At 36.1% G+C, this 72089-nt stretch overlaps 3 protein-coding genes across 5 annotated transcripts in view; 1 reads left to right on the top strand and 2 right to left on the bottom strand.

Moving 5' to 3' along the window:
• The window catches only part of LOC106168162 (uncharacterized), a 23238-nt gene extending 23032 nt beyond the window's left edge, over positions 1-206 (bottom strand). Inside the window, exon 1 of the mRNA XM_013547121.2 lies at positions 1-206. This exon is cut by the window's left edge and continues 552 nt beyond it. The gene's annotated coding sequence lies outside the window, so the exon portion shown is untranslated.
• A 24609-nt stretch (positions 207-24815) lies between these two features.
• LOC106168188 (homeobox protein php-3) lies at positions 24816-48590 on the bottom strand. Of its 3 annotated transcripts, none has more exons than XM_013547155.2 (3): positions 48482-48590; positions 31618-32179; positions 24816-26381 (listed from the first exon to the last, which is right to left on the bottom strand). In XM_013547155.2, exons 2-3 carry the CDS (start codon positions 32162-32164, stop codon positions 26143-26145), a joined length of 786 nt encoding a protein of 261 aa, XP_013402609.2. In that variant the 5' UTR covers positions 32165-32179; positions 48482-48590; the 3' UTR covers positions 24816-26142. The 3 variants fall into 3 exon arrangements, with proteins under 3 accessions (XP_013402609.2, XP_023933271.2, XP_023933272.2); XM_024077503.2 differs by lacking the exon at positions 48482-48590 and adding an exon at positions 40228-40426; XM_024077504.2 differs by lacking the exon at positions 48482-48590 and adding an exon at positions 35775-35911.
• Positions 48591-64619: 16029 nt separating this feature from the next.
• On the top strand, positions 64620-67845 carry LOC147760670 (uncharacterized). The gene has a single exon (XM_087018553.1). The coding sequence runs from the start codon at positions 64714-64716 to the stop codon at positions 67102-67104; it is 2391 nt and encodes a 796-aa protein (XP_086874679.1). The 5' UTR covers positions 64620-64713; the 3' UTR covers positions 67105-67845.
• The last annotated feature ends 4244 nt before the right edge of the window (positions 67846-72089 follow it).

Consider the following 72089-nt stretch of genomic DNA (forward strand, 5'->3'; position numbering starts at 1 on the left):
GTGTTTTGTTTGGTGTCGTCCTTCCACGAGAGCTGAACTCCCCTGTTCTCTGGTTCTTCACTCTCACCCCCACGTGGTCGCCAGAACAGAGCTGGACCTTAAGCACAAACTTATCCGATTATAAACACACCGAGTTTCAGATCTCTAAGGCAAATGATTTGCATACAAACACTGCCTAGACAGCCAATTACGGCCTAGTTCCAATCTTGCCATTGCACGCTTAAATGAAAAAGGAATCCTTCCGCAGCACTATTTTTTTTTTATCTTTTTCAAAGGACGTGGTTTTTCAGGGTAAAAGTTGTAAGTGCGTGGTTAAGTTCACGTTCGTTTTTCTCTTTGTGCCAATGGACTTTGGAAATGTTTGTGGTATTAATTTTTAACCGCTCACGTGATTAATTGTTCAATGTGCCTTTGGCAGTTTGCTGCAGTCAGGTAGAGGTTCACATTTTTATTTTGAGCGACCAACTTGTGTCACACCGCTTTCAGTATAAGGAAATAAACATATCCAAAATACAGTTAATATGACGATTAGAATGGGGTCAAAACCAAATATTAATCTATGGGTAATTCCCCCTGTGAAGAAAAAATGGGTTAATTTCCTCATAAAAGGAGCACGACAGCTTACTCGAGCGTTTCTTTTATACAGGGAGAGCAAAGCGACAAATAACAGAGGAAGCGCACTTGACGTGTCAAAAGAGCGAGATATGTTTTTTTTATATAAAAATGAGGTATGTGGATCATAAAAGGATGTAGACCTTGTAAAAATACGTAAGCCTCAAGCTATATTTAATTTGATTCTAAGTCACGCGCGTGAAAGAACGTGCGCGTGCGCGCGCGTGCGTGTGCGTACATGCATACGTAAAAGTAAATAGAAACCAATGCGTGTGAATAGCAAATTCTCATCAGTAACAGAAATACACCTTCAACGGATAATCGTCGTTTTATTTCAACCAAACAAAAAGCCCTTCCACAAGATGCATTTAATATAACTTTTCAATGTCCTCATTAGAGAAGAACTATGGATTCCTCCATGGTGACAGACGCAGAAGAACCCGACATGCGAAAAAACTATGATGTGTTTTAAAAAAACCCACAGTCACATCCCCACAGTTAATAAAGGAGACAATTCCCTTACAAAGCAACTGTCATCGCCGTGTCACCAAGAAGGAAAGGGAGGGTCTGCCACCTGTGACATGAATGACGATGCCACATTTTGATTGACTTCAACAGAATAGGTTATGGACACGAGTAAAGTGAAGACTGGGTCCGGATTATTAAAATGCTAATTTTGGGGCGCATGGCAGATTAATAGATTATAATATGAATTCACGCTATAGCAAATATGTGAAATATAATTGGGAATATTCTATTTGATTAAACTCGGTGTTTGGTTTCTTTGCTGGTGCGGTACCACGTACATATAGACATAAAAAACAATTTGTTCTAATAAAAATTCACTCCCTCACAATTGAAAAATACAATTGACATATAGGCTTATATGCTGTTCATAATTTCTCCCCTGACCAATTATAAAATTTTGTTTTAGAAATTAAAACTTATTTTTGCTTAAAACCGGAAAATATGTCTTTATTATTATTATTATTATTATTATTATTATTATTATTATTATTATTATTATTATTATTATTCCACCATCACAGGAAACAGAAGCCTAACCCAATAATGCACATAAATTATTATGGACATTTATATTCTATAGCAATAGGAAGTCGGAAGCGAGTAAATGCAACAAATTTTGAAAAGGATCTGAAATGAATTATGAGTCTAGTAACTTTGAAATTCTTCATACATTTACAGTATAGCTTGTGTTGTACACAATATCTTACTTCTTATATGTCCGTTCTGCATATGAAAACAATGCAAATAAGGCCAAGCAAAATGACACGCCATTACAATGCATGACTGTCAATTGAATCTAGTAACAAAACGGTTATATGTTTATCATTTTTTAGCCTAGAAAGGGAGACACTAATGAAAACAATGCGCAGTGAATATAAACAAACATTCAAACATTCTCTCACGGCGATACTGTCATCACAGTTTGTAAATCGACCAACTGATTATCGATAAATCCTAGGAATAATCAATATTTTCGAATCATAGTTATGTCCGTATCAAATTTTGTCTCCTTGAGTCATCTTTATGTTGTTAATGCAATAATAATGGGAAAAATAATTGGAGACCGTTGTAAAGGTAAAAAACACGGCCTCCTTTTTCAGAAAGAACCAAAAATTTCATGTTCTTTTTGTTGTTATTAGAAAAAAAATCCCACATTAGTGGTCTTTAAAACACCTTAGCACCAACAAAATTAAAACTATTCAAACTTTAAATCATCATCTTTATCAAACGACTGTTAACATGAAAAATATAAATGTACTATATACAAATAAGTAGAAAAAAGAAGAAGATAAGGCTGCAACCGCCTTTGACAATAATGACAAAATGAAAGAAACCCCGTTATAAGCAAGAAAAGGCCCTGGTGATTACTCACGCGAACTGTGATTCGTTACCAAATAGTGTGTGTGTGTGTGTGTGTGTGTGTGTGTGTGTGTGCTTGCGCGTGTGTGTGTTAAATGCAAGAGCCCGGTTAGAGAAGAATATGCCAATGTCGTCACTCAGACGTTGATATGTTTGCGCGTGCGTTTGCCCAAACTTATGTCCGCGCTAGTATCGTGCATGCGCGGATATCGCGTTTTTGTATGTTGTGATATCTTTATTTTATTTCTTAATTCATAAGTCGTTTCAAATAACCCCTTGGCGTTATGGTAATGGCATTATAAAATGATAACAAAGAAATATAAAAATATCTTAAGGGTAGAACGGGTTAAGCTCGATCATCTGAATGTTTATTTTCTTTTTTCTGCTTTTATTTGTTACATAACCCCGTAATGATAAAACGAGCTCCTTAAAGTAAACAGATTGATTAAAAACAAATTCTAATACATCTCCCCGTTCAATTACTAACCATGCCAGTTAACCTCCCTGCATCAGATTCCTTTTGAGAACGCTTACCCTTGATTCGGTCGGTATTAAGAAAACATCCATCTTTCCGGGTTCTCTATTGTTTTGAACCCTTTCGATCCCCAATGGCCATTTATCTCTGGGAATTTCACCCATGAGACCACGACCTAATAATCTCTCGGAATCAAAGATGGTGACATATCAGAATGTGATTGCGCTATTTTTCCTTCTTAATTGCCCTCCGATGATTTGGTTCAATTGTTTTTCAGACGCATATTTATACGGGATATGACATTGGCCAAGTTAATCATCCGACCCGTTTTAAGTTAGGAGGTAAAGGTTGGTAATTAAATTGATTGATTCCAGTGCAGGGTTTTTCCGTCAATATTTTTAATTTGGATTTTCCGAGCACTTACCAGAATAACATGCAGTGTGATGTTTCTACAAGAATACCTTTAAGATTTCAAATAATGTTTATGGCATTTTTTTATTACTGTTCTGCTTTTATCTTTTCTGCTTCTCTGTAACATTGTATTTCCTTTCTCTTTTCACATGTTCTATTTTTTTCTCTGTTTCTCCGTAACAGCATAGAAAAGAATATGTCCTATCTCTTAATTTTTCATTCTGTACAGTCAATGTTACGAAGAATAACTTTTATGACAGCTTCTTTAATATTGAGCTAACAAATAAACTTATCATGCAGGATTCTCTTTTCGAAACACTACTAAAAACTTTATGGAGGAAGAGACAGATATAAATTTACAGACATATTAGAACACCATATAGTGTCATCTTATGTCAGTATCTTCATAAAACAGAGGCTATTGATAGCTCTGTTTCGATGTCGAAAAAAACCGCGTATAATATCAAAACCGTTAATCTATCATTGCCAAACATGTAAATGACTGACAGAAACGCCATGACAAATTAGTGAAGATAACGACTAACATTTTCGTCCTGTGTTCTCTGATCGGATCTCTGCGGCGATGCGTTATCACAGTGAAAACTTAAGTTGGCCTTAAAAGCGTCGGGATAGAAGCAACGTCATAAAGAAGACGTCTTAATTAAGTCAGCTCGGACTCGAGGGTGAAGTTCCCTATAAAACAAGGTTTCATGGTGTGCGGATTCCGCCTATCTAGACTTCTCTTCGGGTCTTTATAAATCAAACGATAAAGTGATCTACGCGACTTGGGCTTTTCGTCTGCCAGAGGAAACCGATCAAAGAAACATAAAATCAATCATTCAATTCCCACTCGTGTGGTACTTTTGCAAGGCGAGGAGGGGAGGGGGGGGGGGGCGAAATTTACCGAGAATTGACCAGTAGTGTCGAGCTTGACCCTATTATTATATATACAATGTACATGTATATATTGTTAAATAGAACAATTGTGAAATAACTAAAACACAAAAGAGTATTTAAGGTAAATAAGAATGATCAGTAACTACAATGAATGGGTTGCCAAAACCTCTAAAATCATTTTGTTGTTGTTATTGTTTTCCAATTATGATTAGAATTGTTCTACATGTAGTTGTTGCTCCGGTAGAAAAGGACCAAGTTGACATCACATATACCAAAAATGTCATAATTAGTACTATGATGGCTGTCACTATTTTTATAACATTTCATATCTTCATATATCAATTTTATAAAGTTAAAAAGAAACATAGGATAAAGATTGATACCATCCCATTATACAAAACATTGGAATAATAATAATAATAATAATAATAATAATAATAATAATAATAATAATAATAATAAACTAGAGGTGAGAATGGAAAACAGAGCCATTTGCAAGATGAAGAATACCATTACAAAGCTATTGCTTATACATGGTATTAGTTTAACAGAGAAGTGGGAGACCAAACATTCAAATAAATCAAGAACTTAACTGATAAGATACTTTGTAAAAATTCTGGTGGAGCAATACCGGCTCGGCTCACAAAAATGTGTGTTCATTTCAACTTGGCACATTCCAGTAGGACTTAATATGGACGCACCGGATTGACCATATTCTACAATAGATAAACTAGAAAGCCGGGGTCTGAGAGCGACATTAACTTTCGTCCAGAGTCACGAAATCATGAGCGTAGATCTAACCCATCGTCCCGGAGAGAGCAGTAGCTTTGAACTCTAACCAACGAAACAAACGGCAACGTTGAACCATTACACAAATTACCCGATCAAAAGACAAGAAGTATCGCCATTTTACCCTCCGAACGACCCTCATAGAATTCGACAGATAATAAGATCGGATATTTTCAACAAGTATTCTGGGAATTTGAATGATCTATAGTCTTTTTGGCTTGAGTGCGTTACTTTGAGTTTGAATCCCATGGCGATATTTTCTCTAGTGAATTTCGTAAATCTTCCTATCATTATGTTATGATATTTGAAGTGTATTAGTCCATTTCCAACTTTCAGTTATAGTAGCTGAAATTGATTTATGTTGCACTTCTTTTCTTCCAAATTTTAATAACACAAACAAACTCGGGATCATTAACTTCCTAGACGTATAAAAGTTTCTATATTAGATAAACAACGGGAAGTATCAATAAGATTCTATAACGCAAATGACTACACGCTGGCGACTAGATGTGCGACGTCGAGTAATTACATCATTTCGGGTCTCCATATATTGCCAAAATGAGCTTCATTCTACAACGTAGCTGCCTTAATAGCGCAAAGCTACAAACACTCTCTCGAATTTTAACTGCTTTTCTCATCTACCGCAAAAGAAAGCTTTCATTTAAAGGAAGTCCTCCACATTGTCACATAAATTTCCGAGCTACTGTTTTCCCCCAGTAACTGTGAAATAATATATCATTCTTTCTTAGAGAGGGGCACCTGTGTATTATACACACACTAGGGTTGACACATCTGTTTTATTATCATAAAAAGAATTTAATTAACTTATTTTACGACTTTGGACTTCTTCGTCTTTATTATGCAATTCGGTTCATAGTCGTCAATCGGACTGGAAATGAAAATTGGACTGGAATATAGGCAGAGGCATAGGGGATGATTCTTTTCTATACAGGGTATTAGATATTCGACGTCATCTGGACATTGTTTGAACGCAGTCTATGAGAAATGTATAATCAACACATTGCAGACTCCAGTATTGAAAAATTGATTTGCCTTATGCCTAATTGTACACTGGTATATATTTTAGAAATACGTGCATGTGAAGATTCCAAAAAGGTTACTTCTTAATTCAGATGACATTTGTATTACAAAATATTACGATCTTGTCTTTTTTAATTGCGGAGAAATTTCTAAATCTCTCTCTCTCTCTCCCTCTCTCTCCCTCTCTCTCTCTCGTTCATATAATATTTATTTATTTATTTATTTATTTATTTATTTATTTATATTAATATTTTTTACCTGGATACAAATAAAAGGCATGTGTTAGCTAGACTGTGAAGTCAACCAGTGCGTTACCAAGTTCTGGGTGGCGGTCATTGATGATTGAACAAAAAACTCTATTTTCAAACCCCATTTGCATTGTTTTGAATTCCTTTGAAATCTACCTCGTGTTTGTCCTTCTTGGTCTTTCGAGTACAAGCTCGTTCACACAACAAAATGAGAACGGGTTCTCATTCTCATTCTTGTTCCTTCTGACGTTACTAATCGCGTGTAGTAAACAGACGGTCGTCAGCCCAGCAGAAGGACACATATTATGACAGGGTGAAGCTGCGACCAGTTTTATGATTGCTTGATGCGTCATCCTAGCGAAAGTGTTAATGGAATGGTTTAAAACCCGTTCTGTTTTGATGTGTAAACTGACTATATTACAGCATATAATGTTGTTATGGAGTGAAACTTTGCGGTTTAACGATTACATTTACATACGTAATCTGGGGTTAGTTTTACTGCGACCTGCGGACTTATTTTGTGTTCAGTCAAATATATGAGAGACCCCAGAATAAAAAAGTTTTAATGTGAAAACCATTTAGACATGTTCATTATTTTGAACTTAAACTGTTATGAAGTTTTAAACTTTTTCTGACATCGCGCCCTTACGTCTTTGTTGTGGGTAATTTTAAGTGCTTTTCTGGCAAAAGTACATGGAATTGATTGTTCGAGATCAATGTGTGAGGCTTGCTCTTGAACTCTTAAAAGAGAAAATCTATTAACCATGTGTATGGATTTTTTTCATGTAGATAACGTCGTTATAGAAAAAAGTGTTTCTCATAATTTCATTTAAAACACTTGAATTTATTTGAAAGAGCAGTAGTACCTTTCAACTGCAGCGGTGACATACAAAAAACACATTTTAGATTGCTTTTATTTTTATTTCCAGAGAGTCTTGCAAAAAGAGAAACAGAATTTTATTATGACCACATTCTCATCGAGAACAACTAAATTAAAATATATATGAAACTAGTTTATTTATGATATTTTTCAATGGTTCTTTTGCAACACTAATTACTCACAGTCAAACATGTAGAATGTTAGCAACAGTGATATGCTGTGTACTTATTGTAAAGTGTACAAATGGTTTCTTACTGCTCTTATGTTACCTTTTTATACGTCGAAATTATAACATGAAAAAGGACACTTAAAAAAAGCAAAAACAAAAACAAAACTAGTCACGGATGTATATAGGAAAGAGCACCAATTTAAGAAAATGAAGATAAAGAGACGAAAAAAACAGTTGATAGTTCGTCCAGTTTTAATGGCCATTTCAAAAAACCTATATAGATAATTCTATCACAAGACCATTTAGTTATTTATGTAGAGCGCAGCTGTATCTAAGAAAGAGCACCAAGTTACAAAGTTGGAGAAACATAAAAAATAGAAAAACATTCTGATACAGAATTTCACGCTTTAAGCTGCCACCACCTTAGCGTCACTGTGTAAAGCCCTCGATGTTATTATTGTTTTTCTCCAAAATCCTTCGTTTGATATTTGTTTCAGACTTATGATTTATAAAAATCATATTAATAAATAAAGATATTTTACGGAAAGTATACGTGTTTTTCCCTGTGGTTAGTCGACCTTCTAACAACCAACGATCACACTATCATTACACAATAAAGAGAGTGAAAAACCCATTTACATGTTATCATATTTTTGTTCGATATTTATAATTACGGTACATATGAAAGGGAGACTAAAAGAATTATTCTACGTAAAGAAGCCTTTCTTCAAGTTACTCCCTAATTGTGTGACGCGTTTGCTTTTCTAAAAATATATATATTCCCATAGCCACTTCAGGGATTTTGCTGTAAGGTCTATTTATATATAAAAAAGAAAAGTAAAAGAAGTAGAAGAGAAACTTAACCTCCATGATAAGTGCAAGCACACTCATATTAAATAAATTACTCACGCCTGTCGCCTTTACGCAACATACACTACAGTATAATATGTTTACTTTTTTTCTCCGTCTCTTTAGTGTTTCTCATGCCGAGTACATGGTTGTTTGCCCCCCTAATAGCGTTACCAGACGCAAGGTGCCGACTTAGTGGTAAAATAGTTTGCCGGGGCCAAGTACTAGTCTCATTAAGGCTGTGTTTTATGTTGGCAAAGTTTGTGTACATATCTCATAATATGTTTTTTGTGTGCGGAGGTATGTCTACAGTGCACGCTCGTTCCTATATATAATCTTTTTGGACGCCTATTTAGTATGATGGTTCCAAACGAACCTGTGCTTTATAACTCTAACCCTTTACCTGGGTTTATTTTCGGTTGTTTTGACATAATACACATGTAGCTGTGTTTAATTTGATACACAAACATTATTTGCTGGACGATAACAATTGAAAGTAACGGTATGAATACAAAAGCAAGGAGACTGTGAATGTTGGTCTACGATACGCACACGCGTATAATAACAGATTCCTTTGCACGCAAACGCACGCTTTTAAATTTATACGAATTCTATATTATAAAAAAAATAAACATTAAACAAATTAAGCAAAATGAATTTAATTTTAGAAACCCATTTAAATGTTTTAGGCGGACTTATGTCTCTTTTCACAATTCATATTCTACCATGTGCGCGAAACTTGAAAATTGCCATTTGTTTACCAGGCGCTGCATTCGCTGTTTTACTTCAAAGCGGAAGAATTTCATTAACAAAAGAAAAAAAGTGGAATAAAAGGGGAAAAATCACTTTAGGTCTACGTGTTGAAATTTGTCAATACCATTTAAGATTCTGCATTGTTTGTGTTTGTCCAGGCGCGTTGCTTGGATAGCTTACTTAAAAGAGCATAGCGTCTCTAATGGAATGTAATTTTTTTAGTCCTTGAGCACTTGTTCTACACTGTTGTTGTTCATTTATCATTTATTTATTCATTGCCTTTTTATTGGTTATTTCACTTTTGGTTATTCATTAAATAAGCCTGTCATCTGTGTTTGAGAACTGGGCATAGTCAAATTGTAATAGTTCTTTCTCCATCCAATATGCTGTATTTCAATACCAAAAATCAAAACTTAAGCTTATAGTGCTGTTTTGCTTCCCGTTACCTTTCTTTTAATGCCAAGTGTGAGATTTAGTTAGATAAACAACTTTTATATAAGTGAAGAGAAATCATTCATGCGTGCAAGTGCGTGCGTTTTCATGTGCTACATGAAATTGGGAATTGGGTTCCGTGTTTTTTGCCTCTTCAGTGGTGAATCATATTGGTTGTTTTTCTCTTTCTCCATTTGTTTAATTGTTTATTTATCAACCTCTTCGTTTATTATGGCGTAATCTCATGTAAAATATTTGATCAATTTATCACACTCCACTATATAAGCCACATACAATATATATTAACTTATCAAGCAAATAAGAAAAAATCCTTTCGTGTAAGAATGTTCAGTACAGGTCTAATAGGACAAACACAATGCATATAAATAAATAAGCGGACCTGATCCACTGCATGAACAGGAATTTTTTTCGTTCTTTATTTTCTGTGATATTCCCAAGCAAATGTTCCGAACCTCCCTATGCATACTTTTGGCGTCGTTTGTCATTTGGGGAGCTAACATATGGGGCTCCCTGAGACTAAATGGGTATAATATTTCCTTGTAATATCTTGTAAGTTTTTGCCACAAATCAAACGAAACATTCGATCGCCATCCTTCTTCTTGAATATGCGTTCTTTTTTTCCAAAAACCATGGAAACTTGACTAAATGGGTATAATAATTCCCTGTAACATCTTGTAAGTTTTTCTCACAAATCAAACAAAACATTCGAGCTCCATACTTTTTGTTGAGTGTACGTGCTCTTTTTCAAAAAACCATAGAAACTTGACTAAATGGGTATAATAATGCCTTGTTATATCTTGTAAGCTTTTGTCACTAATCAAATTAATTATTTGATGGCCATAAGCCTTGCTAATTATGTGTATTTGTATTTTATTTTTCAAAACCATGGAAACTCGGAGCGGGTGTGGATTTCTAACGAGGTTAAGCATTCGTCCCTTTAAAAAATTATCAGTTAGTCTGTCGACAGAAAATAAGGAAAGATGTAACCGCCTGCTTTGCTTTATATTTATCTAAATAATCCTTAGCCTCAAATGTTGACACTTACGATTTTTGCAGATTATATGTTATGTAAATCTCTTTCTATTGATTTCTTTTTTTTACTTTAATCGTTCAGCACACCCTTCCAGTTTGCATTCCAAAATCCACAGAAGATAATATGTATCGCTGGCATCTATCTCAAAATAAAAGAAAACAACGGCTTCGTCATTCCAACGTCGCAGAGATATCACTTCTCTGATCTTTTCTCTGATACGGCAATGCATTTTTTATTTGAATTAAAAAGTAATCTGCCGTTGTTGTTAGTTTAGAGATAAGTCCCATTCAACCATTTTTTCAATTACACAAGTCAGGGCGACTTGAAAGGGACGACTTTGTTAAGCCAGGATAATTTAATTTCGGGTAAAATAAAACAACTGGCGAGCTATCTAAACCTACTCCATCTAATGACGGTTATAAATCAAAGTTTATTTCAAAATGGGCCCAAAGCACTCGGTGCACGGCTAATGTGAAAGAAGAAGGTAAGAGCGTTTTAGGCTCAGGTCTCTCTCTTAATAACTTCCGGACGGTGTCGGCGGAGTAAATCACGGTTACGAAGCTCTTGAAGTGACGCGTAGATGAGGCTTTACGGGCAGGACCCCCTAAGTGACTGCATTTACCGGAAAAAAGCTCATTCTTTGGACCCGATAACGGCCTTGAATCCACGTTCATGGTGTGCAAATCAGCGACGCGAAATGGAACAATGCACAACGTTGTGATTGTTGTTACGCTGTGCCAAAGTTAAAGTTGATGGCCACCAGTTAATCGAACGATTGAAAATCATTGCAAATCATTTGCCCTTCTTGTAATTAGCCCTTTATGGAACGTATGCCTTGATGTTAATGATGTTACGTTGATTTAATGAAAGCTAATGCTTTTATTGTATCAACCAAAATGTACTTTTGGTAAGAAATGCGGCTTTGAAATTAACGAGGGTCGATTTTGATTATTTTGTGGATCAAAGGGCCTAAATCCCCTTGTCATTTTCAGAAGTTATTCCAACTGTATTATCAAAGGTAGGTTGTCTCTTGAAAAATCATAAAGGATCCATTTTTTCTGAAAGTTATTGCTAATCCATTTGTCTCTTATCCACAGTAAAAACATGTTTAACACAGAATTTTCGGGACCGCGAAAATTTGGCAACAGGGGAAAATTTCAAATCGGTTCTAAATTCGGACACCGTTGTAAACTTTCGGTGGATAACTCGCTCTAATGACTTCATATGTTCGTCGTCAAAAATTAACATTGCCCCAAGGCGCAAGTACAACAACTTTTTAACAATAATGCCAGTGCTGATACCAGATGTACGAGTAGGAAAAAGAGAAAAACGATATAACGAGACATATCCCAAGGAGTTGTACGAGAGCATACAACTTGTATTTTTACAAAGAAGGCAAAATTGAAAAGAAACATATCTCAGTGTAAAGCCCGTTCATAATGATAGAATGCTATGATAAAAACATAACAGTCCAGCAAAAGCAGTGCTTTACTATCTAAACCCTATGAGACACAAGTAAGCGACACTCCAAGTCTTGTGCTCAAACTGCTGCAGGAAAATGGTCCTGACCAACTATCATTTTTTCTTTTTTTGCATTTTGTGGTCTAGCCGCCCTTAAAATTTTGCACCCAGAGCCAAGGGGAGGACAAATGCGAAGTGCAACACATGTTACTGCAAACTCTCTTCTTAATTGTCCACTTAGTTGCAGAACAATTGAACTTGGACCACACGCTGTGTGTTTAAAAAAAAAGTAGACACACACAATACAACAACCTAAAATAATCTATTTTGACTAACTGCTGTTTGGAAATTAATCCAATTAACGATGTCCGATCACCTCTCGAGTTTTATCATTATTATCATTAATATGTTATTATTATTTTCATTATTATTGTTGTTGTTGTGTTATTATTATTGTCGTTGTTTAAGAATCGAGTACACGTCTTCGCAAAATATGTAAGCCCGTGTCGCCTTACTTAAAGAAATTGTCTTAAAACCTCTAATTGATGCTATTTAATTTGCTTTATCTTTTCATCTGGTATCCATTCTGCTTCTGAGCCAAATTTTTTGTAAATGAAAGTAAAAGGAAAGTTGGCTCTTTTTATGACACTATTAAAGCCATTTTAAACCCTCAATTCTATTTGAAGAGGCACGGACGGAGTGTTGGTTTGCGTCGCTCGCGTGCCGCACACGCGGAGAGAGAGGAAAAAGAGGAGATTGACAAGACGTTAATGGGGGCGATTAAGCCATCATTACCAGCCATCAAACCGCGATAGAGGTAATGAAGAAATGATCCAGTCTCTCATGAATTTCCCCTCAAAAAGATATCAAAGCATTCCGCGGAGGGATTGAAAGCCACCCTGTCTTTAGAACGAGCAACTTGTAGGAGCGAATTCTTTTCTGGAAGAATAAATAACTAGGATCTGCATAACGTCATAGTGTTGATTTGCATTTGCTGTAGACTTAACAAATTGGATATATACGAATTCCTCAAAGTTTAACTGTCAATATCACGCAGATACATAATATAATGTATTTCAGTTTCACTTGATGTTGGTATAAAGATGTTGGTATAAAAAGATAGGTAACCTTTAAAGTATTTAGCCTAACAACATGTGCCCGTTTTATATCAAATATCACTGTATTTGTGACGTATAACGTATAGAATAATTAAAATACGATTACTTAAAATGTCTAATATTAGATTATGTACATATTTCCAGGTATCACAAACATTTTACCTTGCTATAGACATTCTTTCTTCCGCCCCTAACAGAATAAAGGAAGACGATTTCCTCTAACAAAAAACACACTATAATGACGTAGATTTACTTTGAATCCTAAACATTATTCCAATTAATGTCATTATATTTACTTTTTCCCTTTTAATTCAGATATTTGACCAATCTATGTCATCATGCCCAGTTTAGATTAGATCTCAGTTTTCATTATTCATTGTATTAATGCCATGAACAGATTTTTAAAATACTGTGTTCCCTATTTTGTAAGCAAGACAACCTTGAAATGATAGATACTAATAATCATAGGATCATCATATTTGATTGTCGTATGATATATGCTAATTTTGCCTCCTTTTGATTTTTAAAGCCATTTGCTTGGTTTCAAGACAATATGCCGTAATTTTCACTCTTTCTTTTAATGAGTTATAATCTTTTTTATTGTAACACTGCTCTATTCGCTATTCTAATTATCTGTCCATTATTATTATTATTATTATTATTATTATTATTATTATTATTATTATTATAAATATTATTATTATTATTATTATTGCAATTCTGCACTTTCACAAGTTTTGTTATGAAAGATGGTTAAAAGTCAGATCATCAATAAACCAGATGCATGTTGGCAGTCCATAGGTAAAACCGCTGCCTATCTATAACGGAATAATATTTGGAAATTCAATGGAAAACCGAATCTGGGTTTATATGCACTAAAGAGTAAAAATGTAAAAATTAAAAATATATTATCTTATCATTATAAGGACGGCCTTTTGGCGTGAATAGTCTCCAGCTCACCTTTTAGTAAAGAAATGTGTCGATGTCATTTTGGTTGCAGTGTAAAACTCGATTGAATTCAAAAGCTTAAATCTAATTTTTGGTCTCCTGCTTGTAAAGCCTTAATATATCGTATGTTAAGTTGTATTGAAAGTGATAACCCTTAAGGAAGAAAAAACACTTGGAATTTCATCTTATATATAAACATTCCTGATTTCTTAGGAATAACACAAAAGCACATACATGTACATGCATTTTAGGCACATAGTGCTGACTGTCAAATTTATTTTACAAATTTTTTTTAGATCCAAACGTGGAAAATTGGATCTATAGACATTTTTCACTAGTGTAGTTTAGCTGTTTACTTAGTTATGATTCGACTCGAATCCAACGAAAAATCTAAATTCTAATTGATTACAACATACAATAAAACAAAAGCCTAAAACCATCTTTATTACCAAATTAAAAATAGCTTTATTCTGTCAAGCCAAACAAGACCTTCATGTACATTGTCTTCGTCTGGGATAAAAACATTTTGAAATTTATTTTTTCGACAATTTAATAAATAACGTGGCTCCGCCGACACGAATTGAAACTCGGCAGTCCCGCGGAGTGTCTGGCATCAGGGTTTATGATAAAAATAATTGTCTTGTCACTCGAAATAAACGTGATGGATCTAAACCCTCCTTGGGTCGCCACCTCGCCGCGCATGCGGTAAAGGAGAAGACCATCCAAGCGCCAATGTCGCAGGGGGAATTGGAGGGGAGCGGGTCGGGGGAATAGAGTCGAAGTTTTACTTTTTTTATCATATTTTTAGAATCAATGCTATCATTTTTACCGCGGCAGCTTGCGTTTTCACGTTTTGTATCTTTTATCTATTTTTAACAAATGAGCATTTTTATATGATGATAAATATCCTGTGTTGGTTTGTTTCTCATAATCTGTGCGTATTTTTTCTTCAGTCAGTTTTGTTTGGACATCTCATTGAATTGTTTCCCCGCTACAAATTTCATTCCTTTATTGCTTTGTAATGTCATTGAAACTCTTATTAACTAATGCCATCTTATCTCCCTCCTTTAAATTTAACAATATATCAATACACTATATAGGATGCCCATTTAAAACACAGCATACAAAACTGGCAACAGTCAGAACACCGAAGCAAAAGCAATAAAACCATTTGTTTCTTTTTCCCCTTAACTTGACATGTCCGCTCCACGTTTTTTTTTTCTTCCAACTTGTCAGTCATCCATCTTGACGGGTGACAGTGGGTTTTGAGGTAGTCTCGGCCTCTTTCCTCCACGAGAAAGTTCATGCGATGGGACGGCCCCCGCTGAGTGATTTAACGTTGGCACTTACAACTACAACTATATACATCAAAACTAGAATATGATACCGGGGCGTCTGAGTGTTCTAGTAAGATCCCATTATTCGCGTCATAGATTCAGATTTTGGCTGTCTTACTGATAATTACGACATGTCGTGAACGATTAAAGAAGATGTGGTTTGCGGCATACGCGCAGAAGACACATCCGCAATTGAGTCAACCGCGCGCGGAATCTGATAATTTAGGAACAGTAAACAAGTGATGACGGCAGGCTTAAACTGTGTTTCAATTTTGTTGTATAAATGCTGCAAAATGAATTAGAAAGAAAAAAATGATGCGTTGTCAGCCAATGGCTTTTTTCGAGCAACTGCAGGGGTGAATGAAAATAACAACAAAAAAAAAAAAAAAAAAAAAAAATATATATATATATATATATATATTGTTATTTTGTTATATATATATATATATATATATATATATATATATATATATATATATATATTTTTTTTTTTTTTTTTTATTAGCGCTTGTTGCCACAGATCTTTTTGTCTTGTCATATATCCAACACTATCGGAGTCTACGCCTGATTCTGCACCTCAATAACTCTAACCTTATCTAAACCCACGTTTTCTTTTTGGGTCTATCTAATTTTTCCAGTATAGTGCCTTCCAAATAGATATTTGATTGTTTTAGATGGACTTTGATATCTTAGTTTCAGGAGAAGTAAAAGATGAATACTGCTCACATTTTATAATTTCGTATACACTGGACGACAGGCGTTTTCTGAATTATTAATTTTATTTCTTGCGGATTTATGACTAAGAAACATTTTATATCAAATACAAAACAGTACGGTGCTTGAAGTATAATTTATTTGATTTCACGTTTATGTAATTGCAACCAAACGGATCTGTCTTTTTTGGTGTTCTCTTTTTCTAATTGTTTAATTGTTGTGCTTTTGTCTTACAGTAGAAATTAGCTTTTAAAAGTAAAATTTAAAATTCCAGTATAGATATTTAATCAAGCCCTTTTGTACAATTATCGTAAAGTTATTGTTTTAAAACACATAAAGCATTTAATAAGCTAAATATCAATCAGAAAGATATGTCCTGTTCTATGCAAATTTTCTATACAGTAGTAATGAAAATATGACTGAAACTTTAAGTTGTCTACTTGATTAAACTTTTTCTGCTCTAGTTTCGGCTCGGTTGAGGTGATGATAAAACGATCCATATTTTGCGCCTCCCTCAAAAGCAAGAAAGGATATTTTATATCAAGAAAGACATTGTTTCCCCAAAAGTGTTTTCAGTAAGAACTGTCTCCTCGTGCTGTGGGTTGCCACACATTTTCAAAAATGCAGTAAATCCACACATACCAGTTTCTAAATTTCATTCTGAATTTGTTCATTCATTAATCTATTAATCCTATTCATTTAATTTTTTTTTCATTATTATTATTTTTTATTCATTCAATTATGTTCTGCTGTAGGATTTAGTTACATTTTGGGGACAGGACCAAAAATTATCTAAAGCTCAACCCAGAAATGAGAGAGTTATCTTTTACTGTTCCAGCTGTCACGGTTTTGTCTGTTGTACAGGGCGAGGACCTAAAGGCACATGAAGCCGGGACGAAAATTAATAAGACAGTTGTTGGGGAATAAATACATTTTAAAAAAAAAAGAGAAAATGTTTGCCTATTTTGAACATGCAGAAAAAAAGTTATCGGTTTGTTGCACTAATATTCCAATTTCTGCCAAAATTACCCAAGAAAGAGAGAGAGAGAGAGAGAGAGAGAGAGAGAGAGAAGGCGGAGGGTCTATGTATTTTTTCTGCACTGACCATTACGGTCACTCCTTTCAAGACAAGCTCGGCGCCTGTGGTTAAAAAATACCAGTTCGGCCACGGAGGCAAATCAGTGAAGCGTAACCCTTATATTCAACACAAAAATACATTAACAAGTAAAAAGAGGGTAGATCAAACGTTTGTTAACTATCAAATATAGTTGTTTTTCGCTGAAGTAATACAGTGAGTGTATGTGTACCTCATCAGCACATTATTTTGCATGTAGATTAAAATCGTACTTCAGATTTCACGTCTATATTCCGATATTCATTCTGTGTTTATCATTTAGTATATCTACCCCTTGGGTCAAAATTTATAAGTTGAAATTCGCATGCCAAATATTTATGGAGCGATTTATGCAAAATGCAGCATACGTATGATGACGGGTTCAGTAAAAAAAACTTACCATACCGTGTGGTGGCGCCATCTGCAGGCAGTGGTGCGGTAGCCATAATTACATCCAGATAATTATGCCGGTTTCTTCAGCCAAAGCTCTAGGTATGATTTTTCAAGAAGAAATCCTTTCAGCAAAGAACGCTGTTATTCTTTGTCGTCACTTTTAACATGTTAATCCATGAATGAGGGATGCGTTTCCAGATTCACCGTACAAGAAACATGAAGAAAAAATCTATGAAATAACGATCCAATTGTGAGCATCCGTCAAATCTTTTATAGGTGCAAAGATGATAATATGATAATTTCTTTTCTCTTCTGTTCTACGGAAAGACCTACCACCATCAGTTAACAATTCTGAAAAACGATTCCATCTTCATGCGACGAAAGGAAAGACCACGTGTGAGAACGTGGAAATGACATGACCATGATTGTGTTTTTGCCAGACTATCGGATCCACGTTCACTAGGATCGCCAAACAGAAGGCTACATCGTAGACTCCATTTTAGTTCGCATTTCTTCTTATCCCTAACAGAACCACCAGAATGAAGTCTTAGACCCATCTTGACTGTAGGTATATAGCCACGAAACCATTCAAAAGAAGTTATGAAGCAATGATGGCTTATTTATGCCACTGACTTCCTCCCATTTCATTCCGAATGTGGGCTCTCTCATACTCATTAAACAGTTTTATTAAACCATCGTAGACTATTCACACTCATTAAGTTGTTTTATTTAACCGTTAGGTTATCGTAAATTGGTTCGGCGTTATCATAAATCGGCACGTTGTGACATAATGAGACTGGTTTAATGTGCCAGTTAGGATAGAATCACATAGAATGGTATATCATTTGATCGTCGTAGCTGGTTAAAAAGTCGTTAATAGGGCAGAGGAAAGAGGAACGCGTGTCTGGTTTAACGGCAATATTCCCTGATTAATGATCAGATAAATTCCAGGGAATCGTTCACATCTGCGAAATATCATATTCCAATTATGCCAACATTTCATCCACGTCACCCCTGGTCAGACAGCCATCTGAGGTTTTCTAAGATAGACACTAACTAACCAGCAAGCAAGAAGAAACCCTACCTACGTCGACTAAATTGAAGTAATTGCTTTCTGGTAATTGCCCCCCAATGAAAACGGTTTAAATCAAGCATTTAATTTAATCAGTTGATGACCAGTGATTTAAGGTAACAAGACCAGGTTTCTTCTAGCTTTAGTTGGACAGCTTAGTTTCTCTATTAAGACCGTAGAATCGATGGCAAGTTAACGCCAAAGGTTATTTACCTCAAAAGTCATTCATTTTGTGAATGGTAAGGTTAATCATAGTCACTTGCTTTAATATGTAATGTCCAACAGAACACAACAGGCGCGCAAAGAAAAATGTGCACAATGATATTCCTATGCAATGACTTAACGGGGCTTCTTATTGATCATTTTAATCGTCTTTTTATTATGAAAGCCAATCTGAACGATACATCAACTATCCATCTATACGTGCTTCAGAAACAGAAAACAATTTGAAATCTTTGTTCAGCAATATTTCGTATAAAAGCTCAATACAAACAATCATTACTTTTTGAGATAAAATCCTACGAAACGTTTTGCCTTACAGCAAAAATTGATCAAACGTTATCTAGACTGACCAGTAGCTAGAATTCTGAAAGCGAGTGGGTTGGATTTCTGAAAACGTTGATCTTTTAATCACTTCTACAGAACCAACTTCTGAAATGACAGAATCTACCAGTAGATTAAATATTGATTCAAAACTGACTTTTTGATTCAAACGGTTGCATCATTAGAAACCATAGATCCCCTCCCTTTTCTCCCCCTGGATATAGGTTTGAGTTACATTAGAATGCCCAACCATACAATACTTTAGTGTATGTTAATTCAAGGAGTTCTAAAAAAGTAAACCTGTTAGAACTCCTTTGTTTAAAGGGCGCTGCCTCAATGCCGCGGTTATTGTATCGTGACCTAGGCTACATTGCGACTGCTAAGATTGTTAACAGCGGTGAATCACATCTGTCACAATGAGGTTGATCCAGATATCTGAAACCGCGGTCGACTTCACGTTCCCTTTTGAAAAAAAAAATATATATATATATATAAAGCGATGAAAAAAATGTTGTAATTGTGTGATTGACTATTCACTTAGTTATTGAATAGAGTTTTCAAAATAATGACTTTCAAACATTCAGGCCGATAATTTAAGATAATATTTATTTAGCACAAGCTGAATATTTTCTTCCTACCGTTAGCTTGCATTTTTCCAATGGACATTTTTGCTCATTCAGACCGATTTTAAATGTTTAAGCAAGTTATTACAGCTTAGGTCAATCTAACACAAGTTAAACTATTGGTTATATAAGAAGAAATAAAGAACACAGAAATAAAATATATTCTCATCTTTACTTATTTAATTGATTGGATAAGTGTGAATTTATCTTGAACTAAATCAGACCTTAATTTTGGTCTTAAATTTTAAGACTACATTTTGATCTTAATTGTAAATTAAGACTAAATTTAGGTCTTAAGTTCTGTTGTGAGGTTGGGTTTTGTTGTACATGTCAGACCATAGAAATGATCCAATAATGATCCATGTTTAGACATGGGGCTTTTCGCGAAAAAAAGTCAGACGGATTTTTTTACCCATGGTGTTTGAAGAAATCTACATGTACGTTTACTCAGTAAATCTTGAATACCGAGAACAATTTCGACATCAAATGCAAACTATTTTCTAGCAGCTCAATCTACGGGAAAATTTTGATCTAACCCATGATAAAAAATGTAGAATGGATAAATGAGTAGTTTGTCTGACTTTTTACACGCGCACTTGTAAATCGTACATGTAGCATGTCTTTACAGCTAATACACACCGTTTGCAAAACGTTGAAATAGTTGTGATTTTTTAAAGAAAAAAAAATAAATTGAATAATAATATGAGATGCCCTAGGCGAGAAACCGCTCAACGGTTCCTCCCACGTTTGACGTAAATGCAAGTATTAGTCAGCTTAAGAGCGTCCCCAAACAATAGTTGCCCACTTACTCCTTCCCACTTGTTACCTATTCTTAGCACAATCATCGACATCACATTTAAAGACATGCCCTCGACTGTTAATTCAACACCAAATACAACGGTTTCATCAATCGATTGCTCTTAGTGAGTAAACTATCATTTTAACAAGGATTCATTTCAAGACGAAATATCCGACACTCGTTCCGACAAAGAAGGCCGCCTCTCGCTGTACGTAACAGTCACAATACGTGCCGAGCGCGACGTCGTATTGACAGTCTATATAAATGTTAAGTTGAAAAGAAGATCAAGCGTATCGTCATATCCTGGGCTCATAAAGCCACCACCTTTATGAGAAATTAATTGAATTAGCCCCTCCTCCTCGTCGATATTTTGCCCGTCGGACGCCCGCCACACAAGACGAGCTCGTGAAGTGACGTCATGCACGTTGGCTGTTTTAACCACTATTTGTTTTCTCGTTTGAATAATGCGCTATTGCCACTTACTACACTGGCTAAAAATTGTAGGGGTTTGTTATTATCATTCTTTTTTCCCGATTATTTATAAAAATATATATTTATAAAAAATATATTTTTATATTTATTTATTCGTATTTTATTCTATTCTATTTTTATTATTTTCATTCTATTTATTCATCTTCTTGTCATCAATTTGTGCCACTCTCATCTTTTTTGTTAAAATCTTCAAGACGGTAGTTCTAAAGTCAAATAAATCCTTTTATTGTCCATTCTTGGACTTTTTAAAAGTAATTTCATAAATCATAATTTTATCAAGAGTAATTTTAGCAATGTTTCATTAATTATCTGAATTTATGAGAGTTCACATGTGCATTTATCCTTTTATTTACACATGCGCTCTGTCAAATCATTGTTTATCTGAACATTTCCCCCATCTGAGTATCTTTATTACTTAGAGCAATTATCATCAACTGCGTTGTATTGTAAACTGTATTGTAAAGAAAGTTTAATTAAAATAATGCTTTATTTTACGCTTAGCAATGACCTAAAACTAAAGATAAGACACCAGAAATCCTAAACTTACTACGATTTGTAAAATTGTGAAAATGATGATAAATTTAATTTTCCTAATTTTTTTTATGTATTTCCTTCAAGAAAAAGATATCACGAAAAGATACAGTGTATCTGTTGGTTTCTGTTAGATGCCTTATTAGTTTTCGTGCCCTTTTTCAAAAACAAAAAAATCTGCATCTTCTCAAAATATTTTATCGTACATAACTTATTCTGTAGACGTTGAAATCTATATATTTGATACCGTACTATTTCTGTAATATCAAAATTTAAAGTGGTGCATTTGCTGGTACTAAAGAATTCTATATCATTAAATAGTGCAAATTGTTTTGACAGTGCGTAAAGAGCAAGTTAGCTGAATAAAATACAGTTCTACAAAACAAACTATTTATACAATGCATCGGTTGTTACAAAAAGGTTGATTTCATTAGATGATTGAGATTCTCATTGAATAATTTGCAACATTTTTAATCCAATTATCCCTTTTAATAAAATAGTTAATTTCCAATTCTTCCGAACTAATCTGCAAAAAAGAATGAATAAGAATAGAAAAAAACTTCTCGTTACTTTATGTAGGTAAGTGTTGAAAGCAAACCAGCGAATGAGCCGGGTCGTAACTGTATGTGAAAAGAGAATTTTGTGCTAGAATTTGACCTTTGCTCCCTGTAGCCGAGCGTGAAAGGTCGGCTTACACCGATATTTGTCAAACAGTAAATTAGTAGGAATAGCTACCGCCACAACTATAGTGGAGAACAGATCAAAACACGTCGGCATATGAGAAAGAGCTTAAATTCGAAGCTAGGACTACGTTGTATCAGCGAAAATACTCTGTTGAAAAACTCTCGTTCTTGATTTTCGGACATCTTGCCTACGCCCTTGTTGCTGCCTTGAATTTGTCAGGAAAATGCATTTCAGTAACAGTTCTATTTAATTGTGATCGAAATATCCATTCATTAAGTGATTTCTTGGGAAAAGTTTTAAACTTTCTCATATCATATGGTGATTGAGTTTGAAAATGTGTTAAAAAAGTATAGATGTCAGCCGTTTTGAAATCATTTCTGAGATATAGGATGCAAAAGTGAATATTTTTCAAGATCCACATATACCCAATCAAAATATATCGTGTTCCTACTTTTTCACTATAAATTTGAAATACCAAAACTTTCGAAAAGGTGTTACGTCAGGCATTCCCAAATATGCGTGGTTTAATAGTATGTTGTACGCTCTCTTTATCATTTTCTTTCCCATTTTTATTCTCTCTCTGGAGATATATAAAAAATTGACTAATCTATATAATCATGTTTCTAAATGTAATGTAATCTATCTACTCAAATTACACAAACTATTCGAACAACACATAAGCCAAGCACTGACGTTTATAAAAAGTGAGTGTAGTTGTACATTTCTCTAATAACATATTTAAACAAAAACTAATATTGCCACTCCTTATACCATTTAACTTGGCGGGAGATTATGCCCGAACGAAGAAACCGAAACTGGATAAGCAGGTGAGTTTCAACCCGAGAGGTAACTTCGTCAATTACGACATAAAAATAGGGTTGATTTTTATGTTCGAGGAACCATTTCATGAACGTGCCGTGTCGATGTACTACATTGGAGTCATGTTTTACTATTTTATTGCGTGATCAGTTGGTAAACCGTCAAAGTTTTGAAAGATCCTTGGTCGTAAGCCCGACACCTCTGCTAATAAAATGTGCGTAAAAAGTGCACCGTTTATTCGACTAACGTGTGCGTCTCACCAAAGGTAGGGAGAAATAAAGTGTGTGTGTGTGTGTGTGTGTGTGTGTGTGTCCGAGCGCGCGTCTGACACACAGAGAGAGAGAGAGAGAAAAAGGAAGAGCGAGAGAGAGAGACGGGAGGAGGGTGCATAGAATGTATACTCCGTAGAAGTGCGAGAATACATAGAGAAAAGAAATCGTCTGCGCATTTATCTTTGTAACTTCTTGGCTAACGTAAAGCAAACCCTGTGAGAACCGCCTCAACAAAAAATTGATTTAAACAACAGTGGAGCTCTACTCGACTTGGATTCTATTTCTAGGTGAACGCCCAGTCTCCAGACGATTTTTTTCTTCATTATTTAATCTGTAAACCATGTCGCTTTGACGCTGTTCGACTGCCCTGCGATTCTCGCTGAAAAGTCACGCTTCAAGAGCCCTAGAGAGCGTCTCGTTGCAATGACATACGATACAATTAAGATAAGGATCAACCTTTGAAGTCACCGACACAGTGTTAAAAGGTGTCTGCGCGCTCCGTTTTGTCAGCTTAAGGAGGTTACATCGGGCCATTTATCGCCATACATCTCCTCGGTCGTCTTCTGAATGAAACGGTTATGTTAGAACGCTTAACGGGGACGAAATAAGCTTGAAAGATATACAGTTTAAATTTACTTGACTGTTTTGAATTGGGAAATGGGAGTTTAATTGTCACGTTGTATTGCTAATGGAATGGGGACTTAAAATAGAAATATTATGCATCTTTTGCGGCGAGATTTTGATGAAATGGAGAAAACGGGCATGTTTGATTAGATGCCTTTTGATTATTTCCGCTTTCCCGTTTCACATTATATTAAGTATTTTCTTCCGTCTTGTCACCCTCCCTCTTCCCTCCTTCCCAAATTCCCTTTCTCAATCTCTCTTTCCCTTCTTCTCTCATTCAAATTGCACTTACTTCGTCATGTTGAACTTTACTTTGCTAAAATACCTACAATTGCTGTCAAAAATGGACATCAGTTTTCTTATTATTATTTTTTTTTTTGGAGGGAGGTATTAGGTCAATCAAAGATAACATTTATAGATAATAGTTCGTAATACGTCACTAGAAAAGTATGTTATCAGGTATAACATCATGATAAAGAATTACCCTGAAAATCAATTAAGGGCTTTTGGTCTTTGGTCTAACCAAAAATTTACACATGGAATTACACAACGTAATTTTCTATTTATGAAAGAAAATTGAGTTTATACATTTTCTTGTTTCAACCCCAAACGAGCCGAGGCAACCAATTGCTTGTTGCATTCCGAAATTCCAAAGTTATTCAAAACAACCAGGTATTATCTAAGTCATCGAATAATATTAATTAGATTTATGTCCATAAAACATTGAAAAATATTTAAAAATAAATAAAATACAATAAGGCCAGAAAAACCTGCGACGCTTGTGCCTAATTCAGTTTTATTCGTGACAGATTATTCAGGTGTATCTAAAATGACCAATTGAAAAATTAAATATTCAGATTTGATAAGCCACACGTAAATGAAAATGATAAAGAAATTCTTATTTTAAAATTGTTTATTTTTTTCACCAAATTTATCTTTAAAAGTATGGCATTAAGTGGCTTTCTAAACAAGAATAAAAGAAAAAGAAAACAAATATGTAATAATTATATACAACTATAAAATTCTACTTCCCCAATGAAAAGTATGATTCACTAAACCAAATATTCTAGTAGTCCCAAACTCCAAAATAAACAAGTGATCTTCGAGCATTGGAATAATTATTCTAGTAGCTTTATATCTCTGTTCTTTTTAAATTGGCCATTTTGCATATTTGACCAAAACTTTCGAAAAGTAACTCATTAGCCAAAAGATTCCTTGGATATTAGAGGAGTCATGCTAAAAACTTTTTAATATACATACAGTACAGTCTTAAAACAAAAAAACCAAATTCTTGACACAGTATTTAAATACAAGCTAATCCCTTGAAACTATTTCATTGGCTGTAATACTAAATATCTTCATAAACCGCCATAGACCTGGCTACTATTTGATAACGCTGCTTGAAATATATTTTGCTTTCGTTCAATTGAATACCTAAATAGGTGTTGTATTTCGTCATCACAATTAAGAACACAGAACTAACTGTGTTGCATCCGTAAGCTGTATTTCAGGACATCCATTGTCGTGGCATTACTTTAACAATAAGCAATTTCGAAGAAGTAAAAATATCAACAATGTATTCAAAATAATTGACCCGATTGGCATCGGAAATTCGATGTTTTCTTGGTTGGGCTACATTTTGTTCACTTAATTGTTACGTTCCTAAAATTGCGAAAATTGAAAGAAAAAAGTGCACCGTTTCCCCTGTTTTGCCGTTGTATTTACAGCAACTGTATACAGTATGTCCCACTTAACTACATGTACATATATCAGGATTATTAGAATATTTACAATAAATGCACAGAGCGACCATTCCTTTCATCATGATTCTGTTTGTTTATACATGTATTTACATGTATCTCTGTTGATTATTCTTTTTGGCTCATATAAATATAATCATCAGTACTAAAATGGCATACAGCTTAAACCCTCTGTTTAAACAACATAGACACCCTCCCCACCCCCACCCCCACATTTTGTGACGATACACGCGCTCTGAACTTCTAATCAGCAATTGCCATTTTTATACTACATCACTCTGTGATATAAACAAATAAAGAATGTACAACTAACTGGTGCGGGTTTCAATATATACACAACGTCAACGCACCACAATGTCTTCGGATTTAAACAACGCCTTTGCGCGTTCGTTCAGTTTCTTTCTTTTCATTCGCCTGTTCTGAAACCAGACCTTGACTTGCCTCTCGCTGAGGTGGAGCTTGCAGGAGATTTCCCAGCGTTTCTGCCGCGTGATGTAGGCGTTGTTGAGGAACTCGTTCTCGAGGACCATGGTTTGGTAGCGGGTGTAAGGTTTCCGCTTCTTACGTTGTTTTGCTGGTTCTGGAGTAAAAAAGTACATGGTGATTAGTTGGTTGGTAATCATCGGTTGCTGTTTCTAATGAAGCAAACCCGCTGATCTGCTTTTTATTATTCATATAAGGTGGTTCATAAAGTGTGAAATAATAATAATAATAACAATAATAATAATAATATTTAAACAATGGTCATGATGAGGATGAACATTAGTATTTGTAGTAGTAGCACTAGTAGTAGTAGAAGCTACACTACTTTTATTATTATTATTATTATTATTATTATTATTGTACAAGGCAGTGTATGATTTTTTGTTTTGAAACACATTTTCACCACAAAGATAAAACAAGACATTATATATAGACTCTACACATATCTATGACTACCACTCTGTTTTGTGCTGCAATGCTCTGAGACTATTTTGTGTTTGAACTGTAAGTAGCTATCAATTTCAAGGTGCATTTTCCATGATTTGATTTATTTCGCAGGGAATTTTGATTTTAAAGAAATGTTTATACTGTCTCTCCTAAATACAATAAATACAATTTATCAATTCAAGTCAAACTATATTAAAATACATCTGAAGTTAATAGATCGTTTTATTTTTCATTTACCTTGTATAGCAGCATCAGTTATTGACAGTGTGCATTTGATATAAAATAAGTACACACACAAATGAAAGCCATTCGCTTCCTACCCCCCCCCCCCCCCCACCACAACACAATATGTATCTTACACCTCTTTAGCATCTCCACACCATTTTAAATGGATGAAATATGACTTCCCATGGTTAACATTTCCGCTTGCTCTTTCCCTCTCCCTCCCTCCCGGCCTCGCTAGCTTTTCTGATGGGTTTATAATATCTCAAGGTAGGAGGATTCATCATTTCTAGTCCTAGTTAATTTGAGAAACCCTCCATAGCGGCCCAATTTGAAGCGTTTTCCACATTTTGCGGATAATGATGACGACATTTTGATGCGCGAGCGACATGTTACGCTTTGCTTCTCACTTTAAAGTGTGCTCGAGGATTCTTTGTGTGTACACGTGCGATTCTGGGTTGAAGGATTTTTTCTGCGTGTGTTCTTGAAAACGCATTTGTTTTTAATGGAAGTACGCGTAGAATCTCTATTGAAGAATGAGCGTGTTTGTGCGCAGTACGAGAGTCGTATGTCATAATTAGTCTTATTTCAGAAATCAAAATTGGACCATGTATTAAACACACGTATAGGAATGGCACTAAAGCTCAAGGAAAGATGAAAGTTGACTAAAGGGAATTTGTGAAGTAATTCCTAAAATGCCTCCACCCCAAGTCTAATATATTTCTTTCTTTTTGTAAACATGTGAATGATTTTATGCTATTCTAATCACTGCAGTTAGACATATATTTGACTTATCAGCTTAGCAAAGTCTTAAAATTTCAAGTGAAGAAATGTTGATATTTATATCTGGCTACATGTCTCTGTTTAATGGTGTGCAATATTAGATGCGTTGTAATTTTTCAATCAGTACATAGATAGTGTATATCATTAAATAAACACAAACACTGTATTCATTTTACCAATTGCAATGTCTTTCGTGCGTTTAAAAAAGGCCACTTTGCTATTACGTATTTCTCAGAAACTCTGCCAATTTTATATTATGCCCCAACTCCAACCCCCACTCCCCCTCACCCTGTTCTGTTTTTACCATAAGAACGTTCGCGTGAACTGGTATTTAATAATACATGCAGTAATAATGTCAATTCATATCCCGTAACCGTTTTCAAGTCTTAATAGACGAAGAGATGTGTCTGATTTCTCGTCCTGATGTCGCTCATCTATAACTAATTGCTCGGCATCAGATTTATGTTGGTTTATCTGCTTGTCATACTTTCCACGCTTGGTGCTCTAGTGTGTTACCGGTATTAATCTTGATACACCCCTGACGGGTAGGGTCACCACAAATAGGAACTTAATGGAAATTAAGAGCGCATATTTTGATAAATTGATGACTCTGTCGCAAAAACGAGAGAAAGATGAGGATGAGTTAATCGTGATAGCGTTTTAAATGCTCCTCTGTATATTTGCTGAGCGTTAATAGGCCCTAGATAACATCTTTATCTGTATTAATCGGTCACGGAGGAGTAGGAAAATAACACAAATAATAAGGGCTGATATTTAAAGTTGCTTTGAACGTGGTGTACAAGTGCCAGGATCTGTTTACTATGCATTCCACATCCTTCAAAGCTATTCCATTGAGATTTTTTTTTCAATTGTTGAGGCAAAAATAAAAAACGAGAAATATTATATTACAGTAAGAACGATAACTGAAAAAAATATATTGAGCAATGATGGATTTAAAAGACCAGAAAAAAACTAAAGAACCATAAATATGCATACATTACACTTCAATGTTGACGTGGAAAGGTTTCCTTGCTTTTTTTAGTTGAGTGCTTTAACTGTCTTGTTAATTTACTCGAGTTACTCATTTATTACACTGCATTTTGGGAACTAATTATTTTTCTGTAATACATTAGGCAATTACATAGTATTGGAATGTTTAGAATCCTATTGTACTATGTTGCATTTTACCTCATGTATTGCTTCATACCGAATCATGTTATGAAACAATTTCATTTTTAAGTAAAATCTTCCAAACAGAATTACAGCATTAACTGACCACTTAATTTTAGTTTTCTAAATAATAAAACTTCCATGTGATATTTCAACGTGTTACATGTAGCTACACATTGAACTCTCTTGAAGTAAAGAATTTTATATTCTCTGTCTCCCTAACATTGCTGCACCACCTTACATACTGCAAATGGCAATTGGTATCAAGAGACATATGTCATTTCTTCAATGTCTTAATTACACTTTGCTACCTCAACTTCCGCGCTACTTGACGCTACTTTAAGTCACTAATGTGGGCACACCTAGACGGCCTGGCATGGGATAAAACGTGTCCATACTGATAAGTATTTTGAAGCGATTAGATTTGAATATGTATCGTACAAATTGATACGAAGTGGGGTACTTGGAAATAGATGGGGCATCATAAGGAACTTTCAGGGACTTCAATGATTTTCAGAGACGCGTTGTTGTAATAGAATCAAAATGATTCCAAAGTGGCCCCGTCCCGCTGTTCAGTAGATATCTCTAAAGGCGGCTTGGAAAGAGAGAGAGAGAGAGAAATAGAGAGAGAGAGTGAGAGAGAGAGAGAGAAACAAGACAGGAAAACTGATAGACAGGCCACAGAGGGGCGGGCTGACGGACAGACAGACAAACAGACAGACAGACAATACGAAAAAAAACTCTCACATGCTTACAACCAATGCACTAGATGCCCGCAAGAGAACACGCACACCCCTCTCATCAACCATAATAAACCAACTGTTCACAGCCACAACAAAAACTCATTTTCGGAGCCGGTGAAATCGACACTATAATCATAAGGTAGAGGGGGATGTAATGATTTATAATGATAGGATGGCGTAGTGAAATCGGGTTTTATACCCGCGTAATGGAGACCACTGGGTACAGATTTGATGCACGTCTGGTTTACAGTAAGATAGCAGCTGATACTGTATTTCTCCCTTTGTTCTATTGATGTTATTTTTCCTAATTATATCTATTTTTGTTTTAACCCTGCATGCGTTTTGCCCTTTTATTGAGATTTTTCTATATTTATATCGTATTCCACGGAGCGTGCTGTAAGCTCAACACATGTATATATTGTTCAATAAAAAACGAACGCAATCAATGAACAAAATCGTTAATGCTCCGGTAAAATATGTGATATGCTTTATCTATTTAAATATGGAAATCATTGATTTTATTCTATCACTTTGTAGTTCTATTTTTATTTAAAATCTATACACACTTTTATCTGATTTAGCTCATAAGGAAAAATGCCTCAAATATTCAATGTTGACTTCAAGTATGGTTTAACAGCCTTATGAAATTGACCACAAATGTCAATAAAAGAAATAGTTTTGTTGGCCGCTTACCTATAGGCCCTGTGTATATTTAATTCTGTATACATGCACTAACTTAGTCCAATATCAATCTCATTTGTTTATCTGATCCACTTTTTTCTCTGTGAATTTGCAATTTACTTTATTTATTTATTAGTGTAACTCGTGTTGCACTGTACACGTGTCTATATTACATGTATGACAGTTTATATAGTTATTAATAATAAATATTGTGAACCCCGAGTGTGCCCCTAATTTGTTCCTCTTTTCATCACTGGTGAGTACTTACTGGTGAGGAAAGTTATAGAAATGTTTTGTTTTTTTTTTTTAATTGTCATTACGTTTGAATGTACCAGCATATATTTTTTAATATGATGGGAATTATAATAACATTTGGGATATTATCTTAATAAGAATGTTTGACTAATTCAAAATAAATAAATAAATAAATAATTGACTTAAAGCAACAAATAATATAACAGATTACTTGCATGTAATGTTACCTTGGCAGAAAACCGTGAGTTCTCTATTTTTTTCTTTAAAAAATATTATATTTGTATTCACTTTCATCTTTATCGGCCGCGTTATGCGTTTTGAGCAAAGCAAATATAAAAAAGTATATCTATAAAGTTTATTTATCTTTTCAAAAAATTAACTTTCATTAGAAAATATTTATAAACTTTATCTATTCACTCATTGCTTTATTTACTCAAGCATCTGCTTTTCACATTTTATCTGTGGCCATGTTTTATCTGAAATTAGGCTTCTTAATTGTATTACGTGCGCCGATTTAAACATGTTCACTTTCACAAGGGCATGAATTAATATTTATTATCACATAATGTTGTATCCTTTTATCTTTTAAAACATTTTACCTTCAACACTTGTTGTTGTTTATTTATATCAGTATTATTATTTTTTCATCCTATAATGTTACTTCTTGTCAGTAGGCCTAAGCCTATGTGTGTTTCCAAAACAATCGATAAATTTCTGAACAGGTTTGTTTATGGAGTATAGGGCACTTAATTAGACATACTGTCTGTCTAAACACATGGTATGATGAGCCAGTCAGTTAAGAGTTCGTCGTAATAAATTAATGAATAGATAAAAATAAATAAATAAAAGAATAAAAAGACAATAAATAAATAAATAAATAAATAAATAAATAAATAAATAAATAAATAAATAAACAAGCGAAGATATACAGACATTTGTATTTCAGGTTGGCAAAAACAACATTCTAAACCATTCTAAATACGTCGCTTTTTTGTTCTGCTTTGTTTCTTATATAAAAAGATAAAAATTTACCTGAAGAGGAGGTTTCCGATCCGCTGGAATTATTATTTTGGCACGAGACTGAAATGTCCCCTGTGTAAGCAGCAGTCTGGACCTGTAGTGTGGGACTCAGCTCCGCACTGGAGTACATACCACCGTGGACCCCTGGATGCGCCCCATGGGACACGGGGACCCCGGCGGGGTTACTCGGGTACATGGAGGTGTCCCCATAAAGGGGAACCATCGCCCCTCGGGTGGGCAGGGGACTGATCTGCATCTGTTGGCAGCTTGGGAGGAAATCCCCTCCACCAAAATGTCCATAAGGATTCTTGTGCGGATTCGGAACATTTGGGTAATGTGTGAGATTATAGGAGCCGTGGTGGTGCAGGTACCCTGTGTTTTCAGGGGCCGGGTTGTAGTTCCATCCATTTTGTGCCGGCATGAGGGGACGCCTCGTGATGTCCTGCGGTGGTGGCGCAGACGACAGCATCATGCCGCAGCTCATGGCAGGAACTTGTTGATATGTCGTCTGCACGCCAGAAGTTCGCTGCAAAATGGACGCAGCGTTGGACGAGTTCATCTAAAGGTGTAACACCTGGAAATTAAAAAAAGAAGAAAATGTAAGAAATTCGGGAGAAAATGACAACGCCATAAGTCCAATTGTCTAAAAACTAAGACAAAAATTCTCTCCCACACCAAATTCCACTGATGGATTAATACATCTGGGTTGACCAGGTTCCCCTGAATAGGAGAGAAGGGGGAGCAAACGATCGAAAGCAATTTTAAGAAAAAAGTTCCAAAAAACTCTGTAAGATGCCTTGCAATGGCTAGACGTTGGGCGAGTTCATTTTAAGGGGGAACACCTAATGTAACAGGCAAAATAATACATATTCAGAAAAGGAGCAAACATTGTGAACTTTTTGCCTTCAGTAGGTGTTCAATTATTATCATCATATTTGATATGTTGCTCAATTATCAGTGCGCCCTCCGATTTCAGACATCGCACTTACTTTCAATTGGTTTTGATTTGAATGTGTTGATTGAGGGGGTAATAAACTGATATGAAAAATAAGCAGTGCATTTAAATAGGTATGAAAAATGAATTTCCGAATCAGGACATTCATTGTAAAGGCAATTAACTACATACATATAATTACAACGGGATACATGTGCTTACTTTGGCATTGACATTGTAACTTAGAATATGATATGTATATTTAAAATTATCCTATTTTGGAACTTCATCATTCTTTGCAGACACGGTCAAAACGATAAAGCAAAGAAAAATTGTCTCGAGTATTTTATTAAAATCAAAGCTGTTGTTCTACAGTGTATACGGATAACGTTACGCTCTAATTGAGTACTGGTGCATGCAAGAGAAGAGATTTACAAATATTTACCAATGTTGACATTTTTAAAGAGCCCTGTAATATTCCGACTAATTTAGCCGAAATGTGGATGAGTAGTGATTATTTGTATAACCATGCGAATATATGTTTTTACAAACTGCCTCTGCCTGGCATTTAAAAGTTCTTATTGATATCTGGTTTTATTTTACATTTTTTAATTATGTTTCTACCCAATTATGCAAGTTTAGTCATTTATTTTTTCTTAGAATCTCAGGAAACACATAAGTACATTGAAAAGATACTAATGATTAGGTACTAGCAATCTCTACGTGATGGTCATACGGCCGACATGTGCTTGTGATGGACATATTACAGTATTTGCCTATTGATTTATTTTTACGTTTGATCAATCTCTTTGTTCATTTGTTTGCTAATCTTATAAGCTGTCAATCATTCTATGTGTTTGTTTGCTGATTCAGATATTCATTTGTTTCTCCTTAGCATTGTTTGTTACCTTCGCATCTGAAAACAATCTTGTTTCAATTATGCCTGATTGAGAAATAAATTCGTTTCGGCGCAGCATTAACATATTATTCAAGTTCTACCTAGTACAAAATGAAAACCATTCTATTGATATTACAAAACACTACAAATTGTCTTTTTTGTCGCCTCCGTGTTTTTATTATTTTCTATGAAACATTTTAAAATAAAAAAATCAATTAAGACAAACGCATATAGCACTTCTAATATAATGATTACAGTAATGCCCAGTGTAATTAAATTGCATTTAGATACACAAACGACAACTTTATATCTACCGACCGAAAGTATAAAGCCACAGATTAAATCTGAATAACAGTTAATTATCGTAATTGACTATCGAACAGTAGTGTCTTCTCCAACAAGGCCAATTCCCTTCCCAAGTCGCAGTCAAACGGCTTGACTGAGCGGGATAGCACATCGTATCAGTTTCACTGTTCTGTCCCGATTATATTTCTAATGAGTGGGTGAGAGAACCGCTTACATCGCTCAATAAATCACGAGTAATTGTACCGCAAGAGGACGCTACACTTTGATCTAACTTTGAATGCGTGTGCAACCCCTTTTCCTCCGATCCCCAGTTTCGCGCTTCTGTTACAAAGTCGTCTGCCATGAACCAGGACCGCAGAAACTGGATTGTCATTTATACACAGTCCGGGCCAAAATTCTGTGTCCCTTTAACTATGAGAGCCAGTGGAATGTATATCTATAATAAAACTTCACAACATGGTGGCGTCAAGGACTGTCCGTGGATTTCGACTTCTTTTCAAAGTCTCGGGTCTCATTTATAACTTGAACAATACTAATGGCCTCCTCGGTAGTTGCGCGGTTGAGGGGGTGAGGGGAATATTTGTTTTGGTGGCAAGAACGCTGAAAACCGAAGAGAATCGTGTAAACTTTGCAATGGCTACCGCAGTCTTGTCATTTGTCTTTTTTAGCAGGCAAAAAAAAAATTCTGACAACCACCTTTTCCCCTTTGAAAAAAAACTAAGCTTTGGTTTCATTTAAATATAATAAAAGAAATATTTGGGGTTTGTCACCCACGACGTAGTAAAACGGTTCTTCCGTACTAGTAGATATACGCGGTGATGTGTGTACGTAAACGTCCGATTTTTCTTATATTCTATGGAAAGCTATATCGATTGACACTCATTTCAGCTTAAAGCTGATTTAATGAACTGAATTTTATTACAACACATGTATATGTTGATATATTGTTGACATTATCCTTCATTTGCCTATTTATCTTGCATGTTATTTTTTCTTATTTCTCTTGCCAACATCTACATATACAACTAGTATATGTTCAATTGTCTCTAATTTGTGTTATCTTCTCGCTCCTTTTTCCACACATATTCTTTTCTTTTTTTTGCAAATATCATCTGTTTTACCATGTTAATTTGAATAATGTATTTATCTACTTTAAAATTATCGGTTCATTTATTATTCTCATTTGCTCATTTATCTAAATTGAACTAGTGTCCTTTGATGACTTATTAGACGTAAACAATTTCCGTTGACTATTAGGTGAGTTCCTCGAACTGTTACGTCATACCAGTACCTATACCTTCACTGCTGTATAAGAATAACCATGTAATTATGCTGTAAAAAATATGAATTATCCGGAAGCCTCGCCCATTGTTTAATTGTTATGTAAAGCTATCTCTCCAAAAAGTTTTAAATGAATACCCAAATTACATATACTCTCTGTTCCTGCTTTTGTTTTCTGTTTTATAGATGTTTTCCCTCAACAGTAAAAAGGCAGTAAAAACAGATGCATCTATATCTAAAAGAACAGTTAATTAATGAATTAATTTTTAGACATTTACCAGCAAGACACTATTTACACATTTATCTTAAAATATATAAGAGTGAGAAAACACCGAACCGGCTCTGAATCCGAAAGAAGTTATGCATAATGCACAGTTCATTTGATCCTAAGGATATCCTCTTTCACAAGTTGAAGGAATCCCTTTATACTGCTGACCTCTGGCGGTGACTTTATGAACTCTATCAATGTTGCATGGTAAACAAACGTATGCTTAGTAAACATGGTTTTTGAAGGTTTGGTGTGGCTAGGCATGTTCATGCCATCATGCCAAACACTCAACAGGGTCAAAAATGATAGTGACACATGAGTAGCCTTGAAGTCTTCCTGCACGAAAAAAAATCTTAAAACGTACTTGTGCGTCATGCTTTCCTTTTAAAATCATGTCATGCTAAGAAGTGCAGTTTACAGCATGGCCCTACTAAACCTGTCATTGACAATCTGATTTGATATTCACAGTGCAACCCGCTTACCTTCTTCAAACTCTTGAAACTGCCACGATGCCGTCGTAAAATAAAACTTTAAGTCCCTTTTAAGCAATAAAACACGGGGCTCTGATTTGTGCGAAGCATCACTTCCAATTACTTTAATTCATCTCAATAGCTTAAGGTTAGGAACTACTTTCGAGACCTCTGAAGTACCACGTGGGTCGTTCACAGCCAATCACCTACGAGCTCACAAGTTCAAAGGCAGCCGATCAGATTTAAAGGCCCATATTGTTATACTTGAGGCTTCCGAATCTATTTCAATTAGTCATCGTAGTAGAACTGCGTGTTCTGTCGGTGCATTTCTATACAACAAGAATCAATAAAATTTGTGGTCTTTTTATTGGGATGTTCGAAGGCGACCAGAGAGTGGATGTTTGCAAGATGTGATGAGGAAATGTCTGATGGGGTCTTTGATCTTTTTCTACGTTTATTGTCAATCTGAGTTTGTATGAGGGTGGTAATAGTCGGAACGACCTGATACAGAGCATAAAATTGTTGCATCTTCACTTCCGCTATATCATCAATTTTGACATTCTTAACAACGTTCGATTTAAATTGTTTATGAGCTGAATGCTTCTCTTTTCGTATTGTATCATTGTATTACTGTTTTTTGTTCAAGCCGTACTTAAAAAACGCCCACTCGCCTTCTGTAAATACCATCATTTAAAAACCATTCAAACATTTCAGTTAGTTGATACAAGTATACGTCTTCAAAAGATGTTCATAATTTACCAAAAACATAGCGGTTTGCATTTTCCCAGATATTGCTATATTCAAAACCCATTTCAATTTTTTTTTTACAAACAAACATTCAAATTGAATTGCAGAATAGCCATTTGTAGCATTCAGTGTAGCAAAAAATATGTTATTATCATTTATCTATTTATTGCCTATTATATTCTATCACTATCATCAGTTTGTGTTTAAAAATCATTCTAGAAAAAATTGTTTACGCTATTTTTTATCTTAAAGTGTCCTCATGTACACGTGCGTTAATACTTGTGTTGGCAAAAGCGTCATGAGTATCTTTATTTAGCATACTCTTTTTAATATTTATTAAATTTTATCTTTCTTATCATCAACATTGGTTGTAGAAGCCCTTAAAGCAAAAATGTTCAAGTAAAAGTGGATTTTTTTATCTTTAAAAAGCGACAATTAAAGAGAGGAATTCCTATTTTACTAGTAAAGGAACATCCAAAAATAATTTTCCGGCAAAATGTCCTCATATTTCATCAACAGAACCGGGTGCATGCCGGTAATCGTTTTAATTGCTATTACAAGAAATTCTTGTGCACACTAAATAAAACTAAGTATTATGCAAAACCATTTATACAGGATAACATGAAATCATTATTCACCTAAATAACACGTCTTTGTTTCAATAATAATAATAGGTCTCTTGGTTTGCAGTTAGTGAGCGACTTCCATAGGCTCTAGATTTCGGCATTGCCAGCTCGATCTTGATTATATATATATAACCCACACCAGCAATACCGTAAAGCACTGTAAAGCTAACATATGGAAAGGTATAGTGAGCAAACTAGCTCTATAGTGCCCTGACACTCGAGGTAGAACGACGAGTCGCATTGGACACCCTTATTAATACCCGCTGTCATTCATATTCGAAAAGAGTAAATTATTAACCAGACTCATAATGGAACCAAATTGGACTGGGTAAGAACAGGATTTAAAGTGTCCTTCTCTTTTTTTTAAATTTTATTACTACAGCGATAAGCGCTAACAGGCGCTGTCTCCTTCTTGCCACCGTTTGTTTACAAGGTTGTTTATCACCCTGGTGTGTTTCATAATATAAGAAAAGCTAGATCCCACCGACTCACTGTCTAACTCCATGCGTCTGGTAGAGTCACTGACTCTTATATCACTAGATGACTTAAATAGTGGGAATCATCTAACACAGCCTACTTGTAAAACGAGGCCGTTGCCACCGCGTGACGTCACTGGACACTAGAAAACTTGCGGAAAATAATTCGAGTGGGGTGGGGTTAACTGTTTAACGATAGAGGGTGAAACTGTAAATGATGTGAATAAAGATTTAGAAGGCAATGCAAAAGAGACCCTCCAAACTGCAGTGAAATATGGTGCAATAGACTGTAATTAAACACATATGAAAACTGCCTGAAAATACGCTATTTATTATTCACACTTTTGTGCGTTGCAGCCTGCACGCACTAACTGGTCATTATGTTACCAAACTATCTTACAAATCTTGCGAGATTGCACTTCGTTTTACACTAAAGCCTTCAAAAGCAATCATAATCCCCAAAATACGCGATACTTTGGGCATGCTCGGAGGATTTCCGTTCTCTTTTGTTTCGTTTTGCGAGGTGAGGAGTTTCATTTCAGGCAGATGAGTTTTAAAAATGCAATTTTACAGGATTTTTGTCAAGAGATGACAATTCTGGGATTTTTTTTGACTAGGAAACTGCTTGCTGACGTCACCACGTGCAGATCTCATGAAACAACCTGAGACCGAAAATTGGAGAAAATTTTAAGTTCTAAATTTCCCTAAATTTCTCTAAATGAAGCAGTAGTAGTCCAAGTAAAAAAAAAAAGAAAACGGAAAAGAAAAAAAGACATCCCCAATATTTCAGACTAATGCTTACTTCATTTAATTGTAATATCAAGGATTTATCCTAAGCCAAACTATACAAACTTCTGGTATAAAACTTAAATCACCTGCCCCTCTATCTGAAACCAGTATAGATATATATTTGTGTTCTTTGTGAACACAGAGTATTACGGCACCTGCCAATTCTCCCATTATATGTGATGAAGACACAAGGCTGACCCAAATTTCCCAGTGTTCTGTTAGCACCCCCCCCCCCCCCCCCCCAATTCCCTAACCCCAATCTCATCTCCTTGAATGGTAATTGTTCACACCAAAGCAACTGATATCTTCCTTCGGACTAAACATTCCTTCCACCCACCATATGCAATTAACAACACTGAGATTCGTTTATTTTTCGCCAAAAGAATTTTTGAGACCTCCCCCCTGCCCTATCTATATATCGCGGCAATTTACGTCTGATTGTGGCGCAAAGTAAGAGCTGTCGTTCTCTCTCATCTCCCTCTCCAGACGCGACATTTATTGCTCGGCAACGAGGTGCTTGTGAGTTTGAAGCCTACTTGATAACTTGGCAGCGCGTCGTTGGTAGAAGCGACATCTATCTTTTCCCTCCGGCTCCCTCCCCCACCCCCGCCCCCAACAGAAACAGCATAATAAACCTCACGGGACAAAATCAATCAACTAAGTCATTCCTGTGCATAGCAGGTCACGGTAAATTTCCATCGTCCGCTCTTTTATAAATTTTTCTCCTTGCTTACGAACGTTTCTCCTTGACCCCCCCTCCTCCCCCAAGCAAAACCCTGGATCCGCCAGTCTCATAATTTATACTTATGGCCACATGAATTCCTCTGGCGTAATTTTAGCTGTCATACGTGTTTGTTTGACGCTTCACATGTTCTATAAAACAGAGGAACTATATCCGTAAATGTGACCCACTCTCTTAATATGCAGGCATGTGGGAAACAAAGTATAACTGGGAGGGGGTAACCATTTAGAAAACAAATGGCCATCGGGGGGGGGGGGGGGGCGGTTGACTGTCCTAAACCCCCACCCCTTCTAATGACACAAGTAGTTAACAAAATAAAATGGTGGGGTGTGCTTAGATCCCGTCGCCCCCATATGCGGTCTTGAAATGACATCCGCAGGTTGCGTTTTCACGATACAGTTAATTTACCCTCCAAAATGGGATGAGAGAGATTTCCACGACCCATCCTCAAAATGCAGGGTAATATAACTATACGGAATAAATAGCAGCAGAAAGGAAAAAGCCCCTAGCAAAGTTCTAGATCTGTCGTATTTTCAGTGATGTCGGTTGGCGTTTTATTGTATCCATCCGGTAGACTGTTCGTAACCCCAGTACGCGTACTACATTGTACTGTTATGCAGACGGAATGCATTGAACGGTTAATGAATACCGAACGTGAGACCGAATACGCTCAGTGATTAAAACATGGGCTAAATAGGAATCACTAGAGTGCAACTAACTAAAATGGCTGAGTTTATCCCTTGTTATTTCTTTTCTTGATACAAAATCGTAGAATTCTCAGAAAAAAACACTCATTCTTAAGTCGGATTGGGAACTCATATGGTCTAAAAAATGAGCCGCCCGTTTTTTCTTCTCCCCTTTTCTTCTATGTAGGTTAATTTAAGTCATACAGCCAGTCGTCGAGCTTCTCAGTTTACCTGTTGAACTCCTACTTTAATTTCATTAGATCTCAATATGTTTATTTGTGACCAATCTTTCCGCGTAAAAAGCATCAGAACCAAAAAAGCATCAGAACAAAGCTAAAAAGAGCTACACGTATAATTGAAACGATTCCTTTTTTGGACTTAAAGTGTGTCTGAATTTACCTCTGAAGAAAACACAATGTCGAGCCTCATCGGGGATTCTTCTTTTCATTTTCATCTTCGAATTCGGAGAATCGGACGAGCGTCTAGTCAACTTTGACGCTTCAAGAAGCCGGCGCAGATTCTGGTCGACTGACCCACACGATTTCAAACCAAAGAATGGTTTCCGAAAAAAATATCTCCCAAATGCTGTCCCTAATCCCAACGCCTCTCATGCAGAGACGCTTCTTGTATCTTAAGTAAAGAACGTTATCAGTTCTCCCTGCCATAAACACTCGATAGAGGGCTCGTTCTCGCAGGCATACAAGTCAATAGCAGCCATAAATAGTCGATTGTTCATTATTTTCGTATTTTACAAGGGCTATGGATTAGTTTATTACTTTGATATTGTCAGCTAGGACTTGGGGGACGTAACGGAATTTAAGGACTTATCGCCATGGCGTGGGTAAATGGACGACAGCTTTGTGTGAATTGCAACTATTGATCTATGTGGTGTAATCTTTAATATAGGAATGGATTTGCTACGGTTTGATTTAACAATTGATAATCAAGCGGACGCTGATTCCCTTGAATTTAGATTTAAGTGACATTGGATCTTCTGCCGCATCTTCTCAAACGCGAAAAAACTTCACGTATCAGCCATTATCAAAAACGCATCGTTTCTCTTTACAGTAACTGCAAGATGAAATTGGTGAATGATTTTTGAATGGTTGGATTCATATATATATATATATATATATATATATATATATATATATATATATATATATATATATATATATATATATATATATTTCTTTTTCATGCATATTATAGTGATTCATGTAAATGCACCTGATCAACACCAGATTCTGTCGATTAATTTAATCTAATAAAACAAAAAAAACACGTCTGATTATGTTTCAAGTCACTATTTTAGCTACCACTGCAGACTACTTCAGAAAGAGCTCTTATGAGGTGAAGTGTTCAAAATCTAACTTTTATAACTCCCTCCCTCGGCGCTTTATCTTCGTTATCACTCTTTCAGGTTGGACATACTTATCATAAAATTATCTGTATTAACTTTGTAGGTAAATGTAATTACGTTAATTTGAGTTTGATATTGAATTACATTTTTCATACAACGTCGTCATTTGGTCGAATGTATACATGTACATGTACCTGATGACGTTTGGACTGCGTCTATTCCACCCACCCACCCACGCAGCCATTGGTACATGCACAAGCGGACATGTTCGACAAATACTCAGGTGACCATGTATAAACTGTCACTCCTATACACACACTAACACGCACGCGCGCACAAACACACGTGCAATACACACATACCCATGCACCTGCAAGCGAATACAAGTACATTCGTGGAAGTATAAAAATGATAAGTATCTTTGAAGGTCACCTTAGCAAGTAGATCATCCAGGGTTACTTTAAGTACTTGCCCGATAATTCTACATTGCAAATTCAACTACCCACTAGCCTGGATACAATTTTCAAATTAGAAAAGGGAGATTTCCTATGGAGTAAAAAACATACTCACGGATGAGACATCAATAAATGACCGTTGTCAGGAAAAGAGTTTATCAAGTTCCCAAATACATCTTTTTTATTCTTGACAAGTACGCAAAATATAAACTCGAAATAGTAAATAACTTGAGAGTGCTCTAAGAATAGAAGGAAAATAAATTAAAAAATTCTAAAATATTAGGATGTACAGAATAAAACTGTTATCACTTACTTTTCTGAAATTCAACAAAATTTGCTGAGAAGTTTTTATCAAATTAAGTCAATTTATAAACAGGCAGATGGGATAGCAGTGAACGGAAATGAGGAAGAAATAAATATATACACAGAGCATCGTCGAAAAGAACAAGAAAAACTGGGAGCTTACAACTGTAGCAACAGTTAAAGTACTACTGAGGCAGTGTTGCAGTATACAACACACAAAGAACACAGAATATATTCACACTATTCCGTTTAAATAAGGCATTTCGCAGTCATCCTTTAATTTAATCTATCATAAAATGATTCCTCTCCACCCGCATTTGCTAATGATGTCATTCAATTGATAATTTTTACGGTTTTTCATAATAATAGACAAAGAAAAGAACTTCATTCTAAAAAGTTTTAAGTCAAAAAAGAATTACACGCTGGTTTACTCAGGAGATAAGCTATAGAAGAAAATCAGAAAAAAATAAAATATTGCAAAGCTAAATGCAATTTTCAAAATATAAATTAAAAGTACTCTTAAAAGAATATAATCGCCAAAAAATTTCTCGGGAGAAAAGCAATTGTCTGACTCACGAATCATTCCTCGACCTGTTTGTTCATATGAAGTCGGTGTATTATTTCATTTTTTTATTCAATTTGCTAGTTTTAAATGACTGACTGACCAGTCACTAACAATGTCATGCTCACCTACATTTTTGAAAGAACAGAGCACACCAGGTACTTTAATTTAACGGATTTTACACCTTTCAAGGTCTGAATATGATTGCTAGCTTGTAGGATAAATAGACGAAGAAAATATGACTTAGTGGGATTTTCAAATGCGTACGTGTGCCCTGAAGTGGTCGAAAAGCACCGGATAACCTGAAGACGGACATACTATAGGGTTGTATATACATTACAAACTATCATAATCTTATATTTGATTAATTCTTAATTCGCTCCTCTAAAATTCTATTGCAAGCCTCAAGATTCAGGACATTATGGACAAAACTTTGTTAAGTAAATAATGAGTTATTTTCCAGCTGATAAATTTGACCTTTATTTTGTCTGCTCATGCATTGCGCTTTCATGAATAAAAAATATTTAACTGAATACAGATCCAAATGGGCGTGTCTCAGCACAGTATGTGTTGATGAAACGCGAAAGAGGTGTGTTATTAGTATATAATTGATAATAAAATCTTCTGCAAAAGGTGATTAATTATTTAAAAAGTCGGTCGCCTTTTAAATGCTGAAGGTGATATTTGAAAACGATGCCATGTCATTGAAAGTGGGAAAATTTTTGGTCTGCGATCTACATTAAATTGTCCAGCAGTCTTTTTATTCTACACTAAGGTGTTGCATTCATTTTTTAGTTGTTTCTGCTGTGAAATCTTCCTAGCACTCTGCTGCCGGTTTTTGCAATGAATCATTTATCAAAGATGTCGGAATACGCGGACGTCAATATCTCCTTCATTCAAGATATGTTTGTCTTTATTATCATAGTATATGGTGTATATAGTATTTATATTGATATTAACATCAGGTGTCCATAATCACTAACGCAAGGATGCCTTTCTGTACAGTAAAGTAAAGTAAAGTCAAGTAAAGTAAAGTAAAGTAAAAGCCAATAGCCGCCTTGAAATAGATGCAAAATTGAAATGTTGATCCAAAAGGACCTTTAGCTTTCTAAGAGTAACGAAACGATATTTAGCACTAGTAATGTACAACTGTTCGCAAATTTCACACTGCAGCCATCTCGACTCCGCCGACACGTGCATCAAGTAAACATGCGTGCACGCACACCAGAACACGCCTTAAAATTCACACGTTCAGTGTGTTACTCTTAAAGGCCATACGACGAAAAAAAATCGGGTTATGTTCCTTTTTTTTTCAAACTGTAATCAATTGATGTAGCTATTCGCTGATCCGTGAATTAAGCCGACAATTGACCGACCAGGACAGCCCCACGCATAAAAGGAAGGACCAATGTCAACGGATACGTTCTCTTGAAAAGATTGAGCTTTTAAACTGAAGTAAAAAGTGCCTAACAGTCTGCGCTGAAAAAAAAAAAAACACTGCAACTTGAGAGACCACGATTAAGCACCTACTGATTTTGCTTCTCATCTTTACTTCGAACCGATCGTAATCTGTTTAGCGCTACCGACATACTTCATCAATGTAACTTTACACATATACTACATGTAGTACATTGTACATCAAGAACGAATCATTATAAGGGTCCTATTAGTAGCTTTGTATTTTACATATATATTTTATCAACTTATTTATTTCGCGTACATAACTGCCATTCATATGGTTTACTTGTTTCACTGAATAGTCTGCTTCTCTTTTTAATAAGCAACATCGATATCGAAAAAGTCAACCAGTATGCATAGTAGGGTCTTTTATTCCCTTTTTTTCAAACTATTATATTCTGTAATATCTATATGAACATTTTTTATCTATTTGGGTAATAAGGAAAAGAAACGGAATAATCTGCACTACTACAGGAAACATCAAATTAATATTCGAAATTAGAAGCCTGCATGAGTCTGGTAAATTCAGGCACAACAGACCACCTTGCAGTGCCTTTCAAATACACACATTTCATTCATACGGAATAATTTCAAACTGCTAGTATGTGACATAATTAATTGCATTGAAACAGCCCATACATGTACAATCTATTTAAATCGCAAGCAATTGACTGGATCTAGACAAACGTCATTTTGTTGTTGAATTTATCTGAAGTGCTTGTCTGCTAGTGAATCAATTGCATTTTTACAGACATCGGTTTGTCTTCAGCCGGAAATATTAACCAATGCAGAGAAGCCAGTTTTCTCTAATTAAAGGATCTTGAAACGTTTACAGAAATTGCGTTTAAGTATAAGGGCTTAAATTGATTAAAACGTAGTTGCGCCGTAACTTGATCGGTGGAGAAAAAGCCAGCTGAGGTTTAAAACAGGAGACGTCGATGTCTGCGTTCTTTTTTACAGGGGTTGACCGTTTCAAATATCATCCTTAGGGTTGACCGACTTCCTACCTGCTCAGAAACTTAAATCTTTAATATGCAAACAGAACATTTTTCATCCCTGCTCCTGCAGTGTTATATAGTATTATTACCCTCGTTTGCTGTTATATAATTGTAATTATAATTATTTTTGGAATGTTTGTCCTTGTGCATTACTCTTTTTGATAAAACTCTGAATTCCAGGGTTTAGTAGCTTTTCCATAGTGATTCTCTTTCGGTAAAAATGCTAACGTATTATTTGAATGACATTAATGTGTTTCATTTCCTGATTTGCTTTAGGTGTTTTTAATCCTTTAGTAAAATTCCTATATGTCGATATTAAAAGAATATTTTAATTTTCAGTTAATCTCTCATGTGATATTGGCACCCAATATGCACCACGTTTAATTACGTTGCCACAGAAAAAAACGCACATGTAAGCAGTTCCAACCCACAAACAGAAAAACATGACAACTTCACAAAAGGAACATCTTTTTATATTTCTTTACTAAATCAACGTATCTCAAACGATCTGATTAAACATGACAAACGGAGGACGTTTACCTTAATTTCATGGGTAGTTAATTAATACACGCATCATTTATTTATACTCTGATATATACGCGGGCACACCATCTAATTACCTTTTGTTAACAAGCACAGCGCTTATGATTTTTTAAAAATGGCACCATATGGGTTTCTGGTTAGTTCAACAGAGAACGGTTAATTAGAAAAAATTTCCAAACGATTATTGTGTGTGGGTGAAGTAAAAGTCGTTGAACAGATTGTTTGTTTAGGACATTAAAAAAACACGTGTCATTTACTACAATGACATATATGCGGACATTCTTTCTTAAAACTTCTTGTTAACAAGCACACGGCTAATGCTTCTTTAAAAAATTGCAGCATATGGGTTGCAAGTTCGTTTAAGTCAAAGGTTTGATAGAGGTCGGTTAATTAGGAGATGTTCAAAAAGATTGTTGTATGCGGGTGAAGTACATGTAGGGGCCGTTGAAAAGATTTTTGTGTTATATATACCGACCAACAATAATGTTTTACAAGTAGCTTGTTTTATTAATTACACATACATATAAGATACACTTGCCACTTATTAATACATTTATATCAGTGCGGGAATTCTATCTTGTAACTTTTTTTGCAAACAAGCATCCGTCTAAAGATTATTTTAATGCTGCACAATATGGGTTGCAGGTGCGTTCAATAGAAAACGTTTAAAAATAGGAAGAGATTTAAATTGCAGCTGTATTTTAACTACAGTAGTATAAATACGTGTAAATCCAACGGTTAATTAGAAGTTGTTCAAAAGGATCGTTGTATGCAGGTGAGGTACATGTAGGAGTCGTTGAAAAGAGAGTTGTGTTACAGAACTAATGTTTTACATGTAGCTTGTTTCTTAATTACACAGTTATGTAAGCTACACTTGCCATTTATTGATACATTTATGACAGTGCGGCATTCTATCTTGTAATTTTTTTTGCAAATAGGCATCCGTCTAAAGATTATTTTAATGTTGCACAATATGGGTTGCAGGTGTGTTCAATAGAAAACGTTAAAAAATAGGAAGAGGTTTAAATTGCAGCTTGATTTTAACTACAGTAGTATAAATACGTGTAAATGCGTGACTTTCCAAAATCATTCTTATTAAATAAAATCAAATAAAAAATAGATGAAATGAATCGCACCTCCCAAAATAAGCGATAATCAAATAAATTTATTTATATTCCAAGTTTTTAATAATAAAAATGAATCGGTTTATCCCCTCCCGAAAAGGAAAAAAATTGCCGGAGGCCTAAAGCTTTTTATCTCTTGTAAGTAGAGATTACTTCATCTGAGAATATATAGTGTCGCTAATTTTAATAGTTTTTTTAAAGCAAGCTTCCTTGTGTCATTTCTGTGAAATTACAAACAAAATTTGTTCTTTTTGAGTCTTGTTCAATCAAGGCATAAAAATTAGCGCCAAGTATATTTGATAATCTAAATCTATTTCACTCAAACACTGATGTAACTGAATCTGTGGATCTCTAAAAAGACGGGGGGGGGGGGGGGGGGGGGTAATTTTCCTTCTTGGTAATTCACTAGGTGACTACTATGCATGGATATTTGTTTTCTTAATCAATACGACGTTTTAGAGCCAATACAGTAAGGGACTGATCAAAATTTTCAATCATTCTTAATTAATTGATCAACCATGCGTATTAAAGCCGCGTACAAAGTGCTGTTATACATGTGTGATATGGTAGTATTTCTATTGACACGTGAAACAAAATACAAAATCTAAGCAAATCGCTACATGTAAGATAAAAAAAAAAAATCAAAATGAATTCAATTGATCAGCTACTCTTAGAGACACTAGCAAGTTGGCATACGGTAGAGTTATGACAAATCATGCACGGGCGTGCGCAGGCTATCAAATACCTTTTTGTAAAGAAAACATTTAATTTCTGTTTTTCTTTTCTGAGCTAAGTTCTACCAACCGTGACTTTTCTGTTAAACCGAGTTCCGATTTTGGATTTTTTTCCAATATCGGAAATCACAATGACGCAAAGCTTTGAACAACGTGATGCCAATGACAATAACAAACCATAAAATAGATCATGCATCAATTGTAAACAGATCGTTCGTCTGGGCAATTTTCTCATGAATTTTACAACTTGATGGTGTTAGAACTATTCCGCAATATCCGTAATAAACCGATTAAGGAATCAACGTGAAAATCCCGCAGACACAATGAGATTTTACTGAATTCAATTCACCAATGTCCATAACGTACTAACATTATCAATAAAACAAATTAACACCTACAGAACAGCGGGTTTGAAGCCAGTTTTATAATGAATAGTGTATTTTCTGTGATTATTATTTAACCTGTTTAACGTTTACATAGTATGGTGGCCAGCCCAGCCGTTATACTTCAACAGGTTAATCGTAACTTTTAATCTTTCAAAACTGAGGAAAAGGAGAAAACGTTCTTGAAAAGAATGAGTGAAATAAAATAAAATGACATATATTTTAGACGGACGGGTTACACTTTAAAATGCATGAATCATTTAGATGAATACTTCAACTTTGTTAAAAAAATGACATGGGACTGTATAGACATGGGACTTTTTGTATATTTAATAGCGCTAAAAATAGCATGGACATTGGCAGTGCTGTTCTTTGAATTATGTTGCTGTCCTACCAGATTTCTTAGTGTTTTAATGTGACTCCTAGTACATGTAGTTGCATTAAAATCGTGTTCAAATGCAGTCTACTCCTGCATCTTGTAAATAACCAAACATGAACTTAGTTCTGTATACCAGGATATTCGAGACCACATTAAGTTTAACACTCCTTAAGTTATTACAACCAGCCGCAATTGGGAATACGGAAGAAATAAAAAATCCATAATATCGCACCTCTGTGACTGAAAACTACGTAGCCTTGAATGAAATAAATCGTCGTCTAAGGTCACGGGTTACGGCACAAACCGTCTCATTCACCGTATAAATAAAATAAATATAAAGTTAAAACTTACCGCTATAGCAGTGGAATTCTTTGGAAACTTCGGTATCAGCTATCTCGAAGTCCGTATCTTGTAATTTGTTGTTGGAACAATGTTTTGATTTGGCGCAAATATACTCGCTATATATAAAGGAGTGCTTCGTGTGATTAATGCGCGACGGAAAATAGTCCAGTCAATGGGTTTGATGTTTTCGTATTAAATTGAGGTTGGTTGTTATTGGAAATTGAAGAATGCATCTCAAAGTTGAATGTTATCAGTAAGTAAAGTGGTCTTAATTTATTAATATCATTTCCCTAAATATTAGCTCAATTAAATGACTGTTTTTCATTTAAGAAAACCCAGATATCTTTACTCAAACGGGAATCAATGAGTTCGTTAGACGACACTTGCAATCTTTAAATTTCCAAAAGCAGGACACTGAGAAATCTGCAAGGAGAAAAAATCTCGATTTGCTAGAAATGTAACCGTTTCTTGATAAATATTGGCAAAAGTAAATTGTATTTGATTTCCCCTTTGTGAAAATTTTGTTGACAGCACAGATATGTCTGTCTTGAGGCTTTTGATTTAGAGAAAATAAAGGTATAAAATGTTTAAGCTAATTAAGCAATCCGCTTTACCTTATATTGGTAGATAGGCAGATATTTTGTTTATTGTGAATTAAAAGCAGAAGAACAAGAATCAAAGAAAACTCTTACTTCCTTTTCACAGAAATCAGCAATTCAAGCAGTCAAAATAGAATAGGAAAGATAACAAAAATTACATATATCACTACATTTTAAATGGTATACCTAGAAATATCAAACGGATCTACTAGTACAGCGCGTGTTCACGTGACCGAAATAAATGGTTTACATGGCTAAGTAGGCGCTTCGTGCTCTGACTTTGTGTTCATTGTCATCACAGGTTATCAAAAATACGAGAAAGAGAAGGCGAGAGAGAGGGAGAGAACAGCCAAAAAAATATTCAAAGGCATTCTACACGCTCCAAATCACTTCTTCACCTCAACAAATGTTGCGAGCGAAACGGATGAGTCGATTAATCATCCCCCGAATGACACGCTGAACTGAGCGACAATGATGCTGTCACCAAGCAAGATCGGGTGACAACGGCGTCTTAGATAAACGCTGGTGGTCGTGTACGGTACCTGGGACAAATGTGCTAGGATAGATCGCCTTTATGTCAGATTGTCTGGCTATCGAAATAAAAAAAAAAAGAAAGAAGGAGAAAGAGGGAAAGAAATGTGCATGTTTTCGTGAAGGTATTGTTGTGTATTGGTACATTAAAAATGTTTATTTTGGACAAGAGAGAGAGAGAGAAAGGAGAGAGAGCAGAAGTATACTTTTATTTATTTATTTATTTATTATGAAGTCATAGGCATAGATTGACTTTTGAAATACATTTAAGAAAAATTACTAAGAAAATGTTGTAATTCAACCTGGATTTTATAGCCACACAAAATGATGTTCAATCCCATATCGCACACGGCTGTGGCGCGCGCGCTCGATAGAGAGAGAGAGAGAAATATTAAACGAGAGAGAGATAACTTAAAAGATATTCTATTTCCATGTTTATGCTTTTTTATCTTTATAGCAGATTCGTTTAGTCTAGTTTTTATTTCTGAGTGGTTTCCATGTCAGTTTAAATTAAGTTTAGTATCAGTTTGAAAATTAGTGTAGTCGGTATAAACCTTTTGGAAAAAGCGCATTTAGCTAGTATATAATGATTTTATTTCTTTTTCATTTGATAGAGGGGACAGCTATTAGAATTAACATCTCTCAAGTTGTTCATTTATCTAATATTATTGTATGTCTGTATGATACTCACTCGTCTTCATTTGTCCTCAATTTTATGTCCTGGTTTTTATGAGTAACTAACGCCTTGGGTAATTATCGTAAATATAGGGAAAACGTTGTCAATGTCCGTCATAAATAAATCAAACTATTTACGATTTCTCTTTATAAGAAATTATTTGACTAACTGACAGCCATTTTTCACCTTATATCTCAAGTCGGGATCGAATGAATCGAAATGAATTCATAAAAATATTTTCACAAAACCTGCCTCATTTACGGTGAAGATATTAGCAAAAAGCGCACTTTTTACCGATTAAATCGAGTTCAGTTTTTGCGAAAATGTTATGTTCTCAGAAATGGATTTTGATAATAATTCTACATCAAAAGCCTTTTCTTATATTGCTATATTAAAAGCAAACAAGGCGCATAGTTCAGTTTCATCAATTAAAGGACAAAATTACGTAAAAGGTAGTTCAGATAAAGTAATTTTATTGCATTTGAATTACACGGACAACAAATTATAGAACAATTACTCGCCTCTAGCTGGACTAATAATTGAAGGATTCTGATATGACATTCTGTCTAAACACTTAAAACGTGAATTGCCGTTATTAAGAGCTTAGTCACCATTTTGAAATAAGCTGGTCAATGTTACTCTCTAACTACAAGGTCCGCTACTAGTCCGTAACAAAATATCCCTCCTTGGGGGAAAAAAAAAAACTTAAGTCAGATTCCCTGGCTAAGAACTCAATTACCACGGTTACATGGGCACATCTTACCCTATCAGGAGCAGTGTAACAGCACTCTCATGGAAATCCTAGTCAACTAGGCCAGGGAATTGACTTTTTCATTTATTTATTTATTTGTGAAACTGAGCGCTGATATCAGAGGGAAGGTCTATGTTGGGTTCTCAGCTGCGAGAATGTACTGTTTGATGTGAAAGGTTCGCGCCATGAAGGTTTAATTTACTCTTATACAAGTTACAACGATTATATTTGTAAAGGAAATTTTTGAAAAATTGCATTTTTAGCTTGGTAAAACGTGCTCTTTTATTTCAGGATTTTAAAGGAAAATGTGAATAAATCAGAGCACTTTTCGTTGCGATCAAACAAAAGGCAATTTTCCCTTTCGTTATTATCGTTATTATTATTATTATTGTCAAGGTCATCAATGCCATTAAGATGTGTCGTTAAATCTGAAGAAAATTCAAACTCGTATTTTTAGTGTGGAATTTCTGACGCAATTAATCATTTATCCATGCAGTATGAGTGTAGACATCATTTTATTAAATATAAAAGTAACCCCAGCTATGACAAAGTGCTGAACATTTACCATTTACCAAAATTTAAAAAATAATAATGTGTAAGCATATGCATGATTGAACATAAAAATCATAGATTCGAAAATTTAAACAGCTCGTGTTCTATGGAAATCTATTTATTTTATTTTTTCACTTACAAATACATTTTGAAAATGTTTTTTATATACTTTTTAGAAATCGGGATTTCTTTGAATACAGACGAAATTAAAAATAAATAATTGTGTTTTAAGTAGAGAGTCATATAAAATGTGTCATATAAAATGCGTGTCAAATATTGCAGTTTATCGACTTGCATGGATGCATTTTTTGCTCGACTTCATATTATGTATACATAACAAGCATTTTAGTCGCCATGTGTCCCATTATTTAACAACTGTTCATTTCCATCAAAATACAATAATAAAAAACATGAAAAGTGTAGCAAAATGGTTGTATTGGTTTGCAGTCATTTCTCTAAAAATAGAGCAATTGATTCAGAATTTTATTATTATAAGAATACGCATTCTGTCAAACATACAAAAGTAGAAAGTGTAATGGGAAAAAATATTTATATGTTGATAATTATTACACGTTTTCTTCGATATTAGTAATTTTGGAAAACAAAATGCATGGATGATTGCTTTAGTCAGTAACAGCATAATAACGATAATGATACTTATTGTAATCTATAGAATGAGTATACTGTATATCGCACCGATAATTTTGTATTGTAATATATCCAGTTTTAATTTTTTCCTGGAGACATTTTTAAATGTTAAAACTGACTCAAATGTGGATTGATACAGTTTTTAACTGCCCAGTTTGCACGAAAATGATAAAAATGTGAAATATTTTCATTACCATAAAAAGCTGTTCTTGAAGGCAAGTTTAGTTTAACCACTACGAAAAGAAGAAAAAAGGGAAAGAGACGATGGGTTAGAAAAAAAAAGCAAATGATCTAAAATCTGATTGGATACGACGTTTAAAGAAAACAGACGCGTCTCAGACTCTGGTACACTTTTTATGACATCGTAACACACGGTTTTTACGGTTATTTTATACCAATTTTATGAAGAACGACGCGGGTCCGGGTGATCACATTTGACTGAACAATGCTGGTAAAACCAAGAAAGCAACTTGAACATGAAACCCACACCAGCACCGCCCTTGAGGTCATTTACAAGATTGCGTTTTGAAAAAAAAAAAAAAAATAGACTGTGGCTCGGTAATATGGAATTATTAGATTTTCGGGCTATATGCGATTGTGAGAATTCGAGTTATTGTCGAATCATTTTGACTGACCAGGAATTATTTTTAACTACGGGGGAGGGGAGGGGTTCATGTACCTCCATACTGATTCTGCATAAATCATATTAGATTGAGAGAATCTAATTATTTTGTATCTTAATTTTCATTGGATCTTTTTTTTTACTTTTCACATACAGAGTTATATATCATCCAGCTATTAAACTATTAAAATTTGCAAAGATAAAAGTGAAAAAAAAAAAAGGAGGTAAGCGTCAAAAACAGGTACTTTCTCCAAGTCCAAGAAATGAATGATTTATATGGACTGACCTGTCTATTTAGTTTGGACACGCCAATGTAATGTTTTCAATCTTTTTTTTTAAATTTCATGGCCCAATGTAGTCACTCTTCATCGAATTGCATGATATGCTTATGAGGGGGACTGTCACTATCTCTAGTGCCCGGACTAAGGATACGGGTAACTCTTTGCAAAAAACATCCATCTTGTATTTAGAACCGGATTTAATTTATGACTGAAACTCTGTTTTCCTTCTTACTGGTGGTCCTCGCCTTATAGACGCTGATACCCACGCGTTCAATGTACGGCATGGAGATATAGAAAAACTTTCAGAAAAAAAAACACAGAAGTCAAATATACAGTGAAAAAAAAAAACACATTTTTCGATTTTTGAAAACAGGAAATAGTGTATGCCATAAAAATAACTCGAGCTGGGGAAAATGATATGAATTTTAGAAAATTTGAGAGGTATGATTTGGGTTTAGAATAACGAGAAGAATTCTACCGATAACTTAAAGATGTTTGATATGGGATACATTGTAATTTTATTAACAACTGGTGTATATTTAAATTTTAATTTTTCTTCAATTTAGTTTTTAATCCGTGCTTTTTTTTATTTCTTTGGACATAAAATCTAACTGCTAAAATACCACAAATAAAGTAAAGTGCTGCTAAAAAAGAGATCTCATTTTTAATGATCCCTTTTTCGTCAATATTTTTTTCCTAATTAGGAATTCCAATAATTTCATTAAAAGTAATTTTAAATGTTAAAATGATAATAGCCCCAAAAATTTACTAAGCCAACAAATTTTGAACATTTTACAACTTTTTATTCTATTAGTAAGTACAGATGATTTTGAAAATACACGGAGTGGTAAACGGGTTTTCGTTATTTCAAGATATTCAAAATTATCGAAAATAGAAAATTTTCAAAATGACTAAAATACACACTGAAGAGCTTTTACAGACCATTAAGAGAAATAAAGAGTATTATAAAAAAAGTTAATACAATATGAAAATTTAAAAAAAACTTCTAAAATTGTTTATGCGCGACATATTCAATACTAGGGATTCTTATAGTATTTTTGGTGTATTTTCCACAATGTCTAACGTCAACTACAAGATAACACATTATTCAATAAATGTCTCCTTACCGAAATCCGTTAACGCATCTCGCCATTTAAGTGTCGGTTTGTGAGCTTTTTTAAATAACTTAAATACGTTAAAATATCGTAAGCACACCATTTCTCTAGTAGGTCATATAATATGCCAAAATGTGCTTTACAGAAAATAAAATAGTTGAAGTTCCGTATAAACGACTAATTGTTTTGGTTGACAATGAAAATCGGATGAAGGGGCGAGAATTGTTTTTCTTTTCTTCATGGCAATAGCCCAGAATCAATTTAAAAATTGCAGAGTCGGTTTATGAAAAAATAATCACTACCTTTCGGTGGCGTACGGCATCGTTTAGTTAATTTTAGTGAATAATGTAATACAAATGATTGGAATCACTGCGTAAATAAAAAAACGCCAATAATTTTCGTCAGAGTGCAGACCGCTTCCCGTAGACGCCTATTTATTCACAAAATACCTCATGACCGCATTGATCTCGGCGGTAAATTTCATACGAATTTTATGGCCCCCTGTAACATAAACTAACACTCAATAATCCTTTCATGTGCTGCCAGGGACAGATAGGAGGAATGGATAACCACTCGTAGCCTCACATTTGACCTTTCGAACACTCCATTTTCCCGTCGGTATACATCTGCATTTGTATGGCATGCTTCAGATAAAATGTGCTCTGCTTGCCCTCCGTACTTTAGCGAACTCTGATAAGAGGGTCTCGGCAAAAATTATTCCAATTTATGATTAAAATTGGAAGCAAACGCATTTAAAACGATTATACGTAATAAAAACGCGTGGAGGTTATTACGTGTTTGCCAGTTGGCAATTTGGGGAAAGAATCTTCAGATCTAAAGCCACTTTTCCCCCTCTTTGGCAAGAATCGGGGTCTGAATACGCTAATAATTTTAAGAAAGAGAGTGGGGGCCGTGACCCTGTATCCACTTTTTGAGTAACGCTTTATGCTTTGTGCACCAGTTTTATCGGTTGCCAGACAAGCCTGAGAAGAATCGATTGCGTTTTGTCTCACCAGAAGCAATCGTTATGCCGTCTTCAAAATAAATGGGTGGGTTGAATTTTATGAAAATAAAAAGACTGTAAAAGTGTCATTGGTATTATTGTTATTATTATTATTATTATTATTATTATTATTAGTAGTAGTAGTAGTGGTAGTAGTAGTAGTAGTAGTAGTAGTAGTAGTAGTAGTAGCATTGATAAGGATTATTTGACTCGTCCAATCTCTAAATATCCATAAAAGGTAATATCAATTGGAATTTATAATTTGAACACTGAAACGTCTGTCTGCATCAACTAACTGAATAAAATCAAACGAGAGAGAGAGAGAGAGAGAGTCCAGAGAGACAGAGTCCGGTTGTGGTGATATCTGCGGCTAGGGTGCTCGACATCGAACTTGAATTGTGGTAGTTGATCCAAGCATTGACGACTATTGCACGGCGACCTCGTATTGCTGACAGTTTGACGCAAATTGCAGCGCACTGTTGGCCAATATTTTGCATTTTCTCTTAGCTTTCCAGACCTTATGCAGTTTATCACTGTTCACTGGCTGACTTGTCATAATCTCGTCTTTTTAAACTTCATAGGAAAGAAAAAGAAAACTCGATTGATTCAACGATGCATTTAAAACGAGTTGACATTTAAAATCATTGCCAGTAAACCGTACTAATGCTATAACGCGTGCAGTGCTCAGTGATGCGTCGTTACTGAAACTACTGCATTACTGTGTCTTCTATGTACTGGACATACGATTAAATAGTTCAAATTAGCATGCAGAAACTTGAAGAAAGTGCAGTTTACAAGCTTTCTTATATTTTGGCTGACCTAGTGATTAATTTGATTTATCTTTCGGAGCTCGGACTTTATAAAAGTCGCATAACAAACTGATGAAGTGATTTATATGCGTTACAGGGAATCTAGGCTTTCTACATACCGTGTACACAGTATGTTACTTAAACCTTACCATTAAAGATGTATCAAGGGACTCAAAAAACAACGACGTAGACAAACGTGCGGATACAGGGAATGAAAGTGGATTTTTCCTCTTTTCACTCTCAATATCGTTTAAAACTCCAAATAAAAGGGGGGGGGGGGCGTAACTACTTCCTCCCCACCCCCATCCCCCATTCTCAAACACCCACACAGAATCTATATTTGTATTAAAACTCCAGTAATACTGTAGAAGAAGTGACTAATTTGACCTTACACCTGCGTTATGTAGGATGAGTGACAGTGGGACGCCACCCCGGGGGCAGCCTCCCCTAAGCCTTGAAATCTCAGACATTTCGTGAGGGAAGAAATGGAAAAAGAGGCCCCAATTAACGTCTTTTTGGGACCTAGAGAACACTAACGATCTACCAAAAAATTCTGTACGCTTGGAATCTATCAAATTCATCATACTTGAAAAGACCAGAAGAGCATTGTACAGTGCCAGTCAGTGCCTTAAAAATTGAGCAGACTTTGAGTCAGGCGTTACCACGCAGACGAATCATACCGTACCTAAATAAATACAGTATATTCAATGTTAGTTTGGTTGCAATAACCTTGTGCTCCAACTTATTAACAATACATTTTTTCTGCCTCATCAGGGACGGGTCAAGAATCTCCGCCCTGAAGGGCCCCGAAAACTTTTGGTAATTTAGAGGGCGAACGGTGCCATTTGATACGGTTTAGAACTATGAATCAGTTAGTCAAAATTCTAATTACAAGAGGGGAATATTAGTATGATTTTTTTTTCAGAAATCGAAAGGGGGGTCAGGACCCCCCCTAACACCCCTCCCCTAAATCCACCACTGCTCATTCAGATCGGAACAGAAAGGATCCATGTAAGCCAAGTGTGTAGCCAAGCGTCCAATATTGTATCTATACACAACTGTGTTAAAACGTGTCTTTGTCGTCGCTGAATACCTGAGGATGGGCGCTCATTTAACTGAATTCATATGATAATTGCCGAGTGGAGCGGTGACACATATGTCGAGCCTGGGGCTTAGGATAATTTCGTCACCTACACTCTCACCTTTTTTATTGTGACAAACTTCTCGCTTTTACTCAGTTATTGTGTGATATAATTAGATGGTTTAACTTAAACCTTAGAATCATATGACAACTTGGCCTATCACGTTTTTTTTCTTTTGCTTGTTTTCTGTATGTATTTTATTCTGTACTTATACATTGGAAATGCATCTTTGTTAACAAGTTTTATATACAGTGCATTGCAATCTACACGCTCTTTACCGAGTACCCTTAAACTTGCGCTTATTTTATGAATGTCCTAATATAATGCTAATAGTATCATCGTTATGTTTAGTATACTGTGTACAGTCATTATAACAAGGCATTGCTCTACCCAGTATGTTTATGTGAGTAGTAGACCTAATTCTAACACGCCGTAAATTTACAATAATAACAACACGCTTATTTTATGAATGCTCTAATATTGAGTGGTGCTGATTATAGTACCATTCAGTTTTGCGCCTGTATTATTCCGGTTATGTCACATTTCTGAGAATACGTGTACAGTATCATGTTAATTATTTGTATGTACTGCGTTTGCACACCAAGTTCAAACAATAATTTGCTACAGTTTTCTCTCGAAAAACGTACAGATTTTTTTCTTTTTGTTGCAGTTTAAAATAAAGGCAGAACAATTGTTTTATTATTTCAGGTGTATTGGTGCGTAAAACTGCTATCATCCTTGACAAATATTTACATGTAGGTGCAGTCGGATGCACGTCAAGTTAAAAAAAGACACGTACATCCATAAAAACTTGAGATTACATAACAAATATTAATCCAATCCAAACTTAGACTTGTTTGATGTTTATGGCGTTCCATGTCCCTTAATGGCATTTATTCTATTTGAAGGAATCAAAAGACGGATTTTACGACCTCGAAATACATTCAACAAATAATCTTAAACGTTGTCATGCATATTCTTTGATTATTTTGTGATGGTACCTGTACATATACATCTGTACTTAAATTACATGGATATCTGTGATTTCAATCTAAAACATAATCCCTAAATGCTGACCCTTGTCACATAAACACTTATCCCATTTCAGACAGCCATTTATGAATCTTTGTTAAAAATATTAAGAGCAAAATCCAAGATAATAAATAATAGCCGTTTAATCCAAAATTCACCTATGTTTTGCCCACCGGTGTGCCTTTGCATTGTGTTCCACGTTAAGGTACACCCCCTTTGTTGTTTTTTTATTCGTCTGATCGATCCCACGGACCTCCTGTTCTCGCTTCAAGGCATCCTGTCTCTCTCCTCACCTGCCTGTGACCGGTAACCCTCGCTCTCATCTATCATCACAATGACAGCCGCATCTGGGCCAACAAGATCCACCAGACGTGGCGAGCAATTACCGGCAATTTCAGGCTACGCTTTCACTAAATTTCAAAATGAAGGAGGAAGAGAATTTCGCTTACATGTTTGTGTACTGATGCTCTCCTCGATCGAGCACTTCTTTTTTCCCTTTAAGCTGCACCCCTATTTTGTATGCTGTGGACGGCTTGCATGTATGACTTGAGGTTGGATTCAACATGGCTGCCGCCATTTCCATGGTGATGGATGCCAACGCATGCGCGTTTCTAACACGCTTTTCTCTCTGGTGGTACAACAGTGTGATGCTGGGGGCGCTTGCTGTTGTCTGTTTAGCGCCTCGGGTAAGGATGTCTTTACCATTGACAAATGTCGGAGCAGAGGATGGATAGCGTGTTCTCGAAAGAGAGAGACGCTGACAGCTCAGCTCGATGACGAAGTCAGAGGTAGTGGGAAAACTTTTCACACCTGCCCCTTCATGGTACTTGCGGTGGAATCTTAAGGCGAAGATGTAACCAGATTGTAGCCAGAAGTAAACGGTGAACTTGTGCAAGGCTTTTGTCGCACGTGGACTAGCGTCTTGCCAACAGACCCTATCTGAGCAGCAGGTTACTCAGTGTCGTCTGCTATAGAAGTGGCACTACAGAAGGCAAGAAGGCAGTTTTGCAACAAAACGAACTGCTCTCAGGGGAGACATATCGTGTTAGTATAGTTCCACTTTGGAGGAACTGCGTCTTACGCCACAACAAAAGTCAAGGCGCTTAGAAATATTCACAGGTTGTTTCGGGTATTTTGACACGCAGAGAACGACATATTTATTTTGCTGATTTATCTATTAAATTAATCTTAACCGAAACAAACACATTACCAAGGAAATTTGAAGAAGCATTCGGCTGACTTAACATTGGAAAGACACAGAGCCCACAATAGGGACTACACACTTGGATGTCAGGTATATTCACTGATATCAGTATAGATGTAGACATAGACTATTATTCATATACAGACCGCATTTACACTGATGTATAACGATTTCACCCGTGGTATGAACCTAGGTGGCACAGTTTCCATGCCCAATATGAACGGCTGGCACCACTTCTCCTCTATGGGTGCATACAGGGACGTGCAGGAGTTCCCCGGACCCCAACCCCCTCTTGCCCACCAAGCCGTGCCAATGGTGATCTCGACGTCGTCCCCTTCGTCTCTGTCTCCGCCCTCCGCCTTCACGAATCTGAACTCCTACAACAACGGGTTCCCCAAGGAGGCAACGCCAACGGGTTCTGGCATGAGCACCCCTGGTTCCTTGGCGGACCTTTCCAGCCGGACTTCCTCCAACGTCGCACCGGGCTACGACGCCTACAAATACTCACCGTGCCAAATCAGTAGTTTCTACCCGTATTCCTCCTACCCCAGCAGTGACCCTTGGTCAAGCGTGGGTAGTAACGCACTGTCCGCACCTCCACCTCCCCCTAGTTACCAGTACGCCCCCGTGCCACCGGACAGTTGTATGTATTCTTGCAGCCACACACATAATGCAGACACGGGCACTGGGTGGTCTCGTATGGACTCTGGGGGTCTCCTAGGTAACCCCCCGACCACCCCACTGGGGGAGAGTGGCCTCAGTCAGTCTCAGTCCATCTCAGGGGGTGGTCTCCTGGCAACCACGGCGTCGAGCAGCAGCGTTACTATGACAACGACGGATTCGCCGTATTCCAACGTCACAAGTTACTATATGAAAAGTAAGTGATGTTTGTTTGATAATACTAAGATAGCATTGTTTCATAAAAGGTCAACCTAATACAAATGTATCTCATTGTTGGAAGGCCCAACGCGTGTTAACTTCGTGCTAATGTTACACAAAACAGTGCAATGTACTTCTTTATTCGTCTGGAGTTATTATTGGGTAATGGATCCAACACGTTTGTTTGGTTTGGATTGGTTTGGTTTGACAAGTATATGATATCTACTGATCCAAGTCTCTGTCGTTCATGTAAAACGAACCACAATATATCAAATCATTGTCTAAACTTATTTATCTTTTCTTCTTTTTTCTGTCGCAATTTGTAGATGAGACTTTCGCCATTTGTATTAATCGCCTAGATACAGAAAACTGGCACAGTCACGCGAGTAGTACTACACACTTTCATCCTTAAATATTTGATTTTACAGTTATTGTTTAAATGTTTACAACCTTTGAATTGAATATCAAATAACGCGTACTTTTTAGTGCGTTGTCAGTTAGCGCCCTATAAATAGAGGACTTATTGTTAGAAACCACCTCAGATAATAGTTATGACAACCTCGTAAAAGTGAAATACCGTAGCAACAATTTATGACAAGTAGAGGCTTTAAAATGAACCTATATGTGTAGGATTTAATGATACAATTACTATAAATGAGCAGTGACATAATGGTGTGTTGTTACTATTTTCTCGTTAAACTACCACATAAAATTACCCATAAAATGTACAGTTTGTTTGTATAGCTGTGCACATGTGTGTACTGTATAAATATGAAAATGTGGTTTGTTATATCCATTGCTGTGTATAATATCAAAAAAAGAAAGAAAAGCACGTGCGTAACTGGGTTTAGCGCGTGCGCGCACACACACACACACACACACAAACACACACACACACAGTGTACATTACGGAGTATCATTTTCATATATTTCCCTTTATTGTCTAAGGTCACATGTTCTTTGTCAGAACTTTAAATCCACGACCCAGAGCACAAAGATTCCATTTTTTACGAAGATTACGAAGATTTTTTACGAATATTGCAAGTAAGTTCTGTAAGCGGACATTTCAATGTAATTTTGGGATGTTTAACTTACAGCACAATTAAAAATGGCTAATAGCTTGGCAAAGCAGACTTTCATTATTATTCTACCCTAACTTTGTAGCTTCGTCTTCTGAAACATTCCATGAAAATCCATTTTAAAAGTTGACCCGGCATCTGAATATTTAATTAAGAAAGTCTGGGTAAAATATATGCACTCTCACTTAGATCAAATGTTACTAGCAATGAATTTGTTGCTAATTTAAACGTAGTCAAATTTAAAATAATAAAAAAATTATAAACATTTCTTTCACTTAAATATCTGCAGCAAGCATTAATAGGTTGGCCACGTGGCCATCAGAAAAAAAAAGTTTCTTAAGCGTTTCTTGTCATGATCATTATTTGGCTTCCGGAGTCCACGCGTAAATGAGCGATTCACATTTAACTCCCATCCGAAAACTAAAGCACGCGTTAATTGGCCGCTGATAATGCCCAGAGTTAAATGCGAATGTTTTGTATGGACTATTACAACTGAAGGGCATGCTCACTCCTCAGATGTCTTTATTATATCTTGTTAAGGATTTTGCCGTAATGCGTTATTTAGTGGTGGTGCAACCACAGTCTTTCCCGGATATAGTTAACGGTAATATTTTTAGTGGGCTGATATTCATTTGTGTGTAATATGTTTATACAAAAATATGCCTAGGGAAAGAAACAAAATCGTGTATCGCTACTATTTTGTCATTCTAAAGGTGAATACCCAAAATGAACAGATAATTTGAAATAGGTGCGTTGGAATACAAATGCACAAATAAAGATAAATAGATTAAGTAATGCATAAATAGATGAAGGCGAAGCACAAAAAGTAGATAGATAAATAAAAGATCTAATTAACCAACTTCAACTGGCTGACTGATTGATTGGTTGATAATCTTTTTTATCACTTTCTCTATGTTTCTATATACCAGTACACTTCAATCAAAACTACATAACTAACAGAGGAAATGAGAAATTATTAACTTTAGGTAGGAAAGTTAACGTTCTTATCAACATATGAAGCTTTAGCTTTAGAAAAACCTGTAGATTTGTCAAAAATCAAAACTTAATTTGACAAATTTCGCTGTTTCGTGCTTTTACATTTGAACTAGAGACTGTTAATGTTGTCTGACTTGACTGAAAGTTTTCTTTTCCATTTTAAGTCACATTATTGTGACATTCAATACATCCCCGGTACATTATATGATAAGTTATATAATCGCTTGCTCAAATAAAGTACAATGTCTAATAATACTAATAATTATGAACGTTTTAATTGTATTGCTTACTGATAATCTTTTAGTAATACAAAAATATCAATAAATTCATATTTATTTTTCTTTTATCGACCCAAGTACTGTCCTTTTAACTCGATTTCTAAGCTTTCCTTAACAAATCCACAGTTCATATTGGGAATGTTTATAAAATTAAAGTTTTAAAACCAAGCGTTTAGAGAACAAGAGATCTTGCAGCAGTTGTTTAGGTTTCAATCTCTAAACAGAAAGGCCTGTGACCGAGCTGACAGCACGAAAGCCCACTTTGCGACAGATGCTAATGACAAGAAAATGAGCAGAAATGAGTGTATTTCGTGCAGTTTTACACGGTGCTATGGCCATTACTGCCTATTATGCAACATGTTACCATCCTCTAAATTATTGCCTTTGTCAGGAAATGTTGCGATTTTGGGTTTATTTTCAGAGCGTTTTTTTTTTTCAATTCGTGATCATCTTTGAGTTGCAAAGATGCTCATTCTCAATAAGACGTCACAATTGGGTTCCAACCGCTGTTTATAAAAATCTGAGGATAATTGCTGACCAGTCGTAATATGTATTGAAGGTTCCACCCTCGGGCTAATCCAAACAATAAACAACATCGGCCTGACCGAAGAATCCTCTTCGGCACACAGTCAGAATGCGTCAAAAATGTAACGTACGTTACTGTCGCAATTCCACTTTTGGAGATTTAGAGTGATTTTGTATACGGGAACGCTAGGATACAAAGTCATAGTTGACAGCAGATCAAACATGAGGTTGCCAGGATAATGTAGCTGCGTGTTCCCAGTGATCCGCCCCGTCATTTTCATACAACGTCGGATTTACTATTTTCCATGCCTACAACGAATAGAGGTTGTAAATTTCTTGAGCGCGCTCATATTTAGAACGAATGGCCCATGCATGAATGAATGCCGGTGTTTCTGTTGCAGAGTGACTTTGAATTTATTTTGAAACAGTAAAATATTCGCCTTCTCTGGAGGCACACGAAGAGCGACCGACGTTTTCTCCAAAGTCGAGACCGATTATTTAAGAGTGTAATGTACGTTACCTATGTTCAAGGAAGTGATGGCAGTAACCGCTGGGAATTGAACTGTATAATCCTATGCGGCATCAAGTCTGCTACTGGTTTAGATGGAATTTCTTCTACAGCACTTCATCCGCGGAGCGCAAACTGGCCAAGCGACATGGACCGTAATGTACGTTACTGTAATGTACGTTACCATCGAATACGAAACTAACGAATACATCACTTCTAGCTCCATCAGAGACACAGGTCACGTGTACGGCTTGGTTACCAAGCTACAGCAAAGTTCCTGAACGTTCCAGAACACAGATACAGCAAGCATTTTCCACTTTCTCATGGTGAGTGTTAAGTCCTGACTTCGGTACATGAGTAATGATCATGTCCCCACCTCTAGATACTTTGTGATGGTGCCTTTTGGGAGGTAGACGTTCCAACTTTCGGGAACATGCAAGTGTATGGTCATACAAGGGGGGGGGAGACGGCTATGTGCATAAAACAGAGGCGAAATGTACGTTACGGCTGGTAACGTACATTTCAGTGTACTTGAAGTGTTGATACTGCCCCAATGTCGGTGGCAACATTTCGATACTACAAACCATAGTCACTAGCTGAGCGTAGGCGACACACTGGTCAAAAGCCTCGGTATGCTGCACACACTGCTGTACACTGTACCGGCTCAGAACCAACGGTGATAACTCTTACTCACAGAATTGCATATACCTACCTAACATCAGGTCTGAATGACCCTATTCTTGCACAGTTGATGTCTGTAGCATGAACTGGCGTCACGCTACGGTTAGGCGTGTGCCCGAGTTCGATAAGACGGTGGTGTCTTGCAATAGAGGGAGCCATTCTACACGATATATGTGGGTAACGGACATTTCATTATCGGGTAACGTACATTTCTTTACATTACCTTTCAGAATCATGCCGAAATCGAGGGCCGAGATTCAGCGAGAATATCGCGAACGCAAAAAAGAAAAAGAAGGCCAACGATACTTGGACAAAGAATGTGCCAGGCGAATGAAGTACTACGTTAAAGCGGCGGACCTTCCGAAAAGAGAGCGGGAGAAGCGTAATTCCGTAAACAGGGAGCGGGTGCAGCGATGTCGCCAGAAAAAGCGCGATGCCGCGAGGGCACTAGCGGACATTGATGCGGAAGACGATCTGGATGCCTCCACCAGTGGTTATGACACTGCCAGCGATCGTAACTTAGTAGTGCGTCTCGATTTTGCTCGGCCAAATCGTCGTGAAGGTGCTCGCAGAAGAACTAGCAGGGCCTTGTCTAGAGCTAACAGGGAAATTGAGAGGCTGCACACGAAAGTTCGCTCATTGGAACGGCGCAACAGAGCTGCAACTAGAAAAGCTGATCGATATCGCAAACGCATGGACAAGCGAACCTTACCGCGTTCTTCGCCGACAACACCGAAAAGCAGCGCGGAGCGAGTTATGACAAGTGCCGGTTTGACACACGCTCAGCGTTCAGTCGTTAGGAGACACCTCGTCTTTGGTAACGTATTACTAAGCGAGATAAATGCCAGTAAACGTGCAACAGAGAACAAGCGTAACAGGTTGAGGAGTCTTGCGGCCGTCGTTAGTGGGAAACTTGTGCGCAAATACCGGTGCATGAGCATTCTCAGCAAGCGCACCGGCTTCTCAAGACGGAAGCTCCATGCTATAAACATGAAATGGGTGGACTTGGCAAAGGAAAAACGGAAGCGTACGATAGCGAAACACGGAGATGATGTAATTTCATTTCTTGAAAGAGATGATAACAGTCGATCGCTGCCAGGAAAGTCAGACTACACGAAAGATTCCAGCGGGCAAAAGGTTCAATGTAGAGTCTTAACCGACTACATGAAGCATCTCCACGCGAAGTTCTTGTCAGAGAATCCAAACATCAGCATTTCGTTATCTAGTTTCTGTCGAATTCGCCCAAGACACATACGGATAACGAGCTTCATCACAAGATCTTCCTGCCTCTGTACAAAGCACCAAAACATGGCCCTGATGTTAAAAGCCGTGCGACGAGAAGGAATCAGTGTCACCCCTAACCCAGAAGCCTACTTGAAAGACGCCATCCCGGAACTAGATACCAGGCTCCCGGACGATGTTGAGTTTGCGCAGTGGGCCAGAGTAAAGAAAGAAGAAAAGGGCAAAGTAAAAACCGTAATGCGCATCGTGGATTACAAACTCACGAGAGCCGAGTTTGTGGAGAAACTTCAGACCATGACAGAAGAATTCAGGGAACACGTTTCGCGCCTCCGAACGCAATACGAACAGATAAGGACACTGAAGGAGAAACTACCTGAGCATCACGCGGTTGTTCACATGGACTTCGCGGAGAACTATGCATGCAGAAGCGTCGAAGAAATCCAATCTGCTTACTGGAATCAGGCGGGGGTCACACTGCATCCTGCCGTTGTGTATCGACGGGACGGCGAGGAACTGCGTCACAGCAGCTTCGTCTTCGTCTCTGACGAGTTGGCTCACGTCACTTCAACGGTCAGAGCAATCGTAGATAAACTGATACCATTACTGATACAAAGTGACCCGCAGTTGGCCATGGTCCACTACTGGACTGATTCCCCCACAAGCCAGTACCGCAACAAGGTTATTTTCAACATGGTGGCCAACCATGAAGCCATTCACGGCGTCAAAGCGAAGTGGAACTACTTTGAATCCGGCCATGGGAAGGGTCCATGCGATGGCCTTGGGGGGACCACAAAGCGCATGGCCGATCTTGCTGTCAACAGCGGCAAAGTCACCATTCAGGATGCTGCTGATTTTTATTCTTGGGCGAAAGGATCCACAATGAAAGCAGTTACCTTTCTGTTTGTTTCCTCCGAGGAGTGTGCGAAGATGGCCGAAAAAATTAAAAGTGAACAACGTCTCAAACCACTGAAGGGCACATTCAAACTGCACGCGGTAGTGGGCCTGGGCAATTCGCGGGTGGCCATTCGTGATGTCAGCTGTTATTGCGATATATGTCTTGGAGGGGCCCTATGTAGCACGTGGACCACAGAATCGCTGGTCACAGCTCAGACCTCCGAGAAACCCAGTCTGCATATCGCGTCCGAAGGTGTCCGGCCCGGGCCGTCTGGTGTATCTGTAACGTCAAGCATTAACAAGTCTTCACGGGTAGATTCCACCAAGGCTAAAGGCAAGGGTAGAAAAGGGAAAGGAAAGAGTAACAGGGGGAAGGCCACAGGTATGAAGGAGCCTGTACCGAAAAGAAAAGGCAGCGGCATGTCACTCGTTCAGAATTACTTCTGCTTGTTCTGCAATGAGCAGTACATCGAACCCATCCGGGAAGATTGGATTCAGTGCAAAAAGTGCTTGCACTGGGCGCACGAATCCTGCTCAGCATACGATGGCCGGGGTGACTACATCTGCGATGAGTGCATGTTGTAGTAGGGTCTATATAGCATACCTACGGCTAAACTTCTGTAATGTACGTTACGGTCTGTTGAATTCTGTTTAACGACATTAATTATACTCGGTTCAGTTGTGAAATCGATGAGTTTCGATTACGATGTACTCTGGATATCATTTGCTTTCGGCAGGTGACTTCATCAAGTCATTTTATTTTTAGATGAGTAAGTAGATGTCAGTTCTTAAAAGTTGAAATGTACGTTACCTTTAACATCATTCAGGAAATACAGCTGTGTTTCATGGTAATTCCATTTATCGCCAAACCATTACTACTTCCAAGACCTCTTGTGTTTTTCAAAGTAGGAAGAGCATAATGAATAGCTTTGCAATGCTGGCGTAGCAAGCCACCTAGTTTACCAGAACAACGTATTTGCGTTGATATCGAAAATTTTCTCGTTCATATTTTAACCGTATCGTTTCCTTACCCAAGTATGCTTGATTAAACGTTAGTTCCGATTGCATCCGTGATTTTACCTTCTATTCTTCCCAGTCGATCAGAAACTCTGATTCAAATGGAGTTGAAGCATCCTTTATGGAGCCAGGATTCACTTCTTTGAGGTGCTGTCAAGCGTAACGTACATAACAGTGACCAATTTAGGGCTTCGTGATGCCTGCTATTGAAACACTGTAGCATCGTACCATATGGGATCTTGATGCCGAAAATTCTTATTTGCAAGCCTTAACATATATGCATTTCAAAAACATCGCTAAGAATAGTATTTACAGAGGTTACTTTTTTGGAAAATTCTCCCCTGTAATTGTAACGTCTTATTGAGAACGTTATAGTACGCACGATAAAGATAGTATAGGCTTTATCTTAATTAAGCTATTTTTTTAAATATTTGACCTTTTTAGTCACGTAATATGTTGTGTCTTCACGACAAAGAACAGCTGTCAAAAAGCATTTTTATTTTGTCTGACTATCAATTTATATTGAAAATTTGACAAAAAATCTTAAACAAGCACTGTTTAAGTTTGAATAATTTTGAGCACATGAAATTATACGTGTATATTTATTAGATAAAACAATTGCTCAATACAGCTGTAGAATATAACTGTGTCTATGCGCATTTTCGCATTGAATGATATTAGGGGTACCTGATAATAGTTCTTCAATCGGATATCTAGGATGTCTTTGTGAACCAATGTATCATCAGCTTTCCTTTTTGTCAGATAAACACATCACATTTCACAAAATTTATATTTTCATTTTCTCATAGGATTTGCTATAGGTAAATATCTTTAATTAGACTATGTTAACATTCGTTTCTTACGGTATACTTGTCAGTTGCAATTTAAATATCAATTAAATTGTGTTGTAAAATTATTATTATTATTATTATTATTATTATTAATCTACCAGTATTTATCACTTAACTTTATTCAGTTATTTTTGTGAGTCTGCAGTATATGAGTGAACTTTTTAAAATGAAATGTATTTTTTATTTCATTATTTTGAGAATGTATTAGGATTGGGATAGAAGGAATTCTTGGTAAATGTCAAGTGCATTTTTATATTCACATATTTCCACATATGAAATCTTTGAACATGTTCATCCGACGAAGTCTTCTCACATTTTCCTCGAGTTCGTCAGCACATTGTGCGCATAATGTATTGAATTAAAATTGTGATTTTGTTTTATATTCGCGTGTCGATCAGAGGCAATTTCGTCAATGTATTCACAGCAGTATAGTACTATGAAAAATGGCATTATACGTGCAGGAACCACATGTGCGCGCTCCTTCAATAACGTGCAAAAAATAACGTCCATTTTAAAAAACAAGCTAAGCAATGGCGTGTGTTGTTGCTAAACTTATTTATGTTTAATGCTACAGATTCGTTCATCCCAGAGTGTGTTAGATTCCTTTATTTTTCCCGATAAATACCTTTTAAAATCGATGCAATTTTTCTGAAGTGTCAAAAATACAACCTAAATGTTTCACCTCACGTTTAAAACAACCGACTGGTTAATTACTTTTGATATACTTCGTTTTTTTTTTTTTTTTTTTTTTTTTTTTTTTTTTTTTTTTTTTCGACACATCTGATCACGAGAGTCTTACTAATACCTCACATACATTTAATATAAAGAAACTTTTCTTACAATTAAATATGTGTCATTGGCAGATTCTCAAAATCGTTCTCCTTTCTACTTCATCTGCTAAATATTATAAGAGCGCTGCGTTTCTTAATAATTCATTAATATGTGGCATTGTCATATAGACTGATATAACTTACTTAACCATTTTGTTCAAACTATATTATAATAATACATAGAATTTTCCCTCCATTTTTACCAAGTGACATCGTCAGATGCGCACTTCATCCTCAGACAAAAAAAAATAGGCCCTCAAGCTGAACAGGTATGCGGAAGCGGGGTCAAGACATCTTGGTTGACGATGTCCCTTCAGGGGCAGTAGTCTTGGAAAAATACCATCACTTTTTAAAAAAGATTAACAGTTGAACACCTTCCTTAAACGACACCTATCAAACCAAAACCTGACCCGGTTGAAAAACACGGGCCCGCAGCGAGGAATTTTCTAAACGTGCATTGGTTGTTACTTAACAGGGCCGTGATGAATTGTGTTTTGGCCCGGATTGGGTGCAAATGAAATGCTTAAAATTTGTGGTTTCCCTCTATACTTAAAGTTGACAGCCAATTACCATATGAGAAAAAATCTTAATAACTTAATATGACAATACCACAATTTACAAGTTAATCATAGTTAATAGGCGACAGAGTTGAACGGCTTAATGGCAGGCATTATAGGCATCAATTTGTCTTGACATCGGTTAAGAAGCATAATGATAGGGGTGTGATGGAAACCGTAGATTAGTCAACCCCGGTTGAATTTGGGTACCAAAGGGGCAACAATAGAATAAGTTGACAAACTAACTCCAATGACACCCACTTATCTGTAAATGGGCGCGTTTGCATGTAGTGTCAATATCACGGTGACAATTTTCAACGCTGCGTCCGGTGATGAGGATCATTTAAAGGGCTCCCTGTCCGTCTTTCGCTGTCACAAAAAGCGGCCCACATTTATGGAGTGCTATCTTTGTATATCGTTTATGTGCAATTACGCAATAAAATTTCAAAATAAAAAATACAAAGTTACAATAACCAGTATTTTCACCAATGCACTGATGTGAGACTGATCAGATAGCATTTCAATTGGTGAATTTTATCAAGAACTTTTTTTAAACTTTTAACTAAGTCAAAAGATCCATGATTGATTACTGAAAATAAGTGAGAACGCCTACAGATATAAGCTGCATGCTGAAAATCAGCTAATTGTGTATAAACATTATATGTATTATTACCCGGCTTCAAATCTGCTAAGAACAGCATATCATTTCTTGTGATAATTGGATTTCATTTTTCAGTCAAACCATGCATTCCATTGAATGAATTAACATTAACGGCTGTGTAAGTAAGGGAAATGCGCCCTGTATGTGTCCTTTCTACAAATATATTTTAGCTGCTGTATCTGGCTGGCTTTCTTATGGCATTCCAGAAGACTGTTATATATCGTACATTAAACATATATAGATAATAGGGATAAAATGTTTTAGCGTAGTATTCGCTGGATAAATATGCTGATTCTATAATTGTTCTTCAAATCAATACATTTTGAACTTAAAGCGTTTTGATGACAATTAAATAAAGGTTGGTAGTTATTTAAGTAATTTTATTTTCTGATATATACTGTTACTTTGGCAATAAAGAGTGTGCTTTTCCTTTGTCTTCTCCCGGTACTTTTGATACATCCCAAAAAAACTCTTGTCATGCTGATGAAATAAATATGAACGAAATCAAACCTTCAAGGTTATTTATCAAAGTATGTGCTGTCAGCACTTACTATAAAAATGCGTTTCGTGTTCAAAACCAAATTATAGTGCTGTCCACATATGTATGTCATTTTTTTTAAAAGATTAGCATGGAAATGTAATATATTACAATAGATTACGCTAATATGCCCTATAGATAGCCTATAGTGTTTGAGTTCACAATGGTCATATATTGTCTGTTACTTTGCTTTTGGAAATATATACCGTTTCGTACAAATTCTCTGATGCATTTGCCTTCAGAAACATTTGCTTTGTAATGCACAGTTTGGTAATTTAACATGGAATCCAAAGTATTCGTGATTGTGAGGTACAATCAAACGTTGTCAAGTACTATTATAAAAATACAATTCAATATTGCAACCTGTCAATACTAGCAGAATGTTAGATCTCTCGTTTTCTCCTTTTACTCTCTCTCTCTCTCTCTCTCTCTCTCTCTCTCTCTCTCTCTCTCTCTCTCTCAGTATATTGTTATTTTTAAGTTAATAGTCCATTCGTTGAATCCAATTGTCATATAGATTGCTATAAAATACACATTTACTTTAAAGGACACGCCCGGACGCTATGGACACAAGTGGACACGCGCAGTTTTTAATTGACAGGATTTCTCAGTCACACAAAGCGTTCGACTAAAAATGATCTTCCAGCATAATGTAGTTATTTAATTCAGGAAGTGTGATCTAAGCATGTATTAAAATTACCAGCAAGTTAACCATCGCCTTCGAGGTCTCAACTCCAGAAGCAAAAATTCTTCCGTCCACGTGCAGGAGTTAAACTTTCCACTTAGTTTCAATTGCTAATCACTGTTGCTTGCGCGACGTGGCGGAGTTACCAATATGTTTCTCGGGTTCATTAAAAATGAATCTGGACGCCGGAGGTCGTATTCCACCGGCTTGAATTCAGTCACTGTGCTGTTGTTCATACATTGGCGCCTGGTTCCGTAGATTTTCCTCTTCCATTCCCATGACCTCCGAGACCAAGCTTCGCCTCGGGAGTTTCGCCTGTGGTCCTTCAGTGCGACTGCTCCGCGCAGAGCTGTACAAGCGTGGCATTCTAAAGACGCACCGTATTTGGAGGAGTGTGTGAAAGTTTCAAACGCCTTTGTTATCTGGGTACG

Source organism: Lingula anatina, chromosome 7 (assembly GCF_051362555.1).
Source record: "Lingula anatina isolate TDL-2025a chromosome 7, LinAna3.0, whole genome shotgun sequence".
In the NCBI taxonomy this organism is placed as follows: Eukaryota; Metazoa; Brachiopoda; class Lingulata; order Lingulida; family Lingulidae; genus Lingula; species Lingula anatina.

Bases quoted from the DNA above. Each gene is read 5' to 3' on its own strand.
- LOC106168188 (XM_013547155.2), bottom strand. From the start codon at position 32,164: ATGAACTCGTCCAACGCTGCGTCCATTTTGCAGCGAACTTCTGGCGTG. The intron at 26,382-31,617 runs GTAAATTTTTAT...TTTTTACTCCAG, and splicing joins ATCGGAAACCTCCTCTTCAG to AACCAGCAAAACAACGTAAG.
- LOC147760670 (XM_087018553.1), top strand. From the start codon at position 64,714: ATGAAGTACTACGTTAAAGCGGCGGACCTTCCGAAAAGAGAGCGGGAG.